The sequence below is a fragment of the Cynocephalus volans genome, chromosome 7 (assembly GCF_027409185.1).
Source record: "Cynocephalus volans isolate mCynVol1 chromosome 7, mCynVol1.pri, whole genome shotgun sequence".
NCBI classification, from domain to species: Eukaryota; Metazoa; Chordata; class Mammalia; order Dermoptera; family Cynocephalidae; genus Cynocephalus; species Cynocephalus volans.
Window position 1 is genome coordinate 147,765,444 of NC_084466.1, and position 72,089 is coordinate 147,837,532.

Sequence of the window (72,089 nt, forward strand, 5' to 3'; positions counted from 1 at the left end):
GGGGCCAGGTAGGAAATAGAACAGGAGACCCAGTTTGGTTTACTGCATGATGCAAAGGTGAGCAGGCCTGGTCCTCCTCCTCTGTCGGGGGAGAGGGAGAGGGACTGTGGTAGCCGGGAGGTGACAGGTTGTTGTCAGATGGGGCCAGCTGCCAAGCGCAACTGGAGATTGATGTCTTCAGCCCAAGCCTGCCGGATCTTCTAAGAGTAGCTGAAGACCTGGCTTTTAAATGTTGGCAACTAATTCAAGCCACTTTTATGTACTGCATGGGCCAAACAAAACATATCTGAGGTCCTGATTTGGCTCACCTTGCAACCCCTTTTCTCTGTGTGTGTGTGTGCGTGTGCGTGTGCGTGTGCGTGTGCGTGTGTGTGTGTGTGTGTGTGTGTTGTATATCTGGGGAAGGGACGGTACTTGAATTGCATAGATTTGAATTCATCGTAGTCAGTTTACCGCACACCACTATCGTTCCACACATGGCCCCTTTATGTACTTTTTAATTGCATTGTTGTTTCTTCCCTTCCACCCCCATTCCCCACTCTCATAGCTCACTCCTGCCAAATGCAACCACTCCAGTTGACTGGGATCTGTTGTTTGTATGTGCTCTTACAAAATGTATACTGTTGTTCTGTATGCAAATATTATTTATTTATGTAAATGGTGCTGTTATATAGGTCTTGTTCTGTTTCTTCCTTTTTTTTTTTTTTGGTCAGAACTGTTTTTTCAAGTCAATCCCTCTTCCTTGTGTATATATATATCTATTCTGCGACGCTTAAATGGTGCAAAGCATGTGTGGTATGCCCACACCGTGTTTTACCTGCCCAACCCCCTCCCCAGTTGCCTTCAGGTCCCATTATGAAAATCAGTGCTGTAATGAATGTGCTATACCTGTCCTTTAGGAGCCTGTCTGGGCATCTGCTTGGGACATACCTTGAAAGGCATAATTGCTGAGCCCGAAAGTACGCCCGCTGACTGTTCAGAGCCCTGCCATCCAGCCTCACCAGCACAGGAAGGCACCTACCTTCCTACACTCCCACCAGCACTGGGCATCGTCCAGTTTTCTTCTTCTTCCCAACCCAATGGAAAGTGATATTTCATTGTTCCCAAAGTTAACACAATAGTTTCTTGAAAACCTCCAGCCTTTAAAAACTCTTTGTGTTCATCCTCGGACCTGAAAGGTAGGTGATACTCCCCATTTTAGAGTTGACTCATTACACACCAAAAGGCAAGGCCAAAATCCTTCCCAGTGAGGAGTGAGGGCTTTAAGACCTTTATCTGTAAAATTCTTACTTTCAGCTACTGGCAAGGGAGGGATGAGGGCTGCCTTTCTTCTCATTGTATTTCTCTACCTGTTTATCTCAGTACATCACTAGAATATACTTCGTGAGTGGGAATAAAAGGCATAGATTCTATGCTGGTGTTTTGTCAACTTCAAAAATGAAAGTCACATAAATAGAAATCCAAAGCATAGTCTGTAGAGAGAAACTTTTCAAATGACTTTTACAAAAAAGAAAAAGTCACAGTCCCAACTGGAGACGACACACGCTCTGGACACAGAGAAGTTACTCTACATAGAATAATATGATATTCTGGTCCAGAGTATTAGTCAAGACTATTGTTGCCCAGTCATTACAGGAGTTATTTTCCTCCTTTTTAGTATAGTATAATGTAATCTTCTAATATTTAGTACTTAAAATATTTTTCCCTAAAGCAGCAGGAGTGACAATCTTGAATGACAAGTAAATTTGTCAGCATCAGAGCACCAAAGTAACTTCCATCAATCTACACAGAGACGTGCCTGCTGGCTGGAAAGGCATTGCTGAGGCATGGGCTGCAGGCTCTGAGCAGTGGCTGTTGGGCACAGGATGTGTTTTGTTTTCCCTTCTGACACTGCAAGAATATTATGTGCAATTTAATATTGGCTAAAATATTGAAAATCCTTTTAATTGAATAAATTTACTGAAAGGCTTCATAGATTTAAATAGTCTTATGAGTCATTTACTAGAAAAGATTGATTTCCTTAAGAGGATCCAGCTGTAACTTGCCTCGAGCATTGTACAAATTCTTTAGGGAAACTGATGACTTATTTTGTCAGGTTTTTTTTTTTCTAGTTGAAAATGATGCTCAATAGTTCTATTTGTCAGCAGGGGAAACTTGTTTAAACACATTCAGAATGCTACTCCTGTTTTTATTGAATCTAATCCTTCTGTTTCTCTTGTTAAGATGGTTTAAATATAAACACAATCAAATTTGTCCTATGTGAGCTGTAAAAGCCCTACAGTAATACAAAAGGACCAAAACAGCTCTCCCATAATTCATATTAGAAATGCAATGCTATTTATGTATAACACTGAATGATAATACCTCAAGAGATCAAAAGAAGAGGGACGCAGAACCCTGTTCACAATTAAAACTAACAAAATTGAATTGCAGAATCCTAGACTGCAGTTTCCTCCAGACAGGGACCAAGTCTTGACCTTCTTTATAGACTTGGTTCCTGGGAATGAGCCTGACTCCCTGAAGGTAAATGTTGATTGGCTTATTATTATGGACTTGCAGTGGCTACAACTCTTTCTTCCCAACCTGAGAGACACATCGTATTGGACAACTAGAGACAAAAATATCAGCTTTATTAAAGTAAAATTAGAGAACATGGCTGCATTATGCATCCAGGGTGGGCTTCTAAATACTTCATTCTGAATTAAGTGGAATTGATCTTATTAGGCATGAGCAGCTCTTGCCAACTAGAAGTCCCCTACACATGTGGGGCCTGCCCCCTAAGCTCACTGTATGACCAACATGCCCCCAAATGCATGTGTCCTATGGACAGGCTGTCTCAGAGCCAAGGATGCTCAGTTCCCTTCCCAAACCCATCCACCAGGTAAGCTATGACCCCTCCTGATGACGGAGGGGGCAGAGAGAAGCTGGAAGTGTTCCAAATGATTTCTCTTCTGGGAGCAGAGTGGAAATGGTTGCCCTTCTATGGAAACTTACAGCCATGGAAGTGAAGGCTTAGTAAAATGGGGGGCATGTAGCTTCAAATTATGTTTTACTAGTCTATATAGGCTTCACTAGGGCTAGAATTCTCAACTTTATTCTTGTTTTGGTAACTAGAGTAAAAATGTTGGCAAATATCCCTCCAACCAACTGCCTTCTATTTAGATTAAACTTTCACTGTCAAAGGAATTACTTGATGATACTTTCATTTATACTTTGCATTTTCTTTCTGTTCTCTGCCCTTTTTGTAAGCTGTTGCTGGGGAAACTCAGGAATTCTAAGCTTAGGCAGCTATTTGAACCAGGAAACTGTTCTTTTAATGATGTTAATTGGCTAGAAAGAAAAATCCTTGTTATAGTGCGCTTTCTATCCTGTTTTGAGTTTTAGAATTTCTGGACGTGTAACAAATATTAAACAAAACAAACAATTACTTTGATTTGGGGATTCAGGCTCAGATCAAAGGTACCATCATCAAACACTTAGCAAGAGGTGATGAAACCAGACATCACTCTGTAGTGTCGAATGTCGACATGCAGCCATGGGCGTCCAAGGGTGTTTGCAAAGCGGCTCCCCCGAGACCCAGATCAATGAGAAGACACCTCAGTGTTGATGCACTGCAGGTGTCTTTCCATGTGCCAGTTTTTCATTTCCACAGTTCTTTTTATATTATCCAAGCCTTCAGTTCAGATCAGGTTTGACTGCTCAAAACTGAATGATTACAATTGTGAAAAACACAAAGACCCCACTCAGCTTTAAAAAGGCATTCTCCAATTAATATAGGTAGGGAAGGACATAAAACCCCAGACCACTGTATTTTCTAGCCATGGAGTTTTAGGGCTGGAGGAGACTTTAGAGACCATCAAAGCTACCAGCCCCCCTCAACGTACTTCATCATAGAAGCAAACAAGTAAAGTAACTTGAGCAAAATTACAAAGCTCATCAGCAAGGTCAGGGCTACAACTTTTTTCTGGAACAAAACCAAAAAACATGGACAAAACTGACAAAACATATTGTTGAAGACTGTACATAAAGGCCAGGTAGAACTGGAGATTTTAATAATTTTTAACTCTGTAAAAGCAAGGAATGTGTTTCATTTGAAAGCACGGAGTTAATTTTCGAATTTTACTTCAGTGCCCTTTGGGGTCTCAATTTATTGGATTTATATACTTACAATCAGTCCTAACATTAAATATCTGCTGAAAACATCTCAAATGTTGGAAACTTTAGGGAGGAATACCCAAGGGTCAAAAAAAGATAGTGTAAGTACTATCTAGTTACCTGTATTCTACGTTTCGTGCTAATTTTTTGATGTGTTAACTAAGGTCTGCAATCAGTTGTAGATACCATGTTCTAGCCCAAAGCATGACTATTCCTTGGTTCACACAATTTTCCAGTACTTCACAGCTTTCATTTCTCTTCTCAATATATTTTATACTACAATCACTGTACTAATAGTCCATCTCCACTGGGCAGATGACAGTGCAGATCTGGGAAAGCTAGGTAAGAATTGATCCCTGAGTTTTCACTTCCTTGAGTGAACCCAGGACATAATTCATTAAATGGGCCTCCAGTTTATAATCTGTCTTGAGAGTTGTTCGAAGGGTCCTGGAGATTCTGGTGAAATGATAGGTAAGGTTTTGGCATCAACTTTCAAAGTGTAAAAGTGGAAGAGTCAAAGCATGGGTGGGAGGCAGGGGTGGGGAGAGTCCCTACTGGGTAATATCGCCCCTTCCTGGCATACAGCCCACTGAGAATTGGTGAGCACACACCCGGACCACGCCCACCCAGAGAAAGCAGGTGCAGACAAATGAAAAACACCTACCAGGGACCCACGTTTGGAATTTGCCTCTGGAAAAGCATCAGGCAGTCTCGAATGGGCCTCCCTGGACACTGAAAAGGCCATCAGCCACTCGCATGACAACTAAGAACTAGACACCTGGATAAACCACAGACCCAGTCCAGGGAAAAGAAGGGCAGGAAAGGCCAAAGATGCTGACAAGAAACTCATGACAGCCCTAGAGGGGAAAAAAGGGAAAAACCTGCCTAAAGAGGCCCAGGAAGGAAAGCTTTGCCAGGTGGCAGCACTTCAGTTTAATTAGACAAAGGCTTGGGGGGCAGGGGGAGCCTGAAAGCAGAGACACCTGGGAAGTGAATGAAGGGTGGGGGTCAGGGGCAAAGGTTGAGTAAGACAAGCCACCTGGGACCACTGATGGAAACTCTCCCCAAGGACACAGAGCAAAGAGTGGGTCAGGGAGGCTCACAGAAGCCAGGGGACAGAGACAGAGGTGCGAGGGGGCAGACGTGGCCCGTTAGGGACCTGCTGCTAATCACAAGAGGTCAAATGAACTAGGGGAAGGAAAACCACAGCTCTGACAGGGCGTTACCAAGAGACTGTTCTCACCTGGGTATAACAAGGGACAAATGTCAAATTAGGAGGGTGGCAGAAAGTGCGAGTCTAACCTGAAGTTTTTCTTCTTTTTAAATTATTTTTTTGCTGTATCTGTTCACTAACAATATGATTTTGTAAAAGCCAAATCAAAAATTTCCCCTCATTTGTTCATTTTGAAAATTTTAAACTTATAGAAGAGCTGAAAGAAAAATACACTCTATACCTACGTGGCCTTCACCTGATTCACAACTTGTTAACGTTTTGCTACATTTGCTATAGCTTTCTAGGTGTATACTTTTTTTCTGAACCATTTGAATATAAGTTGCAAACATCAAAACACTTCATTCCTAAATATGAATGTAATTCAAAAGGTTCATGGGAAAATTGAACTAAAACATAATACTAATCTTTCCATGAACTTTTTGAAGTACCTTCATACATTAACATGCAGTTCCTGAGAATAAGGTCATTCTATTACATAACTCATCAACATATACAGGAAAATTAACATTGATCTTATTTAACATATAATTCATATTCAATTTTCTCAATTGTCCCCAAATGTCTTTTTTTTTTTTTTTTGGCCTTTTTTTCTAATCCAGAACCCAATCATAATTATGTAATGTATTTAATTATATCTCTTCAGTCTATTTTAATTTGAAACAACCTGTTGTTTATAGCTTGCTTTTCATGATACACTGAAGTTCTTGAAGACAAGTGGCTGAAATGTCCACATTCTGAATTTGTCTGATTGTTCTCTCATGATTAGATCCAAATTAAATACCTTTGGCAATACTACTACACAGGAGATACTGCCTTTTCTAGAAGGAAGTCATACCTTAAAGGTATACATCTCACCTATACAACAGGAAAACTCCTGAGGACAGTAGCATTAAGCCTGTTCATTTCTTTACAATTTACATTGATGTCATGGTTTCTTCCCAAAAACATTTAAAAAATATTTTGGTCACAACCAGATCATTAAACTAGTTATTAACCACCCAGTTACGTAATGAACACCGAATTTGATGCTAAGATTCCAGGCAAAGAAAACAATCTGGTAAAGAATCCGAATTCTAGAACTTAACTAATACAGGAAAATCTAAAAAGAAATTCCTGTGCTCAGTTCTACGGGGAATTTATTATGAGAAACCTTGGAAGTCCCGGGGGACAGCACCTTCCACCGTGGCTCTCCAGCAGTGGCACCGTCAGTCTTCCTGGGGAGCCAGGCTCCCAGGGGTCCTGGCTTTGCTGGGACCGTCCCCATGGGCGCCTGCCTCCTGTTATTGACCAGGTGATGAACCACTCACCTCTCTAGGGCAGTAGTTTACTTGAGGCTCCATACATATTATTTTCCAAATACAGACCCAAAATTACATACAGAAAAAGTGGCCAAAGTATAAAGCCAGTCAATAATTAGTCAAATAGTTTTGAAATTGATCAAAAGATGTGTCTTATTTAATCCTGAAAATGGCACATGCATATGAAGAAAAATTAAAACGGACCGAAAGGGGTTTTCCTGTTCTTCTGAAATACCATCCGCAGTCTCATCTATTCTTCCAGGAATGTTCCAGCAAATTCATTCATACACATACATATTTTACTATGCAAATTACTGGATCACTCTCTCCATACCTTTCTGTTGCCTTTTCTTTCCCCCTAACAAGGTATCCAGGATATTTGGGCACATCAGATGAGGAGTATACACAGATCTCTTGCTTTCACTTGTCACACAGTATTCAGTTAAATAACAAAAACTGTTTGGCTAGTTGCTTATTTCCAGTTTTTCGTTATCATCAAAGATGCTGCAAGTGCATGTTTGTGCACGTGTTCCAGGATATTTGTAAGACAAATCCTAAAATAGAACTACTGGGTCAAAAGGGGTATGCATTTACGACATTAACAGACATTGTGAAATTGTCCTCCTTCCAAAGAGCTTGTCTCAATTTACACTGCAGGTGACGTTATGAGGATGTCCGTGTCCCTTCCTCCTGGCGATCAGTGAAACGCAGCACCTCCTTTGCTTTTTCTAATTTGCAAATGTTTATAAGGCTGCTTGGATTTCTTCTGCCTGTCTGTCTTCTGAATGTTTTCCTAATGGTTTGTCTCTTTCTTATAGGTACGTGGCGGCTCTTCATATAATAGACAGATCAGGCCTTGTCTGTCATGTGTTACAATCTTCCCCATTTTGTCATTTGCCTTTTTACTTTGTTTATAGTATTCTTTTTGTTCAAACATTTAAAAAATTTTATGTAGTCAAATGTGTCTATTTTCCTTCACAGAATTTGGTTTTTATAACTTGAGGTCTTCTCTGTTTTGAGATCATTAAGAAACAAAACAGAACAAAAACTCCCACATTTAATTTGGTACTCCTACTTTATGTTTAAAATTTTAATAAAAATAGAATTTATTTTGGTAGAAGGACTGAGCTATGGATTTGACTTTGTATTTTTTACAGATGACATTCAGTTGCCTCAGCACTGTGATTTTCATCTTCTGAACTAACTGTCTTTCGCCTTGTGAAAGTAATTATTCTCAATAAAAAGGAAAAATCAAGCACCATTAGATCCTGGGTATAAAAAATTTTCAGTTAATGTTATTCAATTTAGAAGCTACTTTTAAAACATCATTTTTATATACAACTCTAATCCATTCAGCAGTTTGGTACTTATTTTTCTCCAAACCAAAGAACTCATGTGTCATAAATATTAATAAAGGTGCCTTAAATAAAAATTACTTTCATTCATCTTTCATTTCTAAATAATACAGTTGTAGTTCCAAGTGGAGAATGAGTGAGTCCTGCGCAATGCAGAAAAGGATTGTAATAGCCAATATATATTATTACTTAAATTATTCAGAAATTCTCTCTACAGTGGAGACAACTCAGTGCTTTTTCAGTCATGCTGTGAAACATTTCCCAGGTTTTGACAACATTTTTTTTTTCTTTTCAAAATTAAACTCATGAGTTAATGAAGAGAGTCATGGAAAAACTGAGTGTAGTTCATCATTAGTTCTTTACACTAGAAGGTGCGTCTATCACTAACTCATCGTCTGGGATCAGCACTGGTGAGACGACATGAAGTTCCATCCTCACAAGAAGATAACGCTTAAGTTATTTCAGGTTGTGCTGCTATGATTAATTCAAGAGTACTTAACGGATTACATTAACTTCAGTAGGCCTTAAAAGCTTCATAAACACTCCTTAAAAATGGGGACTGAGGGGGAGCACCGACTTCATGAGCCCTTGCTTGGTAGGCATTACTAATTGATCATGGTGCAATTTCTCTCTGTCCATCTTGTTCAACTCTGTATCATGAATGTTTAGAATAGTGCTTTGCACAATAGCAGGTGTATGGAAAAGGAAAAATGTTCAGGTTCCCTTGGCTGTTCGGAATCTTGCCCAGCATGACCTAGCCCGTTTGATATATAAACTGTGCACATGTATCCAGGTGTTCCTTGGCTATTGGCTGATCTAACTGCACACGTGCGCCCAGGTGTTCCTTGGTTATCCGACTTAAGTATAAAGGACAAACGGCTCTGATCCATAGGGCCCCTGGGACACCCCAGGAGGCCACCAGGGTGGCTACAGATGCTGCAGGGCTGTTGCTAATTTCCTAAGCTTGCATCCAAATAAAGCCTATCACTTTATCAACAATCCCAGGATCTTTCCAATTACCTGGACCCCTCATATGAAGGTCTCGAGCTGTGACCCAGCTTGCATGTGAGGGGTCGGTGACCCAACCTGTACAGAGGGTTTGAAGGGTCTGTGACCCAGCCTGACAGAAGGTTGTCAATATATATTTGTTAAGTGGAAGGAAGGAAGAAAGGATGAATGGATGGATTTTGGACTGGATGGATGGATGGATGGATGAGAGAGCCCAAATAAAGCCTCATCAACTTCCACAACACAGCAGCAATTGTTGACTGAGCCATTATCACTCAAGATGAAATATCTGCCACACTACACTGAGGTTTTATCCTGAATTCATACTTCCTGACTAGTCAATGAAAGACATATATTAAGTAAAGCACTTCAGTCAGAAAAGCCTATCTCGTTTAGTGTTCTCATCAAAATCAAATATTTACAAAGGCACTACAAAAAGTTCATGGAAAGATTCGTACTATCTTTTAATTCTATTTTTCCACAAACTTTTTGTAGTACTCTTGTATTTTCATATCATTATATAACTACGAAAAACTTTAATGTCTAGAGTTTCTAAACAAAAGTGGATTGATGTACTCCATGTGTCAATTAGGGACCACTCAAGGTTTCTTTCTTTCTCCTTAATTACAAATATAAGTCAAATTAGAATGGGAGCCCCTCCTTCATCAAGGACAATGAGAAGTGTTTTATAATAACCATGGCTGCAATATTTTAAAGTGCAGATAATTAAAATCTCAGCATGCTGCCACCCAAATCACATACGACCAAAAAGTAAAGACTTCTTAGAGTGTATTTCAAAGAACCAGTCACTAGCCTCTTCCCTCGCCTCCTTTCTTTACGTGCATTTACTGAGGGCCTGGAACGAGACCTATAAGCACCAGACAAGTAAATAAATTGACAGCAGGACATGATGAGACCTCACTAAAATAAAGGAATGAATGAAGAAGTTGATTAAGCATGCTCATCAAATTTTGGTAGAGTGCCTATAATTTGAGATGAACATTTATTTCAGCCTGTTCCCAGCTCACTCTAGCAATATTTTTGCAGCAATCACTTGTCCTCTAGAGCCAACTCCCACAGCCTGTTAAAAACCCCTATTTTTATTCATTTCAAAGGGGGCTCCCTTATAAGATAACACCACTGTTTCTAATAGATTTTGCATAACAACCATATGGATCTTAATAAAAATAATTTGATCGCTTATCTAACAAGTATTTATTAAGTACCAACAATACAACAGTCACTGTGCTAGGTGTCCGTGTTGGGGGTACAGCGACTAGAGGCTCAAAACCCTCTGCCAGGAATTCTTAGTATATTTTTATAAAACAACCCTGAAATAAGGACAAACAAATACATGAGATGTTTTCTGGAGGTCAGCAAAGATCAGACAGGGCATTCTGCGTGGAGTGGAATGAACAGGATTAGAAGCAATGCTAAGTTAAAAAAAATTATTCATAGGATGCCCAAACCCACAAAAGATTTGAGGTGATTTACAAAAATACTTAGAATTCAAAATGATGAAATAAATGTCAGGACAAAGAGAGATATAGATATGAAAACGATACAGGTAGGAGTAAATTTACCATTTAGAGATGCACACTGAAATTCATTTAGTAACTCGGGAATGCTAAATACAAAACCGAAAAATACCTTAGGTGAAGCCTGTTCTATGCATCGATTCGCCCAACAAATGCAAGAACTAGTGGAAAGACAATGGGAGGGCATTTATACAATGACTGGCGAGTGTGTGGGAATTGAGAGAAGGGATGACCCCACATTATTTAGGTGAATAATAAATACTTATGGAGTCTGTAACAATGTTGAAAGAGTAAGGATCAGACAAAAGGTTGAAATAATATGCTAATACCCTAACATAGTTAATACATATGGAATAACCAGTCAGAAATTATGGTGTGGTACATTGCTGCGGTCTGTGATCTTTTCATGGTGTTTGATAAGGAGATGTGCTCTGGGAGTATGAGGGACACCCATGAGTGGGGTCACTCTGCCATTGTGAGACCAGTAAGTAATAGATACTAAAAAAATAGATCATTTTTAATTCCAAGAGGGTCTGATTTGGGCACCAAAACACAAGACTTAAAAGCAGTTAGGGAAGGAACTGCTAACGAGTGAATACTGGGATTAAGAAAAAAAAAAAAAGAATTAAAATCAGCCAAACACGACCCTGGTCTGGTGGGACCCAAGTTTTGTCCCATGTATATACTATTCTGGAACATTCCTACAGAAAGCATCATGATTGGCTACCTTGAAGGAACAAGTCTACCAGGGGTGGGGTTGGGGGATTCCCTAGAAGCACTCATGGCTAAAATGGGTGGGTCTAAGAATCCAGATGTCTACATGCAACCAAGTGCCTTAGGAAGCCTCGATTTTCAATCTTTCACCACAAGGTCTCTTGCTCTGGAGGACCCACACGTGGTGTTAACCTCCCTCCACCCTCCAATTAAGAGAAAAGAAATTGAAACACATACCCTTCAACCTCCAATAGGATTAAAGTCTCCTCAGGGCCAAGGATTCTGTCGTCAAGTGACTGTACACAGCTCAGTATTTCCAAGACTACAAATGAAACCTGGAGCTCTCCCCACACACTCGACTCCCAGGTCCATCAGAGCCACAGCCTCCCGCTTTTGCCTTCTTCACAAAATAGTACGTTTATAATCGTTCCCACACAAATGCTACAGTTACTCCACACTTAATGTTACTTCTCCCACTTAATGAGCAGCTCTTAGAAGCACAATTCTAACCAGTATGAATTCCAGTATTTTTTTAAAAATCTTCTCATCTTTTCACTTATAGTTAAAATGACATCTTAATGACACTTCAGTAGAGCAACCTATCCTGAATAAGAACAGAGCTTAATTTTTAGAGACTTAGTGCTAGCTTTCAGACCACTTTTTTTTAATTAAATTACATGAATTGTCTTCATCACAAACTCTTCCTGAATATTTCATGTGTTTTGTGCTTTATTTGCTGCACATATCTTCACAGAGTGCATATTATTCAAACATTCCTAACAGATGGTCTCAAGTGCTACATATTATATAGCATTAAATGAATAGCTTGGTAAACAAATGAGTCAAGGATTAAAATATTTTACAGCTTATAAGTCATGAAAGATGTTCAATAACAATGCGTTAATTTTAAAAAGTCTTTAAATGTAAACATAAAAACATTCAATGCCACTATTGGATCAGTCAACTGTTCACAACAAATGGATTATTCCTTTAAAGGAGGTGCTGACGCTGTATGGTCTCATAGACTGTAACCTAAATTAATGAGTTGACAACTAGTTTCCCAGTTAGCTGGGCCTCCTGATTCCCTTCTTCACCCAACTCCCATGGCTTCTGCTACCATTTACCCCCATTAATGCCTCCTTCATAACTAGGAAAGACAGTGAAACTCATAAGCCAATTTTGTTACTATTTAGATTATCTTTAGCAAAATTTTGCTGAAAGAGGTTGAAATTACAGGATCAAATTTGAGGATTCCAAATTAGTTGTGCTTTTAATTATCTGTGCTCTGTAGTTTCTAATTTTAGGTTTCTACAATAGGCTAGTCTGGTGTTTGGCATTGAAGTTTTCACTGAGGGTTTGCATAACAATTCAAATAAACAAGCACAAAAAACAAAGAACCTCAAACCCAACAACATTTGCTGATGTTCAGATGTCTTTGAACCCATTTCACATGGTTAATCTTCCAGACACATTCTGCTGAGGAAGAAAAGCCAATAAAATATTCTCTTATTGGACGTTTTCTCTCAACACCCTTATTTTAAATTATGTTATTTAATCTAATGCATAATGACCCTTTCCTAATCATTGACTGTTTCTAATATTTGATGCAAGACCTAACGATTTAATTTCATTCTAGATTTCCTTAGAAACAAGACCTTACGAACAAGTTACTTGATAAAATAATACCACAGCAAAGTTAGAAAGTGTCCATTAAGTGAAACCTCTCACCTAAAGTCACAAGTCGGGCTTCATTCGTTATCTTAAGGCCCATTACACAGTTTCAGGCGTATTTCCAAAACTTTATTCTACCACATTCCATATGTGCTGCATTATCTCTTTCCTTTTCGGCACTAATACTTTTTACCTCACGTGCCTCTGTGAGGCTAGGATGCCCTCCCTAACTAAACTTGGCATAGCCAAATCAGACCAATAGAAGAACTTTCTGGCAGTTTTACATTAAAGCCCATTGTGTATTTTTTCCTTTTCAATCACAATACCAAATCTTTCTGCACAAACAAAACATAGGAGTATATCAATAATCAACAGTATTCATTACATGTCTATTATGCATAATGCATTGTACATATGAGGGCACTTCAAAAAGTTCATTGAGGGCCGAGCCCGTGGCGCACTCGGGAGAGTGCTACACTGGGAGTGAGGCGACGCTCCCGCCGCGGGTTCGGATCCTATATAGGAATGGCCGGTGCACTCACTGGCTGAGTGCCGGTCATGAAAAAAAAGACCAAAAAAAAAAAAAAAAGTTCATTGAAATATTTGTATTATATTTTAATCCTATTTTTCCACAAACTTTGCGAAATACCCTCTTATGAACATTCTACCTATATAAGGTTCATATCTGTAGTCCTTCTTTAAGATATATTTCTTTCATGAAAAAATCAAAAGACAAAAAATGTTCATAAATAAATTCAAGACTGGCAAGAAAGTTACATTAAGAAAAAAAAAAGATGAATCTCTAAATTACATTCAGCTAAGAAAATAAAAGGGGGGGATCTCTATCTCAGTGGTTCTCAAGTTCAAATGTGCCTTAGAACCACCTAGGTGTTTGTTAAAACAGATTTCTGGGCCTTATCCCTCAGAGTTTCTGATTCAGTAGGTCAGGGGTAGGGCCTGAGAATTTGCATTTTCACAAGTTCCCAGGTGATGCTGACATTGCTGCTCTGGGAATAATAGAGAACCAGTCACCTAAACCAACCATCTTTCCTGATCTGGCTGGGATCAAAAAACTATGGTAGAATTTTAAATGGCTTATGTATAAAATCACGCAAACTATGGAATCAGTGGGCATTATATTTTAATTAAAATATGTATTGCATACCTTAAAAATCACATGAAAGTACATTCATTTTTTAATATTGAAAATTGTCATACATTATATGTGATTTAATCTTAACACAGCATAATGTTACGTGAAATGATCTTTGGGACACTAATAGTTTTTATACAATTTTTACTGAAAAGTTACAACTACACAAAAAAAGTACGTAAGAGATCCCAGGGTAACATTCTAAAATGTTCTAAACACTAGGTCCTCAGACAATGCTGCAGGTTCCTGCACTATTGTCCCTTTTAAAAGCAACTGCAGTTAGGCTCAGGGACAGGTATGCTGGGGAAATCTTTTTTTCCCCCCATTTAAATTTTTTTTAAATTGTGGTAAGAACATTTAACTAAGCTCTACCTTCTTACATTTTTCAGTGTACAATACAGTATCATTAACTGTATCATATACTACTTATTGCAGTATAACATTGTACAGCAGATCTCTAGAACGTGCTCACCTTGCACAGGTGAGATTTCATGCCCATTGGACGGTTCTTCTCCATCGCCTCCCCCACCCCCAGGGTAAGGTCTTGAGCTGTGGTTCTCAGTCATACATATCATATATATCCCTCATGCCACTCGGCCAATCAGTTGTTCACTAAACACAAAATCATTTGTAGGGGAAGTAAACAACAAACATAGTCTGAGTTGTTCTTACCATGGTGACAGTGATCATGATGAATGAGGGAACATCAGAAATACTGAATCACTAAAAAAGAGACTGCAAACTGGTAGCTCTCGGGTGTTTGGGGTTTTGTTTTGTTTTTCCTTAAAAAAATAAATCAGCTGCCAATACCTGGAAATCATATTTCACAAAAAAATCGGCATTATTTTCGGTTTCTCTAGAAAGAACAGGATTACCAATCCTGGCCTCGGATTCATTTCCAAATGGCCACAATGAGCTGAAGCTAACAGCTGTTGCTCCCTTTCAGTGGGGAAAATGGGCTCTGTTACCACTGTCCCCAGTAATCCTTATTCTTTTCCACCCAACCTGCTCTATTGTCCAGTGCACATACCTGGCTCTGTAAATGTTCGAGTTTGCAATCCCTGCAATAAGGTCGTGGAACAAATGAGAAAGTTTGCTGGGAACCACACATAACTTGCAGTCTCATTCTTGCACACTTCCCTGTCATTCGCCAGAGCTTAACACAATGAGAGTCACATTACAACAGCAATAATCTCTACTAAATCATTTGCAAATTTTGGTATTATATTAGTAGCAAACCAGACCATATCTTACTTTGACCACAACACACCATGATTCAAAACCTCTGACAGAGAAATCTGATTTAATGCTTCCCAGCCTAAATTCTGGCTTTTTAGCAGGCCTAACAAATGATGAGACCACTGAACACTTAAGAATCAAACTTTAGGGTGCAAGGAGTGTAAGAGCAAAATTAGCACTTTTAGTTCATGCAATTATAGGTATATAAAATATTGCTTATTAAGTCTGTCTGTGTACAAAAATATAAATGTGAAATTGCATTATCATGTAAAATTATTTGAGGAAAAATGTGAAATGCTAAACATTCAAGTCATAAGCCTACTACTTCAAGAAACTAAACAGAAACATTTCTGAGAAGGCATTAAAACCGACACAAAAAATGGTCACTTTATAACAGAATAATAATAGTTCTCTACTCCCAAATCACCCCAAATATCTTTGTTTCGGCAGACGAAGGAAGAAGAAACATGTGCTAGGGATTGGTAGAAAGGGAAACAATCTAGAGAAGATATATCTGGGGAGGGGGTGGGGGCAGGTTAAATGGGCCCTCCAAAATTGAGAGCAATAGAGAATAGGAAGGTGCTCTGGTCTACAGAGAAATCCCATGTTCCAAATATGTATGAACCACCTCCAAGACTACATATGGATCACATCTCCTAATCTAGAACACAACTGTCTAATATACTGCCATATCCACATTCATACATGTGTGTGCATGTGCATGCACACGCACGCGCAAGTGCACACGCACACGCGCACATACACACACACACACACAAGACTCGTTTCCCTCAGAAGGCCTCTCAGACAGGTAGGTGCGTACTTAGGCTGCTGTGTTGAGTGCACTGGAAGTGGTGATCAGTTAGTGGCTTCTGCCAATGAATGAATACTCAAATGTCATTTTCTACCAAATCGTAAACTCCAAACCTATGAGAGGCATCTTATATGCAGAGGGCGTTCGCATGTTTGTTGAAGAATGTTCACTCCAAGGTACTTAGAGACTTCTGTTCTGAATGACTTTTCAGAACTATTTTCATCATGAAGTAAGTTTCTAAGTTTTACAAAATACTTGCCACAATACACCAAATAAGAGGCATACTAAGTATCTATTAAAAGACCAGGATGACTCATGTACAAGTGCCTTATGTTACATAACACTTTTATCTACAGTAAGAAATTTCGACAACTCAATTAAGTTTAAACACTTTAATCAACTATAATAAATCAATAATTGCATATTATATAAAAATTCTGATTCATGCATCAGATTACATAAATTATACAATGGTCACATTATACAATGTTCACATACTTTTGAGTTTGTACCTGCAAAAATGTATACAAGTTACTACAGCATTTACTTAAGAACTTAAGTGTAATACTCTTCAGTTATAAATAACGGTTATATCTTTCACATACCTCTAACAATATACATTTCTAGATCTGCAGCATTTTTCTGTATCTCAAAATACAAACCATCTGGAAGCTTCAAAGATTAAATAGGCCCAAATGTATCATTTGTTACAGACTTCAATTCCATTGTAAGAATGGATTTTTTGACAGAGAAAATAAATGAAATGAAATGTCAACTCTAGTTTAATGGCTGAAGAGCTTCTACACTTATTAAATACATCAGAAAACATTTCATATGCAGATTAATTAGTTAAGGTGCTACCTATTGCATATTAAATACTTCCAATGACTGCATCTGGATTATTACTGTTATAAATCTGTGAAAATGGGAGCTTTCCATGTGTGCTGACAGACCCTTCCAGCTAGCATCTAGACCCAGCAGCGCTGTGATCCCTCCCTTTACTTCAAAGAGATCAAGTGAATGAGCATGCTTTATACTTCAATTACACACACAAAAGTGGCACCTACCATATCTACAAGACATATGAGTACACGGACATCAAAAAAGTTTCAGCTTGATTTCCAAATCCAAGGAAGGTTGCTTTTTCTAAAAAGCTACAGAGGGAAATAAAAGCTCTAGTATAACAATCACTGTAGATATATTAAAGACAGCGGTTCTTCTTCTTTTTTTTTTTTTTTAATTCTCCTTGTTAAAGAATAAGCACCCTTATGGGGTTAGTAGGCAGGGGGTATGAGGGTGGGAGAGTTGGTGAAGAAAGAATGGGAAGAAAGCAAGTCTGTCACTAATGAGCTTAGTTTTACTTAGGCTTCCATTCATGAAACCCTTTTAAATACAAGGTAACATTTTCACAGCTGGAAAATTACAACTAAATCTTGATTTACTGCCAAAAGCAATAGATGTAGTTATGTATAATCTATGAATAATACTACATTCATGGGAGGATGGCAAAACTAGGCTCAATGCAGAATATAGCAGCAAAAAGCAATACTTAAACATTTTTCATGAATGGGTAACATTATTTTATATACAATTCTAAAATATGACCCTGGTATTCAATAAATCAAACCTGAAGCATAAGTGGTAGGACAGTATGTTCGATACTTTCAAAGCTGAATTTTGGAACTGAGAAGAAAAATGGTTGTAAAACAATACTTTTATAAAAGAATAACATAAATAGTTTAATTATATAACAGAAGTATGTTAGCTTAAGATAGGCTTGAGATTAAGTATCAGTTCCATGATTTTAAAAAATCCCTTGGTGGAAATGTTTTTGAGCACGCATCTTTTAAAGCACAGAAGCAAAAGTAAAATTTGCTTATAAGTCCATCCCTAAGCCACTAACAAAATATATCATTAGATACTTTCAGTTACATTTTGGAAAAATACACTAAAGTGATCTTTATGGTCTTTTTTCTACAATACTAGAAATTAAAAGTACTCTGTTTCCACTTCTGCACAAACATAGTAAATACTGATATATGTTTACTTGGAAATCCATTTTTACTTTTTGTTTTTACTTTATTATATTGACTGATTATGAAAATATGAAATAAGTTTGCTCTAGGTAATGAGTGAAAATTCATAAACACTGGAAAAGAAGATTTTCAAGCAGTGATAATGTAGACTCAGTTTTAAATACAATACTTGCTCAGATTTAAAGATGAAAATATTGATTCAGTTATAACCAGATCATTCATGTGTGGATAAGTCTAATCCTTAACAGTTTTTAGATTAGCAAATAATTGCTCCTTAAAAATAAATTTCCTCATAAAAAGAATAGCAGTACTTGAACCATACTTTTTAATGAGCTCTATTTATGTAAAGCATAATACCCCCAATACGAAACTGACATCTTGGTTCATTCTATAAAGAGCAAATTTGGCCAAAGCATATAACAATATCTGCACAGATCTGTCATAATACTGAAAACAGATGGATTTTTGCATTTAAAAAAGTGTAAAAAGAGCCTCAATAATACTACTGGAAAAAACAAATGCTAAGAATTTTGTAACATTTAGTAAATGTTAATTTATTAAAATTAAATAAATGCCATTTAAAAGGCACCAAGTTAAAAAGTAATAATTACCAAAACCTCAAATGAGAAAATAAAATTCTATACTGGATTACGAGGTTTATCATAGAACTTTAATTGTAAGTGGAGGAAAAGATTGATAAAAGCTATTTTTCTGTTTTTTAATTTTAGAAAAGCATTTAATTTTGTGTATTTGGGAAAACTTTTCAAAATTTCAAAAGGCATGTTCTCCATAGGAAAACTAAAGAAACTCAGAAAACACAAATAACAAGGGATTTTAGCTTATGAATATAAGGCTTGGCCAAATATTCTCTGGTTCAAAATATTAAAATAAGCTAAATTATTATATCTGCTTTTTATTTAACTTTCACCAAGGTCTTAATAGAGATAAATATCAGCAAAAAATGCAGTTCATTAACACACTGGGGAATATATAAATCTCCACATGAAGACAAATTTTCCATTTTAAATTTTAAAAAACACAGATACTCTCAGTGTTTCACAGTTAGTATTTTTGGTTTTAAGACTGAAAAATAAGCAGAAGATTAGCAATATTATTATACCACTGCTTTCCAACTTAAATTTCAGAATAATGTTGTACAGATATATAAAGATAATCCATGGAAGGAATTCACATTTTGGGGGAGTGGACTTAAAAAAAGACATAATTTTGTGATAAATCAATTCTCAAAGGGTGGATGTAGAGTAATGTATAATTTCATGCTAGTAAAGGTCTGCTCTAACAACTCACTCCTTTATAAGTCTTATTTTGGTTCAAGACCCAAAGGCAACCATCTGTTCTATTATTTATGTAACTTGAAACCAAGCCTAATTCTTCATTCCTAGAATTTGCCCACTGCTTTGGGTTATCAGACACCAGAAAATCACCTACTTTTTTTTCCCCAAAATTATTTTCAGATATAGCTTTGTAATATTTTCTTTGCTAGTGATTTAAAGGCGTGCAGAATTTCAACAAAACAAATTACATTACCTTACCTTCTGCTGATACCTTAAATAAAACTCAAATGTTAAGGCAAATTAATTCAATTAATTCAAAGAAATTCATGCTGTTGTGAAGTTAAAAAAAATTTCCTAAAATTTGTCATTATTTTAAAAAGGACTATAGGTCATTATTTTTGGAAAAAGAGCAAAAATTTGATGCTGGAATAATATGCAGCAGTTCACTCTGAAGCCAAGGTCCACATAGTCAAGAGTGATTTGAAGCAGCTTCTCTAGAACAAACCATGATAGTACTAATGATGACTTGTCTTGCACTGATAAAGCACTCACACTTTTTCAAATTAAGAAACTGGTACCCTAATCTTAGAGGCAACCAGTTATTTTTAAATGTTCTAAAAGCACATGTATATATGAGGTATACGCATGTATTTTATATACAAAGATACATGAACATATATTCATGTACGCATATATGTATATAAAATATTAACTGTTTTTTACTAGTGTTTTTAATGATCAGTAGTCTGTAGCTAAATGTCCACAAATTGGCTTCTGAGACACCAACCACAGTATCAACTCTGCTTTATGAAAAATCTGTTCCTGAGGAGTAACTCATGTACTTCTGAAGATATTTCTAGTCCTGTGGCAGATTAGTGGGCCGGCACCAGCACCTAAGTGAATCCTAAGGAACTGCTTATTCACCGAGAATCTGGCCCATTTTCACTTTAAAAGTTTAAATTACTTAGCTCACTTCAAAAGTCACTCTTGATAGTCCCTGCTAATATTTATGAGTAAAACAATTTTTCACAATGAAGTATATAATGAAACCTGATAGTGTAACCTCTGTCAGTAACAAGTTTTTCCTTTTTCTTTCTTTCTCTCTCTTTTTCCAATTATAAATGCAGTGCAACTGGCTTTACTAACTATTGGAGAATTTGCCAGCTTTCCTAGAGGGTTCATATGGCACTCTGAGAATACTGGGCGTTTCTTCCATTACCCTCACGAGGAGGTTGTCGATGTAGTCCTCAAGTTCCCGGATGTGCGTGTCTTTCCTTCTAAGGAGTTCTTTGTGTTTCACTAACTCCTGTAGGACCTCTTCATAGGTAAGACTACGATACCCTGCAGTGGCGTCAAAAGGGTTGCTGTCCTAGAACGGGATAAAGACTGTCACTTTAGTATATATAAAATCAGGGACAAACAGTTAAGAATTATTTAGAACTTCAATTTTTGGTGTTTCAAACCCCTATGAAGTTTTTCTCTATCCTTGGCTAAAAGTAAGGTGACAGTTCATAGACTGGTGAGCCGGTTCTGAGGCAAGGACTACGGCCGATGCACCAAAGCCTTGGTTGTAACTCTAAATTCTAATATCCTTTTTTACATTGTGAACAATTTCCTAATATCAGAGACTGCCCATATAACTTAAGACTACATTAAGAGATGAAATGTTCTATAATAAACATAACTAAAATAGATAAAACTAAAGATCTCTAAGAATTAACTCAGCAGAACTATAGGAAGCTATTGAAAACTATACACCTGGATATTAGTCCTCATGGAATTGCTTCCATTGAATTGCGGTTTAATGTTATATCTTTAGCTTTTTATTGAAGATGGTTACAAGCAGCAGCCATATCAAATCTGCTTCTCCAATTTGCTATGAAATGTGGAAGGCAGTCGAAATTAAATCAAAAAACATCCTTTTAAGCCCCATGGGAGTAACCTTCTGTTTTAGAGGCAGGCAGAGCTTCTTCTCCTCTGAGTAACTGGTCTATTTCCTTCTCCTAGTAATAAGACCTATCTAATTTATCTTCTTTCCCTTTTTGCCATGGTTATCAGGAAACTCAGAGTTCAACTACAACTACGTTAACACTTATGGTTAGTATATTTGCATTCTCTCCCATTTCATTTATTTACTTAACTAATCTATATTCTACTGAAAAAATTTCTTTCTAGACAAAAGCATAAATATAACCAAAAAAGAAAAAATGCACTGATTTTTTTATTCAAAGTATTCTAATATTAATGTGACACCAAAAGCTAAAGAAAAATATTTCTCAGGAATTTAATCAAGAAGGAACTGTGACATATCTTTTATTTATAGTGAGTAGCATTTAGATTTTTTATTATGTAAAATATAATGCCCAAATATAAAGCAGCAATTTTTATGCCTTTTAAAACATAGTTCTATCACTAAATCCAACAACTTAAAATGATTTTCATCACTTTCTTTCAAAGCATTTCCATTTAGCTTAAGGAAAATAAAATACTGAGGATACTGGTTTTCTTGCTCTGAAGGATGAACAGTACCTACTTGATTCAGTGGAGGATAGGGAATGGGGACTACTGAATGTAGAAAGATATTTTTTCTTTTTTCCCACAGGAATTGAATTTGTCTTTCCCCATTTTCAGGATTTACTTCAATTGTGTGATGTGTCTAGGAGTTTTCATCAGCAAAGCCAAAGTTTAACGTTTTACCTCCTCCTCCTTCCCAAGGCGCCATGACTTTGCTAGAGAAACAGAAGCTAGAGTGCAGATACCAATATGATGCTTGGGTCACTAAAGCAAGCTCCCTCCTCCAGGATAAGTGAAAAAATTCAGGATTGAAAAGCTTCTCAAATTCCAAAGGCCGTCTACAGCTTTGTGGAGAAGACACAGCTTGCAGTAGGCCTTCAAAGATTTTGCAGGCAGAAAAACGTAATAGGCATTTCAGGCAGTGGGCTCTGCTTCTTCAAAGGAGGAAACAAAGTTCAAGGCATAGTGACCAATAACAGGTAATTGGTGAGCATGGCTGGAAAATAACGTACAGGATAGGGAGTAGAGAGAGGCTGAAATGATAAGTTTGAAACAGAACACCAAGGATGCTGAATGCTATTATTAAGGATTCATAGACTTTTTGCTATAGGAAATAGGAAGCCATTGAAGGTTTCTAAACAAAGGAATGACATGGTTAATGCTATGTTCTAAGAAAATTAAAATGGTAACAGTGGGTAAAATCATTCAGAGGGGCTGAGATTAGTTATAGAGCTATTAAAATATTAAACACAAAAGTTAATAAGAATGAATAGAGAGGATATTAAAGAGAAGGGAGTTTAAATTCTATAAAATATACTTAAAACAACTTATTTTATTTTAGCATTAGAAACTGGGAACAGATGTAACTTTACAAGTTATACTACCTTTGTCCCTAAAAACATTTCAAATATTGCTCTAAAACCACTGAAGGACAATTCTAGAGACAAATGTTGGTTTACTTTTTATTCTCTTCTCTCTCAGATCAATTAATCTTTTGTAAGACTAAGTCTACACACATACACACACATGCACACACACACACACACACGTGTGCACACGCACACACATACACACACATACACACATGCACACACACATGCACACACGCACACACGCACACACATGCGCGCGCACACACACACACAAACATACACACACACACACATACACACACACACATACACACACGTGCTCACATAGTTACTGGTTGATGAAACTGGTCATGAGTAGTTTAGAGATAAACAACATATTATAAATTTCTCAATTACAATTTTATAAATCATCCTCTATATTAAGCAGTTTTCTATAGTAAAGATAAAACACACTATAGAGATGAGTATATTTTAAAAATTTGCTAGAAATAAGCTAAAGTTTCTTACTTTAACCCAAGTAATTTTGCATAAATTTGAGACAGAAACTAACCTAGGTCTCACTTTTCTTATCTGATAAACGAAATGTTCTCCATGGTCCCTTTCACCTCTAAAATTTCCTGGTCTACTAAGTGATTTTTCTAAACTGAATTTTTAAAAAGCAATGAAGTCCAACTAATGTGATTTCATTTTTCTAATAAAATATTTACTGAAAAATAGGAGTTCTTGTGAGAACTGCAGGGATTAATGAAATTAAATAGGATTTATTAGTGATTAGCTGACTGCTTTATGTTTTTTTCTCAATTTAACATAATAGCATGTTTTCAAGTCTCTTTAATATTAATAAAATTAAACACATTAAATGATGATATACAGTTACATCATTTGCACTGTTATATTTAATACTGTACCAGTACTACCAGTTAAAGTAGCTAACAATTTTTTTTAACATTTCTCTAAAGACACTGAGGATGAAAAACATGTCAAAAAAATTATTTTGACATAAGCAGTTTAATGCCACGATATAAATCAATCTAACAATTTAATCTCTAAAAAGAATCAATTATCTCAGTATATTGTTCAACACTTTATAGCCATAATCTAGAATATACAAATACCTTATTTGGCTTATTTTTTTCCCTCACAATGCTTTAATACTATGTGTAGACAGACTTCCTAGAAAAACATTTCTGGTCTTTTCAATAAATTTTCTATTCGCCTTTTATGTGAAAATTTTAAATTTCAGCATCAAGTTTCTGGGCAAAAAAAAAAAAAAAAAACCCATCTTAGAAACACAAGTACTATAAACTATATATTCTGGAAGAGAATATGAAATAATTAAAAACAGTTTCATACTTAGTTCCAGATTTTATCCTATATTTGAAAACCATGTAAACCTTCTAATTTTAGGCATAAGATTCTTAAATTGACTGATCTACTCAATAAGTACATATATCCTTCTGTTTGTTGATATAACTCCAAATAAAGTAATAAAGATTAATATTAACTAAAAAACAACAGAAAATTAAAGCATCTTCTGGTTACAAAATTATTTTGCTTATGGAGGAAAACTCTCAGGCAAATACATATGAAAATTAATTATTTTTTCAAAAGATACTTTTACTATTATTCTTGGGAAAACTTCTAAAATGGAGAAATCTCCAAACTGGTAAAGAATAAATGCAACCTGTGATGGGACTCCTAAGTGCTCAATATTTTTTCCTGCAGCACGCTACACAGACAGCACATATGTTTTTAAGATGTCTTGTTTTGAAATTTAATGTAAATTTTTCTTCTCTCTTCCCCTTTCACAACCAATCCTTTCTCATTCCTACACCACCTGTTAAAAATGTCCATTTGCAGTTATTAGAACATGGGGATTGAGAGAGAGAATAGAATTATTGCATGAAGTTTCCTAATCAGAATTTTAAATAATATAGCTGTGCATGGACTTTGAGAATTACTAGAGGTCTTTTTTACTTTACACGTAGTCTAGCCTTTTAAACTAGGAAATGTATATTTTTTATAATATTTAAATTTAAACAAAAGCAAATTATCAGGACTCAAAATAACTGAAGATTTAAAGAAAGGTTGTCCTGGTAACCAAATATTGGTGGGGTACTAACTGACATCCAAGGCAACTAGAGGAGAGAGAGAGAGAGAAGATGACGCCTTGGCATTCTCTGATCATCTCATTATTGTTCTAATGAGGAACTTTGCTCTGGGAATATCATCTCAGCTACTTTCACATCTTTTGTCCTACTCCCTTCATCTCCCTTTCAGTGCTTAATTAGGCCTTAAAGAGCTCACACTGCCCTTTCAACTGGCTACTGCTCCTGTTTAAACACTGTGCTTTCACAGACAGGTGTTGGCACTAGCATATAAGACATACAAACTTAATTACAAAATACTATGTCCAGAAGGAAAAAAAATAACTTGGTGGATGGCTATTATTGGAGAACTTAATGTAAATTACTTCAAACATCTTACAATCTTCAACATAAAAATTGTTCAAATACTTTTCCTCAATAAAGATCAGTATGAGGATGAGCTTTCTCCTCTTAATTGTATCTTGCAGTAAATTAACAACACCTAGTAATCCTTTAACTGTCATTTAGAATGGTTAGTATTCTAGAGAAAAATAATCACACATCAAGGACTCTTTTATCACCTTTAAATCCTTTAACTAAAACAATTTTCACATTTTATTTCTTTAAAGAATTCTAAGGATGCTTTTACAACAATAAATTACAAGATTTGAAAAAGTACATGTACAAGCACATAGAAATTGTAATTAAGGTTACTTAATAAACAATAGCTACACATTAAAATTGATTTTTTGATGTTGCATTTTGTTTGAGATTAAGTAACTGCCTGATAGAATTCATTTTACTATCTGATCAAAGGCTGACTTCATATATTCTGACGTTTCTCACCAGACTGCCATATTATAAAGACTTGAGTATTTATAAAACATCAAAACTTACAAATCATTTACATAAAACAGCAGAAACACAGAACAAAGTCTTATACTTCTATAATGTTTTCTACAATTTTAAAGACAAACAACTGCATTTAGAATTCTTTATAAAATAAACCTTAATCTCATCTCGGCTTCTTCTAGGCATATCGCGTCCTAGAAAATTGTGATATGTGATCGCTTAAAAAAATTCTTGTTATACATCTGGAACACACACATTAAGGACATATGGTTGAAACAGCAACCAGCCTCTTAGTATAAAGCCTCTATTTCTGCTATTCAGCTAGAATTTAGTTTTCTACCAAGAACATTTGCTCATATTTTTGTAAAGTAACTTATTGTTAAGGTTTAATATATTTAGAATGTACTGCAGATGCAATGGAACTCCAAAGAGATGTCCAATGCTGGACTTCAAATAATAATGAAATAAAGTTAAGCTGTCTGAAAAATCCTCGCAAAGTCCATGAGTTGATTTAGCTCGTTGTCACTACCAATCCTGTTAATACATTTGGTTTTGTTCTGACTAGGAAGATAAGTGTCCTTACAGTATTTATTCTTTCAAACATTTCCCGGTTAACTGAATCTCCTGCCAGGATGCTTTTCCTATTGTTGAATGTTAACAAGCAGCTTTATTCTTTCTTCAATCCTTGTCCCAACAACAACAAAAAATGTTAGTTTTCTCCACATGCTCTTATTTCATAACTATAATGTTGACCTTAACACAAAGCTTTCATATTAATTTCAAAACAGTCTGCAAACAAAATATGTATATTCTAAATTGGCTTCACTTATAACTATGATGCTTGCTTGAAGTTTCACAGATATATATACAGAAGTCACACTCTATTACATATTAAAGGCAAATTTTTGAATTTCATTTTCCTTCTTTCTCTTCAAATTACCATGCTAACTTACTACACTTCGTTAACCAAGATATTCAAAGAGACGAAGGCATTTTTAGAAATCTGTGCCAGAGAGAAGAGCGGCTTGTTCTTTGGTAATTCTCTAACTCCCTCAGCAACTTACCGGGATTTTCCTGAGGTCTTCATTGCTTGTCGGGTTCATATGAAAACTAACAAAACACAAACATAAATGTTAAAAGTGTGTCACAGTCCATGTGGGAGAAAACACAAAACCAGAAAATGTTTAACCAGTATTGCAATAAAAATTTCAAAGTCCCAAATTTCTCAAACGAGTGAAATTTAATCCAAGATGTAGAAGAAAAGCAATTTTTACTTAACATTCTCTAATCATAGTGATTTTATCCAGCAAGATATTTTATAAAACTAATTTTTATAACATATTACTCATTTTATATACACACACTCACTCACCTTAAGGCTTCTGATATAAAACTATGACAAATTAAGTAAATTTAGGTTGGAAAGAGCTGGAATTAAAAAATTAAAACAACCTTTGTTTAAAATACCAGTTATTAGAAAAATGAACTTTCAAACATTACCCTATCGATGAGGATGAATTCAGAGTTGCAGAAACCCGTGATTAATGTGATTTCTAAGTAGCTAGTCTTCAAATTTTAAATACAAAAACAGACCAAAACAAAACACATTTCCTCCATGAAGAGCATGGGAAAACATCACAGCTGAATGCTATAACCATTTTCTTCTTTGGAACATATCCATTAGGAAGGGGACTGCAACCAAAAAGAAGCTAAACTTCAAAGCCATCTGATGAGTAAATATTTCATCGGTGCTATTCAAGTTTAATTTTTACCCAGCACTTAAGAATATTAGCCTGTAGAATTCCTACAAAGCATTACTGTCCTAGGAACCTTTTTACTCCACACAGGCATACACACAGACTTAACTGCCAAATATTTTTTTATTATCTGTACATTATTAGCAAAATAACCGGGATCCTTTGAGAATCTAAGAATTCACTTTTAAAACTTTTGATTGTGTGACAAAAAGGCTGGACACTGGATATAAGGTCTGGAAATATCTATAACTACAGGCACATATACTAAGTTGTAAAATCTACAAGACATACATGCATGTGCAACCACCTTAAGAGAATTCCCCACACAGCCCAGGTTTCATTTGTTATAACTAAGATTTGTAGTACTAGCTTCTAGAACTGTTGGCTGACTTTTCTAGCTAGAACTCCCATAGATAAATTTAGTATTTCAGTAGCGTTGGGTGACACGGTACAGAAGAGTGAAACATGTTTTAAATATCTAGAATGCACCATGCACAGGCTTCTGTGGCTGACACATTTTCTCATTCCCTGTGTCTCACCGTCTTTATGGTATCCTGCACACTCCTGGACTAGAGTCATTGTACCAGCCAAGCCTCAAAAGCCTGACAAAAGAGTGGCTTAAAAGAAAACGACGACAAAAACAAAATCCAGAAAGATGTTATCATATAGTCCACCTTGGCCTAGAGTGCCATGGTAGCATGTGGTTTCCATCCTCTCTGATTTTCAATCCAAGGGAGTCGACATAAGGGTCCAGAGAGACTAAGCTCTCCTTGCCCCATTATCTCACAGCATGTTTTATAATAGGTCAAAAAAACATTCTGCTACATCTCTCTCCATCTGACTGTGATATTCTCAAGGACAAAATGATTTACGTTCAGGTCTGACCAAGGTGCTTCCGAGCAGAAAAGTGGTTGAGGGCCATGTGGCCAAATCCTGGGTTTACCCTGTACTTGCTGTGCGAACTTAATTGAGCAAGTTACTTAACTCTGATTGTATCTCAGTTCCCTCATCTGTAAAATGGGGATGGCAACAGTATTGACCACATGAGACTGCCATGAAAATTAAATGAGTTCACAACACGTAAGTCATTTAGCACAGCGACTAGCAGAATATGTTTACTTAATTATTTTATTTCATAAACTTTTACGTAGCTCTTAAACTGTAACAGACATTGTTTTAAGCACTTTAACAAAATTAACTCATTTAATCTCCATGACCCTTAAAGGGCCATATCTTCCTATCTTCCAAGTCTTCATTCTAAAAATAAGGAAACAGGTCAGAGAGGGTAGGTAAGTTGTGTGGGGTCATTCAGCTGGTAACTGGTGGAGCTGTCTGGCCCTAGAATCTGTCCTAACTGTGACTGCTAGCACTAGTCCTGTTACTTGTATGTAGGTCTACTCTAGCAGTGGCTGTGCTGCTGAAGCCCTGAACATACAAGCCACATAGATTAATCACAAAGTAAGCATCACCTCATTTTAAGAAAGCACATGGTAGAGCCGGACTTGCAGGAGGAAGGGAGAGAACACTCTTGATAGTTAAATTTTTAGTTCACACAGAGAAAAGAATTATCCTGTCTTCCTTCAATTAGTCAAGGAAGGCCTAATTTATGGAAAAAGCAGGTTTTAAAATGACATGCAGGATAGATCTGGCAGGCTAGAGAAGGAGACTCTGCAGACATATGGCATGGCCTGGGGCTGCTAGACAGCAGTGTCACTGCAGGACACTGAAGAGACTGGAATACCAGGCAGCAGTACAGGAAGACACCCTTGAAGGGTTCTGATGCCAAGGGTTCTGAGGACCTTAGACCTGACCCAAAGAACAAGAGACACATTTTGGACAATGTTATTCTTCTCTCATAAATATTATTTAAATGTTTCGTGTTTGGTGTCATAATCTATCCCATTACATCTTTGAGAATAAATGATTATTACGACTGTATAAATTTCAGTATAAGTCGCAGGAAGAAATCATCGAACTAAGAAATAGAAATGCTGGCATTGTATTTATTGTAATAAAGGTATTTAAAGAACAGGCATTTAGGACAAATATTTTATCAAAATCACAAATCTGACAGTATGTAATATCGAATCACTTTGTCTTATGGAACTAAAATGAAACTCAATGACCACCTGAAAAATGGCTGAGAATTCTTAAGAATGATTGAGTTTAAAAGGTCGGCATTTCTCTAAGGAAGATATCCAAATGGCCAACAGACATATGAAAAAATGCTCAACATCACTCAGCATCCGGGAAATGCAAATCAAAACCACATTGAGATACCATCTAACCCCAGTTAGGATGGCTAAAATCCAAAAGACTATGAACGATAAATGCTGGCGAGGCTGCGGAGAAAAAGGAACTCTCATACATTGTTGGTGGGACTGCAAAATGGTGCAGCCTCTATGGAAAATGGTATGGAGGTTCCTTAAACAATTGCAGATAGATCTACCATACGACCCAGCCATCCCACTGTTGGGAATATACCCAGAGGAATGGAAATCATCAAGTCGAAGGTATACCTGTTCCCCAATGTTCATCGCAGCACTCTTTACAATAGCCAAGAGTTGGAACCAGCCCAAATGCCCATCATCAGATGAGTGGATACGGAAAATGTGGTACATCTACACAATGGAATACTACTCAGCTATAAAAACGAATGAAATACTGCCATTTGCAACAACATGGATGGACCTTGAGAGAATTATATTAAGTGAAACAAGTCAGGCACAGAAGGAGAAATACCACATGTTCTCACTTATTGGAGGGAACTGAAGATTAATATATAAATTCACACACACACATACACACACACACACAAACCGGGGGGGGGAAGAAGATATAACAACCGCAATTGTTTGGGGTTGATACGGCAAGCGAACAGAAAGGACATTGTCGGGGGGGAGGGGGGGAGGGAGAAGGGAGGGAGGTTTTGGTGATGGGAAGCAATGATCAGCTACAATGTATATCGACAAAATAAAATTAAAAAAAAAAAAAAAAAAAAAAAAAAAAAAAAAGGTCGCAGCCGTATGGGGAATGGCGTGTGGCCGCTGCAAGCCCGACAGCTCGCCATCACACCAGAGCACGTCTGAGCTCTCCGAGATGTGGCTCCAGCTCACCCCAGTGCAGACCCGAGTGAGAGTGCCCTTGTGCTGGCCATTGTGTGAAATATACACAAAGCCCCTCCCTCATGGTCTGCTTTATATTCACACACCGACGTGTCAAACACATGACAAACTCAGTCATTCATGGCTGCCTTTTTTGATCTGTCCTTAACGAGGGGAAAAGAGTTAATTGAACAGGACTGAATTAGCTTGGTGAAAAATAAAATATCTCTATTTATGCAAGTGTGGCACCAATTTGTGATACCTTTCTCTTTGGACTGCCATCCTCATGTCAAGACAAGATACCGAATAATATAGTCTGATTGCTCAACTGACCTGTTGATAGGTTAAGGAAAGTGGCGTTTTTAATCAGGTATGAAATAAACTTCAACATACTCACATTGAAAAAGAAGTCTATACAAATTGAAACTCCAGGATTTAAAAAATTACTTTTAGAAATCAGAACTAAAGCGTTTGGAGGTAGTAGAGAATTTTAAAGGAACTTTTAAAGTGAGGAAAATATTTTAAATTAATATTTAAAAAAATATTTTAAACTGATAAAATGTTTTACCTTAACATGCTGAAGTTTTTAGGCAAAAGCTTGAATATTTTTACTTTGTGATGTTTCCAAATCTTAAAGAATTTTTCCAAGTAAACTAATTCTGAAATTTGAAATTAGTAGTCGCAAATATATTTCTAGGAAACATAAGCATCTCTCTTCAAATTAATCATTGATTTGCAACATCACTTACAAATTTATCTCAAAGTTATAATAATGAGTAGAGAAATAAGAAGTAAATTGGTGGAAACCTGAAGTGTTCTTCAGTTTGTACTATGGACTAGTCTTCCATAAATAGGCCAGAAAAACAAACCAATCTTTATAAAGTAATAAAACTGATCACTGCAGTAATCACTAAGGCATTTGGCAGTAATCAAAGTGTTTTTCTTTTTCCTTTCTCTTCTCTTCTGTAAACATACATATATCTTTGTGGAGCAAGAATGCCTAAGAAGGGGAAAAGACTACATTCAGAGTGGAAAAGTATAAAGTACTCGTAAAGACCAAAAAACTCACATGAGAACAATGATCTGTTAGAACTACAAGACAATGCAAACTGCATAAATTCCTGGCTCTAGGATTTTAAATCTTTCAGTGAGAAGTCCCGTAAGACTTAAGCTCTTTGGAAGGCATTTCAAAACAAGCATTATTAGAATATTATTACACCTTCCATAATATCTCTTTCCAAATCCCATTACTGTTGAAATTATAAAGCAAAGTCCATTTTGGCCTACAACTTGACGTATTTTGTATTTAATAAGTGAATTCGAATTATCTGCAAAATCCAGGGGTTCTACAAAATCCAGGTTTTCCACCTGGCTGGGAGGAGGGGAGAGGAGGGTTGTAGAGGAGTAACTTTCTCAAACACTAGTTAATTCCTTACTGTGTGTGAGAAATAAGTACAACTTTAAAATATCACAGAACTTCTAACACTAATTATTTTCAAAGGGGAGCATCCTGTTCATCTTGTTTAACTGAGAGAGTGGGCTCCAGAGACCTGGGGCTTCACTTTGGTGACAAGGGCAGTTGGGAGGTGGTACATACATAAAACCTTTAATGAGTCTGAAAAGAGAGAGAGAGAATACCCCATTGATAGTTCTTCGATGCTTCATCTATAATGAAGTACAGAATAACAACATTAGTTTTAACAGCAATTGGTATCTATTGGATTTTAACCACGATAATAGGCACCTTTCTGAGCACTTTACATGTTAACTCACTTAATCCTTCTAACAATCCTATGGCGTGCTACTTTTATTTCCATTTACAGATGAGGTAGCCAGCACAGAGAAGTTAAGAAGCTTACCCAAGGCAACACAGTTATCAAGTGGCAGAGTCAGGATGCAAAGAAAGGCAGCCAAACGCCACAGCACAAGCTCTTTTGCCATAAACTTTACTTCTTCCACAGAGCTGCTCTAAACTGTTCAATCTCATTGTGAGATCAGAGTTAGCTGGTTTCAAAGGAGTTCAACGCAATTTCCGAAGGATTCTTCCAATCAGAAATGGTTAAGAAAAGTCTTAAACTTAGACAGTCTTTAAAGACACAGGACAATGGCTGAAAAGCAACAGGTTTTGAGATAACTGTGCTCATTCTTTTCTGTTTCTGGAGACCCTACTGCTCCACTCTGCCCCTCCCTCCACCCCAGGAGGCTGGCCTCTGGAGAGGGCATCACCTGGGCTCCCTCGCCTGTTGGCTTCCTTATGCTCTGCCACTGGGAGGCACCTGCAAGAGACTGGAGCACCGAAAGAAGGGAAGGCAGGTATTTATTCCCCTGCCCTAGCCTCATCCCCCTGCCTCCTCAGTCCCTCCCTGCTGGGCAGCAGTTTTAGCAGTAGCATCTCTCCACACAGCCACAGCTGCAGCTATAGCTGTCATTCACACCTAAGCGTGGCAGTACCTTCTAGACGCTGCTGGGCCCTGGTGCTATTCTATCCCTTCTTGATATTTTTAACACTGACCATACCTTTTCACTAAACTTTCTTCAATTATCCATTTTGAGTGTATCATTTCTTTCCTGCTGAGACTCTTAACTGATACCAGAATGTACAATAAATGCCATAAATACTCACCTAATTATTTAAGATAGTTAAGGACAAACGTTTCATTTCTCTATTAGAAAGAAAGAATGAACCAAAGAAAAACAATGTATCACAATTATTCACATGAATTACCTATACTTCCTTTTTCCTTAATTTTCTGGTTTATGCTCCATAACTACTATTTTAACATCATTTTTTTCTTCTCAAAATGTAGTCTCCTACTTTTAAATAATAATTTACTGCTAGCCACAAAACTCCAGGCCTTCATTTAACAAGATTTTCTACATTTACAGAGCTACAATACTTTATGTTCAAAATTATTTTCAATTTAGGATTGTATTTTTAAGAATTCATTACTCCTACAGTTTTGAAATAGTATAATTAAAGTGACTTGGATTTGAATAACAGCACCTCATATTTACATACTGCCTTATAATTTATAACACATTTCCACAAACAGATTTTCTCTGGACATGTTTCCAAAGGAATAGTAATCAATAAGATGGGACAGAGCTACTCACTGTAAAGTCTTATACAATCAAAATCCCATTTGATCCATCTCACCTTCTGATTCTCCTACTCCCTCACTCCTCTGGGACCTGCTTTGTGGACCCCACTATCATCCCAACTGTCTCCTAATCGAATTGTATTTATTCACTTCTCTCACCAGAACATATGTACAGCCCATTCCTCCCAGACAGTGCACCGTTTTTATTTTGCCAATTTCTAACCCTCCCAGATAATCCTTGCTGACTGTGCTACTTTTACTCACTCATCTCCTATCATCTGAAACACTTCCCCCCAAAGGACCTGCTGCCCCTCTGATGAAGGTCACCAATGAACTACTTTCACTAAGAGAATCGTACCACTGTCCTTAACCTCTCAGCTCCATGCGCGATACCAATGACTGTTCTTTCTTTTTGCGACTCTCTCTTCTGTGGTATCTTGCAGCCTAAATTTTCTTCTCTTTTTCCAATTACTCCTTTTCCTTGTCATCTTCCTCTTTTCACCCCTAGGTGGGAACCACTGAATGTTTCTTAAGGTTGTTTTCAGACCTCTTTCTACTCTACTCTGATAATTTCACATTCTCTCTCTACTTCAACTACCATCACTATATGAATGGATGACTACTAAACCTTTTCTCCTCAATCTCAGTTCATAGTACATTTACAAATGTCTGAACAAACTCTCAGATTGGATATGCTACCTGTACCTCAAAGTTAATGTGTCCCAAACCGATCATCAACTTGTCTTTAAGATCAGCTCTGTCTGGTTTTCTCCCGCCTGGTACAACCAGCCTCCTGGGCACCCAAGGTAAAGCCTCAGAGACGCCCTTCGCTCCAGGATTCAGACTGCATGCTTCATAAATAAGCTGCCAGATTCTCCCCATCCAGCTTCCAGACATGGTTCTCTCATTGTTTCCTTGCTACTTATTTTCACTGCTACCTTTCTGATCACAAGTCCAAAACCTCTCCTGCCTAGACTACTGCAACAGTCTCTGCCTATCCCTCTTTGTCCAATATAGCCTATGCATGGCTGAATATGGGGTTCTCAAGCCCAAGTCTAACTTTGTTATTTACTTGTCAAAAAACTTCTGACCTCTAATTTCTTCCTGATTAATGACAAAATTTCTTAGCTTTGCTTTCAAAGACGCCTGAATTTTACCCAATTTATTTTTCCAGACCTTCTGCCCACCACCTAGTGCCCAGGCACAACCTACTTACTTAACGGCTCTAAATTTTATATATTTTTTTTAAATTTAAGAAATGAATATGACCCCACCTATTTCAAGGAATTAGGATTAAAAGAAGGTTAAAAGAAATGAGTATAAAAATATTTTGATGACAAAGTGCTATTCAAATATAAGGTATAAAAGTGTCTTTTGTGTATCTGTCTTAACTTCCAGTGCTCCCCATCCCTTTTTACTGTAAGCCACTTAAAGGGAGGAACCATATCTCATTAATTGTTTCAATACAAGAATTTGACATTGTGACATAGTGGCTTAACATCTATATGTTGAATACATTAATAGCCAGTGCTTAATACAAATTTGTAAAAGCTGGGCTAATAGTTGACTGAGTAAATCAATAGTAGGTCAATACAAGTTCCATCAACGAGATAACAAGTCCCCAAAGAACAGAGGAAATCATTTTCACGAGTTACAAAGATTCCTTATACCTAGACCTGACAGTACATTAGTGGAATGTTTTTTAGCTTTAAAACAGGAAGAATTATACCAATAGTTACAACTGCCAATAAGAATTAAGGTAATATTTCAAAATGGTGGACTTCCAATAAAATCAATTTAACTAGCCAGTTTACACAGATACCCACCAAGTCTGCCAGGTTAGATATCTGACCATAATACAGATTAATTTGAGATTTTTCTGGTAAATTCTGAAAACGGTTATTTACACCATAGAGATCACATGTTAGAGAAGTTTTAAAATGTTCCTTAAAAGTCATCTTCCAAACTACTAAAAAAATAAAGTTACCAAAGAGCAATTCCACTAGCACAATCTTTAGCACATTTCAGTTATGTTTATTACACATGCAAATAGTGCTGAAGAGGCAAGGTGAAACTCAGTACTTTTTTCTTTTTAAAAACAAGCAAAGAATTTAGTACCAAATAAAATTAATGATATTATAGATTAAAATACTACACTCTTTCTCCTGGGACTGGGCATGCACACTAAATACCTGGATGACAAAACAAAACCTAATACATAAACGTCTATAGGGATTAACAGTGACTTACTTATTAATATTCTCACAGGATATCTTTTATGAGATCTCAGAGGCAAGACAATTAAAAACTGTGGTCACTGACACCAAAGACCATGGACAGCAAATTCAGACCTAGCTGCTTTTCTATAATGAATAATAAATATGTTGTTGAAAAAAGTTTTAGAATTTGAGGATTTAAAGACATCTATGAAATTAAGGCATGCTTCCTCCAGAATATAATATTCAGTCAAGTTTAATGTACTATTTTCTTCTGGTGAAGAAATCATTATTTCAAAGACAGTCAACTAAACAATTCACAAATTTCCAAACACATGTCCTATGAATTCCAAAAGTTATGCATTCCTTTAAAACTAAGCTTCTCAAACTTCTTTCTCTTCTTTCTTTTTTCTAGTGACACCAATACATGAAAAGAGTAAATCCAGCAACTAGCATAAAATGTCTTTGGTATCTCAAGTTTAACTTAAAAATTCAGGTGAATGCTTTCATTTTACTCCATAATATAACCATGTCTCTTGACACAAAAAGAATCTTTTCTCCCCAAATCTGTAGGAAATTGCAACTCTGCAAAGTAGTATTGTGTTTATCCTGTTGCTCTGAGTAGGCTCTGGGCCACCATCTCATACATACCCACTAGTCGATGTCTTTGCGGAGACAATTCCTGCATGAGGGTGGGGCGAAGTGCCTCTGGACCAGGTGAAAAAAGCCAGAGGGCCCATGACACCCTTAGCCAAGAGCACCCCAGGCTGGCTCTGTCTGTGCCTGAAACAAAGCCATGTTCTGGAGAGGAAGCCATGGTGTCCTCTGGTCACCAGGAAGGCCACAGGTGTTCAAGAACAATCTGCAATGAGCACCCTGGCCAGCAGGCACCCACTTTACCAGCCCCAGCCATCTCTGCAGAGCCTTCGAGAAGGGACATCCTTGGGAGTAACTTCCCGGGGCCCCTCTGTTGGGTGACACAAGTCGCAGGCTCCTACAAATACTTCTTAGAAGCAGAGCTGCTGGGGCGACCGGGGAACTTCCAGACACTTGAAGTCCCAAGAGGAGAAGCCCAGCCTTAAAACATTCTTGGTGACCAAGAGTTTGTTTCAGCAGAGCTATGAAATAATAAAAACTGTTGCTGGAAAATAATATATTGTTTTGTATAAAAATATGTTCTCTAGCTCCTCCCCAAAATAGATGACTATAATGATCTTATTAGAAATTGTACATTATACATCTTCCAATCAGCTTTTTCTGAATGTTTCTTCATGAAGAAAAAAACTAGTCAAAAACACTTAAAACATAGGTACCCAATGACTTAAAGAATATATTTTTAATACACTTTAATATCTGCAAATTTCTTAGACCACAGTAACTTCCCATTGTCCTGTTCCTATAAGTCATTATAATTTAAATTACTTTTCACTGCAAAAAGTTTTTGTTCTCAATCTAAAATCAGGCCGAGGAATGCAGTCTCACTGGCATCTTTCTTTGAGTTCATGTATGACTTCTTATTCAGGCCCATATCATGTATGTAACAGCAATGTCACCATTCTCTGGGTTTTCCTAAAATAGTATTTCCATCACATCACTCACATGCCAAAAACTTGTCATACTTTCTACAGACTCAGGTGCAAATTCTCCATTCCGGTATGCTAAGTTCCTAGTAATAAGGTCCCATCTCCGCTACTGCCTCCAACCTTTAGCAGTTGTAGGCAGGCTGGCTCCCTGACAGCCACTTCAAACATTCGTTTTTACCTCTTCACCTTTTCTCATTGTAATCCCTCTTCACAAATGCCCTTTCCTCCCTCTTTTCACAGATCCACCCCCCCTTTGAGACTGTTAACTCTACCTTTTCCATGATGCCTATAGACTGCCTAATCTTACCCATCTAATCTCCTGGAATTTTTATCTCCAACAGCACTTACCAACTGTACCACCCATTAGGACAATTCATCACATATTTTGTATCTACCTGCCTGTAACCTTAAAGACAGACTTTGCCTTATGTATCACATACTTTGTGTTAACAGAATTCTTATACGAGAAAGGAGAGCAATACATAAGAGAGTAATGGCAAAAATCCCCATCCTTTATTATCAAGTTCAAAAACAAACATCTTTATTTTGTAATGTCACCCTAATATATACTGTCTGGTAGTCTAAAGATAGCAAGTGCAAGGAGATGACATTATAAGATCCTACCCATCTCTGTATGCGCAAAAGATATTATTCCTAAAATACCTTGATGACAATCCAGAAATACTTAATGTTCAAATTTTGGTTATATATTTTCTTTGTTGAGAGGAATATTTATTTTTTAAAACCATAATGACAGAATATTAAAAATACAATTAGTATTATTTCAGGCATATTAAAGAACCTTGAGTCAAGCGACTACTTGAGTAGAATCTTATACTCTTGGTGAAAAACAAAGAGAAAAGAAAAGAGGGCACTTTCACTGACAAAGAAATTAAACAGCCAACCTCCAAATCTTGGTTAAAGAGATACACTAGTGCCTGTGTGAATTTCCTAAGGCAGGTACCCTTTTCCCAAAGGGGCTCTGAAATGTTCTGAGGAGTTTTCAACAGCAGCATTTATCCCTCTCACTATGATATTTTGAACTGCCTTCTTCAACAACTTAATCTGAATTTAGGAAACAGTCATCATGCTTTAATAGAAAGCCAAAGCTTAGCCATCTACCTGCACTGTCCTGCAAGAATTTCTAAACACAGGACTTTCTTTCAATATTTATTATAATATCTTTGACTTGTAAATAAATTTTCTACTTAATACAGGGAATACTTTTACTTAACTTTAATGTGATTTATATTTCACCAAAGGTTATTACTGAACATACATCTTGAAAGACACTAGAAAAACTATCATATATATGTTTCCTATATATGTCCTGAATCGGTCAGTGAAAAATGTGAGCACCTAAATTCTTTTATTTAAAATATCTTCTTACTTGGAAAAAAATTCCACCTAACTTATTTGAAGTAATTGTTAAGTATTCCATAGAGGCTATGTAATAAGACCACAGCAAGAGCTACCAGTTCCAGGTGCACTGTGTGTCAAATGCTACCCTTAACACTTTATGTGCATGACATTATCTAATCTCTACACCAAGGCTGCTTTCCCCATTTTACAGTAGAAAAAAATGAGGCTTTGAAAGGCTAATAAGTGATGTCATACAGCTATTCAAGAGACTCAAACCCAGACCTGACCCTAAATCTGAACTCTTAATACCTATCCTATACTCCCTTCAGAATATTCTACTATTAGTATATTTATATTTTCACCTTATACTGTAAAACCTTTCATTGCAGGAAGTGAATCAAATGCACCTTCTGAATCAAATATTAAATTATGTTCAGTATGATTTTCCTTTTTCATTAGTTTGGGCACTTAATTTCTTTGAAGATGAAAAATCTATATCAACAAATATATTATATACCTCTAGTAAACAAAATATGTGATCGACTTGAGCTCCCCCATCCCCATACCAGGCTCCATAACAAAGAGTTCATTATACTTAATGCAGAGCTGCTGCAGGGCACTCACTAATTGGCTCCTTGGTAGCCTAAATTAGCAAACATACTTCCTCAGGAACCTACCAGGCAGGGAATGACAGACACAGAATATAGCTCCATGACTCCAACTAGAAAAGAAATGGTAAAATTACTAAGTTGTTAGTAAAGAGCTAATGATATAACAGTATGTAGTCACTATAAAATATTCCTTCAAAACATATCTAACAATTTTTTCAAATGAGCTTTCTTGCTATTTATTAAAAAGAGTCATCTATCTACTCATTCCCCAACTTACAAAATTATGCTCAATAGTGAAGATCAATCTCAAAGGCCTCCTCCTTGAAGAAGCATTTCCCAGTTTCCAGTAGACTGAATCACTCTTTCCTCAGCAAACTCCATGTACTTCTGGTCAACACAGTTCATTATGCTTTAACTATAGGTCAGTTCTTACATGTCCCTCTCCACAGCTCAAGTGACTAGGACTGTAGTCCTATCTCCTAGCCCTAGCAGAGCTTTATAGAGATGCTTTTTAAAAAATAAAGAAAAAGTAGCAATTTGAATTAGGTTTTATGTTAAGAAGGGCAAGCTGATTCAAGTAACTGCTATTTATGTGGTATTAATACTTTTACCAGAAAGATTTCTAAGCTTAAAATAAATACATAAAATACATAAAAACATTTTTATTTAATGTATAATATATATAATACACATTTTAATATTTGCATTATATTATAATTATATAACAGTATATTATATTTCATACATCCAATCAAAGAACATAATTCATCCTTAAAATTTAAGTTCAAGGAGACAACATCAAATGTCTGGATGCTAATATTCTTAGAAACCAGTTAAATGCATATAAGGAAAATTATTTCATAATCACGTGAATTGCTTTATTTTATGTCACCAGCAGCTATTTAAAACACACTGGCCACATAAATTAAATATACATAAACACTACCTGTATTTCAAAAGGCAAAACTTTATTGTCATTAAAAAAGTAATCACATGTGATACGGTCATAGTGGCCCAATTGGAAATGTTCTAAGCATGGAAACAGGAGGTGTGGAAAAGTGGTGTACACAGAAGTTATGGTTAAGTACGTAAAAAATAGAAGTTATCTCTTAGTGAGAAGCTAATGAAAGGGGTCCAGCGGAGACAAGACTTGGTAAAGCCAAAGCCACTGGAGAGAAATACGTGTAGTAATTTTACCACAAAGGTGAAAACACCTTAAACACATAAGTCCATAAGTCTTATCAAAACTTGTATTCTTGCATTCAAAGATTCCAGTGTGCTTTGGTGTTGAAAACAAACTTTTAAGAACTGTTACTGTTTTGATGCTACCTTGCTAATCTCAAACAGCTCAGAACACATAGTTCCTACTCTCTGAAACAAAAATCTAAAATAAAATAGCACCTCTTTTAAAATATAACAAAAAGACCCTCAAATCTCTCCATTAAGACTAAAATCCCAAGTGTGATTGAAAGACTACAAAACTGACAGTGTTGTAAATAAAATGTTGTTTTTAAAATGCTGTGCTTCATCATATTTAAGACATTTTCTGAAGACACATCATTGGAAAAATCCTTTTGTTTTTCTCCCTTACCAATCTATCACCCTCCATCCAAAAGCAGAATGGGTAAATCTTGTCTATTTTAGCAGAGAACTATTTCTCAAAGATGTTCGATTCTTTTCCATCCTCATTGCCAAATGACCTTCATCAACCCTCACCTCAACAATTAAAATAACTTCCTAACTAGTTTCCCTGCACAAGTCCTTTGCCTCCCCTGTCCCCAACAGATACTTCATGCTAGCCCAGAACTATCTAAGACATAAATTCGATCATATCACAACCCAACTTAAAACTTTTCATGGCTCCCATTGCCCACAAACTCTCCAGTCCTTAGCATAAAATTCAGACCTAAAATACATAACTTTTTCTATGAGATTAAAGAGCATGATTTATATCTTAATACGATTTCCTTGTATATAGTAAACATTAAAAAAATAATAATAGTGAAAATATCATTGGATTATCAGAGGTAGAATTCAGAAAAAAATCATCCTGATGGACTGCAGTAGCCATACTGAGACAGGAGGCAACGCAATGAATTAGGAGACTTGCAAGGACCTTCTTTATATCTTTAATCTTTAGAGTACCCCACTCTTATAATAAATGTTTGCTGAATGTGGGTGTTTTCTGAACCAAAACTTAAGATTCTTTTACCCCAGCAATTTCAAATTTACACAGGAAATAACTGGAACAAATATCTGAAATTGGGACTATCAAATCTCAGAAGGTAGAATAAAAGAATTATACTGGAGGAACCTGTGTATATTTTTAAAATATTATAGAGGCAGTCTCCTCTCTGGCCTAGACCCTGACTGTTTCAAGGTAGAAAAGAAGAGCTAGGTTAATCTGGAATAGGGAATTTTAGCTGACAGGCTACAGGTGAAAAATAAACTGAACAATACTTGTTTAAAGCAATGCACAATCATACAATTAATGTGTTTCCAATGTATTTTTCTTGACGTCTACATGTTCATTAATGGCAATTAACAAAGATTATATTCGTCTACATGCAACATTGCTGTTATAGAAAAATAATAATTCTGCTTCTTGGTTTTAAAAAGAGATAATTCTCTCAAATTTTACCTTAAAAGTTAAAACAAAAAAACACATATTGATTTCCAAAAATTGGTGCACTGGGGTCATTAGAATATAATCTTAATACCTTCCTATCAGAAACCTCAAGAGGACTTATACACTATATCTTGTATTTGATCATATCACAACAACCTGTTCTCTACTATTGGACTAGCTATGTGTTATCCTGTGTCCAGTGCCTAAGAGCTCGTTAATTACCTAAACTATATCTCCATAGGTCTTGTTAATTACCCGTCTCCTGTCTCAGAGGACCTTGTTAATAACTTGTACAGTCTCTCTAAAGAGGTCCTAACAACACATTAAAATTAAAGATGCTTTTCTTTTAGCACCTGTCAAGTGCTGTAAATTGAGAAATTTTCACATCAGTTTATTAGCCTACAGTAGTTTTCTGGATTTTTCTGGCTTGTTTTCTTCTTTCTCACAGAATCTCTCTGTATCTCAATCTCTCAACTCAAAATAATAATAATAACAATAATAATAACTGAGCAAAGTTTGTCTTTTCTGTTACAGAGCTTTTTTTGTTTTCAATTTTGAAGACTATAAATATCAATTTGCATTAGTGAGTTAGCAAGAGGATGGCATGGTTGGTATCTGCAAATTAACCCATTGGGAGATGCACCAATTAATGAGAGCTATTATAATGAGTATTAGGATGACAAAGGGTAAAAAAGTTTCCAGTAGTATCTGGGGAGTTAAACATAAAAGTTCTAGTTAGTGTTAAGGGAACTAATCACATTGCATATTTCATGTACCCAGTCACTGTTCATTGGATACATTCTGTAAATCCCTGGGCACTAATGGATTAATGGCTCTAAAAATTATCTCAAAAGTTTTTGTTTTCTGTCTCAAAAATGAAGCAACAAATTTTCAGCTGTGTAAAAGATTTGTAGCCTACCATGAATAACAGGCAAATTATCTTTAACATTAGACACATATGACCGAAAAGTAAATATTGCTATTAAAATAAACCTTAGACATGTTAAAGTTTATGATGCCAAAGACTGAGCTTTAAACTCATTCTGGGAAAAAAAAATGTCCATAAGGAACATCACACATATTAAGGTTTAAGAACAGCAAATAGAATCTTTTATTTAGCATCATTTGTTTACTATACTTTTTTAAATCAAAATATAAGCCTACAGTAAACAGTTCATCATTTTTTATGGACATGGTATGCAACTTAATAATGGTTACACACTAATAGGCGTATAGTGATTTTTGATTTGTAAAAATTAGAAACACACTTAAATATACATTCTAGGTAACGAATTTTTTGTAGCTTCTAAGAAAGGTATGACACAACCACAGACAGGAATTGACTAGTTAAGGAAGGAAGACAAGCAGGGGGAAGTAGGTCAACCTGAACTCAAAAGTAAAAGGCGCACTGCCATGCAAAACTACAAAACACTAGTGATAAAATGAGGTCTTGATCTTAAATACTATGTCTGTACTGCCCCCCAAAATAACTATTTGGCCTAAGTTCATCCACTAAGAAGTAGGTAGGCTCTTCCACAGCAAATACTGCAAATGGAAATGCATGCTGTAATGAAACCAATATCACGAATAATATGAAATATGCCATTAAAGTATCCTAGAGCAACTAGGAATTTGCTACATGGTATTCGCAACTACAGTAAAGAAGGAAATAATGAAGTGAAAGCATGTTGTGTGTCCAAGTCACAAATGGAAGGACATTCCCCACAAAATTCTCTGGTAAAAATAACTCACATAAGTTCTTGCTCTCTGATCAGCTGCTCCTCTAACATCAAACAAAAGTAGCTCGTCACACAGAGTAGGTGTATATTACTGACTTTTTTAAAATTGCAGAATAAGACATACCCAAGCAATTTTCTCCTTATGTTAATGAATTCCCTTAACTAGGTTGAGTTCTTCAGTCCTGAACTTTTTCACGGAGCCCATACCTCCTCAGAAGAACATGTATCACAGAGTTTCTCTTCAATTTACTATAGGCAGCATACAAATACAAGCATATTTTTAAGTGTCATTCATCATTATTGATACTGAGGTTTTACCTGAATCCTGAAAAACAATTCATCCACACATGCAATAAATAGTTAATAAAGAGTCAGACATTTCTGCTTGGTCTTCAAAATGCCCACTATATTACAGGTGTCTTTTTGCCTTTTCAGCCAAATCTCTTACTCCTCTTCAAATCTGTCTTAAGCCGAGCTGATTTCCTTACTGTGCCCTCTACCTCAGTTAAGGCCCTGTAAGCAAAGCCAATGTGACTGAGTTGTCCACTGAAATATAAGTTTATCAGCACAACCCCTGAATGCTTATGAAATAGGTGATATAATTTAGATCAGCAATTTTTAAACCTGATAATCAGTGAGAGGTTTTTAAAATGCTGATTTTCATTTCAGATCCCACTCACTAAAGATTCCAATTCAATCTGAGATGAGGCCCAACAAACTGCAGTTTAAAAAAAAAAAAAAAATCCCCAGGAGCTCTTGATATTCAGCACTAAGGACATGCATTGATCTAGGTGACCAGGGCACCAAGAAAGAAGATTCAGCACAATTGTTAAGAAGCTTATTATATAGCTTATATGGGAAAACTATAACATCTAGACACAATAAACATCATACAGCAATTATTCTTCTATATCAGCATAAATTCAAAGAAGGGAAGGACCAGGTTATTACTCAGGAAAGAATTAAAGAGTTTTTAGCATCAAGTATAGAGAAGCTCACAACACTCAGAGACGAGTTAATGCAGTCGATAACTGAGCCAAGGAATGGAGAGATGGGTTGGCTTACAAGGACCTCAGGGTAGAGAGGTAGAGTAAGGAAGTTAACTTACCTAGAACAGATTGGTAAGGAATAGTAAAATAAAAGTTGGGCAAGTAAGAAAAGCCTAGACTACAATAGGCCTTAAAAGTTAGAAGAGTTTGGGTTTGGTGTTGCAAACCAGCAGTTAAACTTTTTGACCTGGGCCTTCTTAACCAAACAAAGGTATTACGGCCCATGTGCCTTGCTTAGTAGGATAAATAATGCTAAGTGCTGTAATAAATACATGCAAAAATCTCAGTAACTTAATATTCTGAGGATTCACCATTGAGACAAGGAAGGTCCAATTGCTTATTCCTGGTCAGGTGGACTTCCACTTGCATTCAGGGACCCAGGTGCTCCTACCTTATCACTCTCCCTCTCAAAGATCCTCTCCATTCAACTAGCGTAAGGGTCGGCAAATTATTTCTCTAAAGGCCAAATAAATATTTTTGGCTTTGCAGGCCATATGGTCTCTGCCACAATTATTAAACTCTATCAATGTAGCATAAAAACAGCCATAAACAAATGAGCTGGCTGTGTTCCAGCAAAACTTTATTTACAAAAACAGGCAGCAAGCTAGATTTGGCCCACAAGCCTAGTCTGCCAATCCCTGCTGCAGGGTATGGAGAAAGAGAGGCACTACAGAGGACTGTGTAGGAGGTTTGCATGGACCAGACCTGGAAGTGGTCTACTTCTCTCCCACTAACCCTTCAATAAACCACAACGTGGTCACATGTCCCCACCCAGCTGAAGGGTCTAAGCTATGTCCCAGTTTAAAAAAAAAAAAAGTTCATTTAGTGAATATACCCAACCATTTCCACTTTTCAGGGGAAATAACCCAGTGTTAAATAATAATTTGTTTAAAAACTGATAAATTATTTTACTTATTTTAAATTTATTATGCATATTTATTAAATTATTTATAATGCATTAAAAATAATTTGTGAACAAATTATTGAAATGGTATTAAAAACATCCAGGCATAGTTGTTTTTTGAAAATGATATACTGCTGATACACCAAAGCATTACTTTACAAATTGTGGAATAAATCATACAACATATTAGTTGATATTCATGATGTTAAATCACCTGTAATTTACAATTAAAAAGCAAGAGTATCAGCAATTTTAAAAACACAAACAACTCAACAGCAATAATAATCTGATAAAACATTTTCGTAAAAATTACAAGAACTCCAACTATACTTTCGTGTATATGTGCAGTAGGAGTTTTGCAGCATGCCAAGTGTTAGACAGCATCCAGACTTCTTAGCAGAAATCTGGACTGGCATCAACAGCACACACAATGCTGTGTACTCACTAAACACAATTCAGTTTCCTTGTGGCTGCACGGAGGTTGGGAGGTGACTGAGCTCTGACCAATGGGGCATACATGGAAGTAATGCACACCACTACAAGGACTGGCATATAAAAATGTCCCACCTGTGATCCTTCCCTCTTCCCCTACTGCACTGATCTTGGAGGCTATGTGTTAAATGGCAGCATCACAAGAAGGAAGAAGCTGGTTCCTGAGAGACTGTGTGGAGCTGAATGACTTCACGGAGCAAAGCACCCACTTTTCCCATCCCCATCTCGGAGAATTGCTTTGTGACAAGAGTGAGCAATAAACTTTTACTGTGATAAGTCACTGGAATCTGGGGTTGTTTACGGCAGCTGATACTCCACCCTCAAACAAAGTTCTTAACAGACTCCAGAAGTGTGCTATTCAGATTATAAATATTAAATTTTAATAATCCTTTAAATCTCACTTAGATTTTTAACATGTTTAGTTGTACATAAAAATGCATACATTTGCCTTTATGGATATGTTTTCAGTCTATCAGAAAGATCTTCACAACCCACACTGGGCTGGGAGCAGGAGACTAACAAAATGAAAGTAACATTTTAGGAAACTATTCTACTATTCTGTGTTCATTTATTCAAAATTTCTAACACCTACTGTCTACCACACATCGTGCTGGAGATTAAGGCAAAGATGAATGAAAGGTAGGCCCTGCCCTCAAATGGGTCGTAGTGGTGAGAGAGAAAACTAAACAATTAGTGAATGATGTTAATGCCCATATAAGACAAGACTTATGTAAAAACAACAACAAAAAATGCTGCAGCACAGGGAACTACTATCCCTCCCTAGAAGAGTAAGAAAGGCTTCAAAGAAGCAGAGTCATGCAAGAGGACACTGTGAATTAGTAACTTCAGGGGAAGTGATTCAAAGAGTCCTGCTCTTTGTTGAAGTAACCCAACATAAAGCCTAAATAAATTCCTCTATCACTTTTATGCAAAACTATGGGAACTATTCCAAGAACAAAAGCAAATGCAGTACTTTTTTTTGTAATTTCCAAAGTGATTTCTTCAGGTGGACTTCACCGACACTAAGAAATAAAAATTCTAACTTCTAAGAAAGTGTTCCTTAGTGCATTTAAAACTTTTTGGCATACAGAAAATTCTCCAGTTGTAACCATGCCCATTATTCACTTGGGGTAATAATATGTTTCCTATGTATCTGCAATAACAGGTGAGCCAGTTCACTCGTAAAGAACAAAATCCAGTTCCGCAGCGACATATTTCACCCTTAACTTTGTTCAGCATGCTCACAAAAACTGATCGCAAAAGTCCAGGAAACTCTGCAAATAGATCTACTTAGGACTACTGCAAAAATAACTCACAGCACTGTCCTAACGATGTGAGTCTACAGTTTCAAAACTGCATCTGGTTTGGATGCTAATGTGAAAAATTTAAAATGTTCCACATAACTGAGGGATAATACTGGAAGGATAAACAGAAAAACACTGTGTGGACAATACTACCTTGATCATGTCCTCCCAAATTCCACTCCAGACAAAGCTGCTGGCCAAAAATGTGAACTGCACTCTTTTCTGTGGTCTATTTATATTCAATCTTTCTTTTCTATGCTATTAATTAGAGCTTCCCCTTTACTGAAAATGTTTTACATTTACCGCAAAGATGGCTTGGGACACAAAAAAGAGTAAATTCCCACGAATCTACAAATGTTCTGTCCTCAAATCTAGCATCTCATAAATATGAGGAAGAGAAAATCTTCAAACTAAAACAAATATACTTCCAATCATTTTGTACATATATCACGAAACCTTAATTTTGATAGAAACAGCATTAATATTGAAGTAACTCAAAACGAAGCCTAAATCTGTTGAAATGCCAAGTTCGCTTTTAAAACTCATGGCAGTCCATGTAAACAGCCCAAGTATAGGATAATTAAAAATTTAAGGATACTTTTTTCCCATATGCTACTATAATTTAAAAACATTACTTTCCTACCATTTCCATTTTCTTGCTTTTCTTTGACTCTTCTAAATTACCCAATCTCTTAGTTATCTCAGACAGTTGTTTTCAACAATCTTCTGCAAAAATAGTTCAGTAAAGGGGAAAAAAGCCAATATATTGCTATTTACCCCTGTAATGTAGGATTCAATGCAATATGTAAAGTATACTATGTAAAATACCAAAATAAAGTATTTTAGAATAGCATATCAAAACTATGAACTCTTTAATAAAATATTGATACCATATGATAAAAATGTACTTCTCTGGAGGATAGTGTATAAACGAAACTAAAAGATACTTTCTAAAACCACAGCAAATACCCATTATTGATAAAAGAAAACAAAAGAAACGCATACTTTTTGTTGAAAATTTTAAATGCATTTTTTTTAATATCATAGAAGATATATGAGAGACGTGGAGAAGTATAGCCTAAAAGGGTGATTGTTAATACTTTATTTTGTTTATAGTTGGACAAAACAAAGTACTATTTTTGAATGAAATATGACAACACATAAAACTTAACAGCAGTTACTGTTTATGGGTTCCCCATTTGAGGCCTGGCTTTGTACCAAGTACATTTATCCTCACTGAATCCTACCAAGAAAGTGTTATTTTCCATACTTCAAAGATAGAGATGCTAAGGTAAATAGAGGCCATAGCACTATAAGGGAGGATTCCCATTCAGGTCTGTATATTATACATTATTGCCTCAAGGAATAATTTTTGTTATGTAGCAAACATTCTACTATGCTCATCCATGATTGACTTAAGATTTCAATTAATTCATCTAATTCTTTCCTTAAGGTTTCCTAAATCAGTTATTCCACTATTCACTTCTGCAAAATCCATAATCATATTTAAATATACATAGTTCCAACTTGTAAGGAATAAGAAAAGTATGATTACATACATAACTGAGAACTCAAAGTTTGAAAATCAAATCTTTATCACGGCAGTGATTATTTCTGACTATAATTCATCACACAGATTCTTTTGGTGTATTTATCATACCCATGAGGGTCACTAAATTCTAATAAACATTCACAAATAAAAACTATTCTAAACAGCCACTGAATAAGAATAGTTGACATCTATTATAAAAACTACTAATACTTAAGACAGTATTTCTTAAAAAACAGCCCATGCGTTGCTACTAGTCCACAAATCCTCTCCAAATAGCATGTGAACTAATCCCTGGAAAATATCCAGAATCACATTTCCTAAATTTCTGGTTTGAATTAACACCCACTGGTGATTCAATCTCGCCACATCTCATCAAAAGCTACACTGTTTTCTCCATAAGTTTTGGTGAGTTTCTGGCTCACATAAGTAGAAATAGACCAGGGTAGGGAATAAAAATCTTTTAGCCTTCTAAGATAAAATGTTCCATTCCAAACATGTAAGCAATGTTGTCTGGCTCTATAATTAATTTAAAAAATAAGAAATGTTTTCAAATAAAGTAAAAGGAATTTAAAATATTCAAGTATTTAAAAGGGATATTTGATACTTTTTCCCAAATAGCACAACTTCTCCCATATTAAGCTTACCTTGAAGATGGCATTATATTTGAAGCCCTGAATTTTGCTGTAAACGGATTAGTTGACTCATAATCAAAATAATCCTGACGATTTTCACTAAATGCATTAGGTGATTTCAAGTCACAAGGGCTATCAGATCCCCCATTGTTAAGTTTATCAGATCTCCTGCTATCTTTCTTTCCAGTCACTCTTTCAAACAGGCTAACTTTCTCCCTTTTCTCTCTTTTATTTTCTTTTCTTACTTCAATTGATTTTGAAAATAAATTCATGCTGTTGTCCCATGATTCACTGCTTTCTTCAAATGGATTTTTTTTCCTTGGCAGTGTTGCAAATTTTTGGGGTAATGAAGCAGTCACATTTGTAAATGGGTCACTTTGTCTTCCGAAAGACGATTCACCTTCATCCACAATGCTGTCAGGTTGGTTCATTTTAGAAGTATCAAAGCTTAATGTTCTTCTGTGTGGAGATTTGAGACTTCCTACAAACAATTTTGTAGTTAGTACATAATCAGTGACACATTACATCACACTAGTTGACACACTCTGTGTGCATTCTGCCGCTTTCAGAATGAGAGCAATTAGCTATTTAAAGGTATTAACCTTAAAAATAATCAAGGAAAACAACCTTAAAATGTTAAGGTATAGCAGTCTGAAGAATCTAGGCTAATAACAATTAGTGTACTGCTAGACAATTAGTAATTTACTCAGCTCAGAAACAATCACATAAACTATGTCAAAACTAGAGGTTCTGCTTGGCATGATAAAGCTAGAAATTCTCAAAGACTTTTTTTCCATCTTTAGCATTAAATTTATTTTCTTACTTCTTAAAATAAAAGTCTTTTCTAGGGACTTTATGATGAAATGGAATATTCATTTATGCTTTAGGCTTTCTTTCTAGACAGGAGAAAGAGCAGTAAAAAAAAAGAACCCAGGCCATGAAAGGAGACTAGGACTCATTTTATTATCATATAATAATATAAAATAGAAATGCAGACAAGCTCTGTCTTCAATAAACTTATCAATTCTGGGTATAGTAGGCACCCAAGTCAATATTTGATGAATGACTAAATTTAGAAAATACTACCAAGAAACTGCAATTTTTATTTTCTAACTTTGAAAGTTAAACTTTAAAAACTAAATGGGGAGGTCAGACCACTAAGGATACAATTAGAAAGAATGATGCCACTTACCACTTTCTGTAACTGCTCCAAAGGAATCTGTCTGGCGTCCAATTAGATGCGTTTGACCTATGGTGCCAGACTTCAGTTTCTCAGAGGACACGTGGGACCCAGTCAAGTCAGACATTGAATGTGCTGAAGAGAGTCGCTGAGGACCCAAAAGAAAAGGCTTTTTTGGTTTGGATTTCATTTGGATTTCACCACTTGAAAATTCAATACTGGTATCAGGAATGGGAGTACTTGGAATGATTGCAGAAGACGTGTCAGAAAACGTCCCATCATTTTTTCTACCTTTCATCTTATCTTTTAATTTTGCAAAAGGAGATCTTGTTTTGTCCTTCATTGATAAGTCAAACATACTTGCTGTCATATTGTTCCTCATAAATTGAATATTGACCTTTATCTCACCCCTGTTTTTGGCTCTTTTTCCTTGTTTGGATTCTAATCGGAACCACCTTGAAGGGAAGAAAAAAATGGGTTGTAACACTTTTAAAGAAAGGATATCGAGCTCTGTAACATACACGTAGCTTTCCAGGTAAAGCTACCACACATCATGGCAATCTAAGCCCTGAATGAGAATCTGTTGGCCAGAGGATTTCTGGTTTTACTCAATATTTAATTTAAAAAACTAACTGTGTCTGTGATGTGATATATACTAAAGGAACAGGTCTTCAGCAAGTTTGAAAAGGTTTTTAGATAACCTTTTCTTCATGATCTGAAAATCACTCATCATCGAAAATTCTTATCAACAACAGCTAATATGTTTCCATATGGAATAAGTGCTGTTAATGGCCTAAAGACATTTTTTAGCATTAAGACACTAAGGCAGAGACTTTAGAAGAATTCATCAATACAAATTATTTTTGAGCACTATAAAATGACAAATGATGACATTTTAAAAATACTTAGCCACTATCCCCAAATATCTGCTTATATAAAAGTATGAAGAAAATTTTAACATTGGAGACTACCACATTTAGTTTGCTAATCATTAAAACTGCATATAATTTAGATTCGTATAAAATGAATAAAAAGTTTCTAATAAAACTGCATATAATTTAGATTCGTATAAAATGAATAAATATGCATTATGAGCAAAATATAAGTGACAAGTCTTGTAAAGAGTTCTGAAGAAAAAAATAAAGCTTAAATGCTTCTTGTTAGAATCTATCTGCTTCATTTATTATTGCTACTGTGACAATACCAAATAAAAATTACTTTATAAATGGAGCCAAATCTTATGCTTTTAGTCACTTCAATGTATTACATTGCCCACTTCTAAATGATGTTTAAGAAGCAAAGTTTATTTGGGCTTTGTTTATAATATTTTTATCCATGAGAAATTCTCCAGTTGTCAGTGTCACGAGTGGTTATTTTACAGGACAAATAGCAAAAAAAAAAAAAAAAAAAAATTGTAAAATCAAGCTTAGAACAAACTTTCTACAATGTTTTCACATTATTTAGCAATAAAGTATAATATCCATTTCTGCAGACAGGTTACTATTTAAACATAGCTCTAATCAAGTATAACAAATTTTCTTAGCTACAAAGGAACTCTGACCTAATTTTACATTAGTTTCTCTCTCATTGTTACCCACAGAATATGCCAGAAGATTACATTTACTGTACATCAAGTAGAAGACTGATTCACTAGCCTTTCCAGGAAAAACAGAGAATTGGCACCTAATATATGAGTATATACCAGCTACATCTTAGCAAGTAACATGTAAGAGAAATATTTTCTTGGTTAACTAAATTGGAGCAATTTCAATCAATTAAGATAAACCATAGTTGCATCAGAACAAGCAATTTTTTATAATGGAATATTTTATAATAGAAAGCATTAACCCGAGACCCTAAACGAGAAAATCCCCATGTAAGGCAAATGGTGAAATCTGAAGAAACAGGAGCTAGAAATAAGAAACGACAGCCAAAAAACTCTGTGGAATAGAGAACCTAAACAACAAAAAATTGAGCACTCAAAAAGCCTGGAAATGAAACAAGGATATATAACCAGTTATTAACCCACAGTTTTGCAAAACAGAGCCATTTTCAATGGGGCCGGGGGCAGGACAACTCATGGATGGTATCTCAGAAATACTCTATAACATCTTAGGCTATACACAAAATAGGTGAACGCATTTTGCAAGAAATGTACCAAAAAAACAAGCAAACAAAAACAAACATGTAGGATTTCCATGTGTATAATAAATCAAAGCAAACCTGGGAAGAAAATAAGCCAAAAACCCAAAAAATGAAAGGAGGTGAGGGTAGTCAAAAATAACAGAATTTTAGAAATAAGACTAAATAAATCATTTACTTTAACATCCTTATTTCATAGATGAGGAAACTGAGGCACACAGAATGATACATAAATTCTCAATGTCAGATTAAAGTTGATAAGGAAAAAAATCTAAAGTTGATGTATAACATCTGCAGGAAAATAGAAGTTCTTTCTTATTTCATGAACCATATATGTTAATAAGGTACACCACACGGCTGGCACATATCACAGGATGCTATATTTAATCAGGGTACACGAGACCCAGAGAGGACAGCAATGCAGACTTTCTATTGCTAGAGTGTAGGCTCCTTGAAGGCAGTCTGCCCTGTGCTAAATAAATATTTGATTTTTATTCCTAAAACAACCAAGCTACAATTCTGTGTGAATGTTTTGTGTTGTTTTGTTTTCTTAATAGGGAACTCTAAAGATTTAAAGGTAAGATTTAAAGAATAAAGCAAGTCAATGTTTGAATACAAACTGAAAATACAGTATGTTTTTCATCCCCCCCCCAAAAGAAAAACCTACAAATAACTTTAACAAATATACTAATTTACAATTTAAAATGTAGGCCTGATAAATAAGGTTAGTTGCTTGGTTTTGAAACTGATATAATAAGGAAGTCTTAATGTGATCTTCAAGAATCATTCTGGAGATAGCCATTTATTTTTCCAGGCTTCAAAAACATAAAATAAAGACAGAGCATTTGGGGCTTACTGGATTAATGCTGATTTTTTTCACCTCTGAAGTGCTGAATTTAAACTGTATATGGCCTCTATTCAATTTTGAGTGGGCACAGGTCCATGTTCAAAAACCACCACACATGTGGGAACTATTCCCAAGAAATTGGTGCTGTGTGGTCAGAAACGGGACAAGATTGGCAGTAAGCATGCCAGAGGCCAGGACGCAGGTGCACTGCAGAGACGCACAGAGAAGTCCTAAAATATGCTTATGTTTGAGTCATACCTATCTCTAGAGACTCTGATTATTACTTCTCATGAGCATTAAAAAAAAAAAATCAACATCACCTACTTCAGTTGTAAAAAAATCAATGGATATTACATAATAGCATCAACGATTTTACCATTCTATTATTAAACGTTGTATCATTTCCTTAAATCTCATGCCAGAACCAACCCAGATATCCATTAAAGGGGGAGATACAGAAGTTCTCTTTCCATGCCACACTCAAAGCGTTCTGGCTCAGGCCCTTTTCCCCCTCTCCGTAAAAGAAAAAAAAAAGGCATTTATTTCCGATGCATAAAAATAAGTAAAATAATAGTTTTAGCCCTCACATTTCTTTGCCCATCATGACACACCTGGAACACAAACTAAATACTTGTCTGCAATTTCAAAAAGTAAAAAGTGTCACACCCAACAGTTTCATGGGACTTCTAAATCAGCTGGTAGCCTTCATCACTCACACCAGTTTTCTAAAATGCACTTGGGAATACGCTGAGAAGGTTTAGCAATGTGCAGAATATTAAATATCTTTCTTGCAGTACACCGGTGGCTTATGTCTGTCTCTTACTGTGCCACATGTACAGCTGTGCTGGAAAAGGAAGCTATTAAATATATTAAAAATCTGGAAATATTACCAATAAAGATACCTCATCAAATATGTGGTCCCCATTTATCCACAAAGTAAGAAAACGTTAAGCATTTAATAACATATGAAAATCACTTTGAATGCAATAACATCACAAGCACTGATGATAAATATAACATTGAAAAGCGTTTTCCCCAAAAAATTCTAATCAATTTTATCTAGTAGCCAGTAGAGAATTTCTGTAGGGAGAGTCTACGACATTAGAGAATTGCTCATGGCCAAATTTATTGTAACTATGACACTACCAAAGAAAAGGAGTAAAACAAAAAGGAACTTTAAAAGGTTATTTCATACTGAGAATCTTTGGGTTCACACTTGGGCCTACTTTCACTTGGAAAATTTATATTTCCAAGAAGGCCTGTAATACATTATTCATTAATACTGAAAGTGCTGTAAATGCATTAAGAAATTTTAAATTAAAATATACTTAAAAATTTACATTCAAAACACTTTAGTATTATATTCTAAATGTCACCCAAAATTGGCAATTTGAAACAAATTATTTAGGAATTACCCATTTTTCATTTTAAATTTGAGGAAGAACCCCTCAGAGCAAATGGAATACCACCTTTTAGGCATCAAACAGTTTTATTAAAATCATTGATACATATCCAACTTTTACACATTTGAAAAACCTTTTGCCCTCCTTTTAAAATATTTTCATCTCCTCAACTAGTTTAAATATTTACTGTTTTTCCTCTTTCATTCCTAGTACTTATCTCTTTACCCTTTCATCCTACATATATTAAATCTTAGGTAAAGACCTGATTTTAAACAAAACAAGAAAACTCCAATCAAGAGAAGCCTGCAGAGGGATATGCATAGAAAAGAACAAGAAACAGTTGTTTTAAAATATAAGAAATTAACATAAATTTCAAGAAAATTATCACTGTAAAAAAGTTTTTAAAAACCTAAGTCAATTTCAGTCACGACTGAAAGAAACACCAAAGCTATTTTGGAAATTTGACGTTCTCCAACCTGTATTTTTCTCCCATTAAGCCCATTAACCTTCATGTTGTCTCAGACTAGAAAAATTACAGTGTAAGTTTCAGGAGGGCTGAGTATACCTATCTTTGAAAACATACTATTTTTTTCAATTTAAGACATAATATTCTAGTGTTAATTTATATTATGATTTTTAAATTAAAATATATCTAATGCAAACTGTAAAGTCATAATAAAAAAGCTATGTTTTCATTGAAGATGTCATTAAACCATTTAATCACAAGAATTTATCATTGTCTCCAACTTCACAGCATTTAAAATGGTCTAAACACACTACCTTTGCAGAACTAATTCTGAAGTAATAACTGAGATATTGCAAATGCAAAGGAAAATGTTGGTGTGATCAAGGTTGAGGATGTTTGTACATACTTTCGAAACTTTTTCTTTTAACAGCTTTAGTCTCCATGAAGATGTACAGACCCTGAAAAATCGTTGAGCTAAATAAAATAAAGGCCAACTGTGTTTATGAAGCTGAAATGAAATATTGAGTTCTAAATTTAGTAATTTATCTTTTGACAGCCATAGAGTTCAACATACACACATACACACACATACACACACATACACACACACACACACACACACACACACACACACACACACACACACACACACACACACACACACACACAATTACATTGGCAGATTTAATTTTCTGATCTTCCATTCCATGGAAAATTGAAATGTTTAAAGGTCATAAAAATTTACACGTACATTAAGGGTTAGTTGGTCAACACTGTGATTACGTCCTCTTATAAGTAGTGAAACAATGTTAATATACTTAAAATCCAGGGCAAAATATTCAATTCTTTAACAAATGTTTACTTCAAGCAGAAATGAGAAAATAACGGATCATTAATGATGCCATGTAAAAGATGTTTCATCACAAGGGCTATTTTTGCTTCAGATTCATGCAAATATGGTGCTTAAAACTGGGTCGTACTTCAATTCAAAAACCATTGCCCCCAAGTACACAAAAAATTTCCAAGAACAGAAAATCCATAAATAAGATATAGTTAAACTCCCCAAAATTCAAAATAAATTACATAACTTACTCTGTTTTCCTTCTTTGTTTGTCCTCAAAGATGTCATTGAGATTGATTGCCACCTGCCCTAAAAATTTATCCAGTCCCACCAGGGACCTGTGCATAACTATGAGGAAAAGAATGTATTTCTCTGGATTCCCCTGCATTAGCAATCCAGGTAGCTCAAAAGAGGCCTCTTCCTTCCAGACTGGCTCAAGGGTTTTCTCAGCTACAGAGGTGGAGTACTTTTCTTTGCCCAGCTGAATTATAGTGTATGTGTCATTGGTGCCACTCTTGCCTTTTGGCTTCAGATCTTTGGCTTGGAGCACTGTGACCTGCACGTGCGTTGGAAACCACTTTTGGGCTTGCTCGGACAGCATCGTTCTGTCCTTTTTCTCTGCACCGAGTTCACAAGCGCAGGCAGTGCCCCTCCCGGAGGGAGAGCTAATTCCTCAATCACTGCATCCTAAGGGCACTTAACGGAGACGGGCAGGCTCTGGGCTGCCCACTTCCCTAGGCTGAGGTCACCACGCCCCACGAGGGCAGCGCGCGGGCACGGCTGCTCCGGGGTCCCCTGTCCTCTGCACAAGCACAGGGGTCCACCATGCCCTGCCGCGCCCTCCAGGCCTCCGCGCGGACCCCCGCGCCTCGCGTGTCGTCCTTCCCCGCTCGGCCGGCCGCGGGGACGGCCCTCAGCTGTGGGCGGCTCCCGGGCCTGCGGGCAGGTGAGGCCCGGACACCGGGGCCCGGGCGGACACGGGAGGGGCCCCCGCCCCAATCCTGCACCCCCGCCCCCCGCCTGCCTCCTCGCAGCCGGGCCTGCTCGGCGCCTCCCGCCCCGCTCCGCGCTCGTCCGCGGGCCCGGGCCGGCTCCTCCTCCCGACCCCGGTAATACGAACCGCCGGCGGCTCGCGCGGCCTCGCTCGCTCTCGCAAACCTCTCCCTCCTCCTCCGCCTCCTCCCCCTGCTCGCCTCGGCTCCTCCTCTCGGGCAGGGGCGGGTCGCTCGGGGGTGGAGTGGAACGGGGGCGGGGACGCGGCCGCCCCGGCGCCGGCGGGCCGCGGGCCGCACGGTGGTGGGCGCGGGGCTCGGCCTGGCCGGGCCGGCGGCTCCTAGCACCGGGCGGGTGGCGGCGGCGGCGGCGGCGGCGGCACTTCCGGGTTGGCCTTCTCCATGTTGATCTCGGGAACGCGAAGGGGCGGGGCCGGGCGGGGCCGCGGGGTCAAGGGTCAGCACCTCCCTGGTTGCCGTGGCGACCGGAGGCGCGCCACGCGGCGCTGCGGTTGGGACATCCCTGCCAGGTGCTTGGTGTTGCTCAGGCCCGGCCCGGGAGGGCCCTGGGGAAAGCTGGGACCTCTGTTGGAGGAGGTCACCAAGGCCCTGGAGACTACCCCAAAAAGGGAGAGACCCCGCCTCAGTCTTCGAGGGTAGGGATCTGTCTTTGCTGTGCCCGGGATGCCCGGTGCCTGGCACACAGCGGGCGTTCGCTAAATGGTGGAATTAATCAGTCATCTTCATTGACCGCTTTCCCTCAACCTCTTATCCACTTTTATCTTTCTGAAAAGAGAGAAACCTGTGAATTAACTGAAAATGGCATCCCCCCGTCCAACGAAGGAAGAGAGAGAAGCAACTAAAATGTTCCAGGACTGTCACAGGGATTAATAAAGATTACGGAAGGCGCTGGGCCGGCGCCACACGACGTGGTTCCGGCCCCACCTCTGCCACCATCAGTCTGTGTGACCTTGGTCGAGTCATTTCACCTCCCTTAAAGGGTAAACTGAGGACGCCATCGTATCTGGGACCCCATCACGACTCTATGAGCTCCACGTCAAAAGCACCCCAACCACCCACCGCTCAGCTTTCAGTCGGGTAAACTATTCAGATCATGTGGAGACCATGCCCCAACATCAGAAGCATGGGTTGGGGGGAGTATTATGAGATATTACATGTACGTTTCCTAGCACAATATGGCACATCATTCTAAGTCTCCCTTTGCCTCTATTTCTCAGTTACAGGACATGCTTATATACTACCTCTACTACCTTTATTTCTGTTCATGTCTTCCCAAGGAAATTCTAAGTTCTTTGGGACTGCCTTGTGCGTAATGCAGTCCCTTCACAGTGCCTAGCATGCTGTAGACACTCAATTTATTGAATGACTTAATGCCTTTCCTTTCTTTACAAGACTAATTTTGAGAGTAAAACAATATGATAGATGAGAATGCAGTTTTTCAACTTAAAATGTCCATAAAAGCGTAAGGTCCTGTGTTTATGATTTTCAGGAAAGGTTTAAAACTTCTGCATTCGAGGCAGTATTTTCCTTCCCTGAGAGACAGAGTATGAAAAGGCCATGTGTGAAAAGTAGAACGACATCATTGAACTGAGAATACAGCATCTGGATCCCAGAGTGGGCAGTTATCAACTTTAAAGAAAAATATTTTTAGGGAATTTTAAAGAGTACATTGGAACAGTCAATGGAGGAATTTCACCAGGAGCTCCAGGGAGAAATAATTGACACCTGAAATTTACAAAAACAAGATAAGCATCATGAAATCAAATTTAATTGTTCAGAATTTTTACAAATTGCATTTTTAAAAGTCTTCATGTCTCTGTTAAAGGTTGTAATTAAATAAACAGTAGGCAATTAATTATAATAATGGATGTGTGTTTCTAAAGAGCTTAAATTGTTTGGTAAGCTTTATTAATGATTACACACGTGTTTACAAGTATCATTTCACTCATCTCTGAAATATAGCCATCTCCAGGGTGGGAGTTGGCAGCAGTAGTTCACAGCAATGCAATAACATACTCCAATACAATTCAGAGAATACTCTAAAGACAAGAGCTGAACAACCGGAATTACTAACCTCTCTTCCTGTAGCACCTACATTGCTTTTGAGTTTTCCCAAAACCTGGCTAGCACCAAAATTGTTTAGTTTTATTAACTGGCAAGATAAGAAGTTATGGCTTAATGTTTTTAAGCCAGAATAAGAAAATAGCATATTTTTGCCCCTTGGGGAAGCAAATAAACAAACAAACCAAATAAGCTAAATAGAATCTGGAATTGCGTTATAAAAGGAAAGTAATTTCCTATAGATATTTCTCTTTCTTGATTATATTAAGAGAATAAAAACATGTCAGGTCAAATATGTGCTTGGCTCATAGTGAAAAATAATGGCAATTACGTCATATCTGAGATCAAAGTGGTTCTGCCTAAATGTTTATTGTCTTACAGTTTTAAAAATTCTTTTTACTAATTTTAAGATATACATAGACAGTAATTTTTAAAGGGAAGAAGGATTGCGTGCATAAGGACAACATACCAGAATCAAAGAGAGTCACTTTTTTTAGTATCCTGTGACTAATGATATATCCGGAAATGTTTGGTACAATTCCAAAATCAAGGGTTTGGGAAAATAATATATTTTATGGGAGGAAAATGCTGAAAATCTATTTTTAAACTGTTACAATGCCTGCTGCAGTGAATAAGAATTATTTGACCAGAAAGTTAAAATAGTAAATATTTATGAGGGTACTTCAGAAAGTTTGTGGAAGAATGGAATTAAAAGATAATATAAATCTTACCATGAACTTTTTGAAGTACCCTCATATTCCTCAGGAGCAGAGGATTTCATAGATGAAAATATTTACTAAGCGTTGTACCTTTCAGTAAAGTCCCTTAAGGGGACTTATTATTCCAAGCGTTGTGGATGATTTTCCCTTTGGGCATCAGCATCCCTAAAATCACATCTTGCAAATCTATTTTAGGACAATTATAATGCTATCAGTGCTTAAGTAGCCCACTGGGTCAAGCGTGTTAATGCTCTGATATACATTATGTAATGGATATTAATTATTTTCCAGATGGAGATGGAGATTCAGAAACATAAGGGCAGCAAGAGCACTCCCAAGGTATCATTACAATCTTCAGACTTCAGATACACACACACCTTGCAAATATGTATACAACTGAAATGTATATAAAATTCATACATGTATATATATGGCAAAGCCCCAGAGTTATGTTGGAGATACATGGATACATAGATCAACCATAACCAATCAAAAAGTAAAACAGTATTTGACAAATTGATTTGAAATTATAATAGCAATGAACTAGTATTGGGGGTTTTTTGGTGGTGGTTTGGTTTTGTTTTCATCACTGAGCTGATTAATTTGTCATCTGGGACTGTGCAGTATATGCACACAGTTTGTGATGCATGGGAAACAACGTGGTGTGTAATGTAAAGAGCTCTAGCCAGTTGCCTGGGTCTTAAATCCCTACTCTGCCTATTACTGGCTATGTATCTTTAGGGAAGTCATTTTTCTTCTTGGAGCCATCTGTAAAATAAAAGTCTATAATAGCAGCCACCAAAACATCCTCTAACACTTTCTAATTCTAAGCAGTACATCCACAACACAAAGAAGCAAATTGTGTTATAATTATCTAATGTAATTTTGTCAATATACTAAAGCAGATTCCCTTTTTATGTAACTTATTAATGAAGGATCCTCTAATTCAGGAGAAAAAAATTCTTCAAAATGTCCTGAGCACTCTGTCTCAAATGAAAGTAATTAATGATCACAGAAAGCAAGTAAATATAAATGTCATTAATAGGCCCTACATGAGGAAATTGAACCAACAGCTCAAGATTTGGAAGAAATTAACATGTAAGTGCAAGTGGTTTTGAAAAGTCTTAAACATTTCACTTATAGGAATAAACATAATTTCTATTTGTATAATTTGTAGCTTTTTTGAATTATGAAGACATACTGAGGAGGGTAAGAATTTATGGAGCAGAATATCTATTTGCACCTAAGAATCTGTTGTGTGGAATCTTTTAATTTCCTCTTCATGGTGTCATACTATTACGTTCTACAATTTTTATTCCCTCAGCAAAATCAATGTATGTTCATGCATAGAATGTGAATTGAATTCACTTTAACTGTTACATGGTATTGGGTGAGATGAGTAAGCTTCTTTTGCTCTTTTCTCCTTCCAAAGGACATTTAAGTTGTTTCCAGTTTTTCAACTGTCATAAACAAGGCTGCACAGACATTCATGTGTGTCTCCTATGCACATGTGCAGGGATTTATTTCTTTCTTCTTGTAATTGCACCTCTTTTTGACAATTGACAATGAAATTATTGGGAGCTCATGAGTAATAGTTTGGGAAACCCAGGGGCCTGAGCATTAGAAGACCTGAGTTCTAATCCTGGTTCTACAAACTAAGAAGTTGTAGAATTGGTAAACCATAATCTATCCGTGCCTCCGAGACCCCTTCCAACTCTAGAATTCTCAAAGTTCTTTTATTATATTTACCAAAAAACAGAGATTATTGCTATTGGAAGAAGATTTTTGTGAATACTTAGGTATTTGTCTTCAAATTTCAATTGTCTCATCATCGTGAGTCTTTCTGAAATCTTCTAGAACATTGCTACTTATGTGGACTTAAGTGGACGTTAACAAGGATTAGGGAACTTTGATTATTACTGAAATGATTATCAGTTACATAAACTTATCACCCTTGTACTTTGTAAACTTTTAAGTTTTATGTTCAGTTAAAACTCAAGATGGCTTTTTTTTTTTTTAACAAAATAATAAGGGATTCAAATTATAATATTTCTAGAATATTCTGGAATATAAAATATTTCTAGAGATTTCTGAAATCTATATTCACTTGAAGAGCAATAAACTGGTGGGCAGCTCACAAAAACATTTGCTGGTGGTGTTTTTTTTTCCTCTAAGTGAGATCTAGTGTCCCCTCTTTTCTATTTATTTGATCTATGTGAAACAAAGTAAAGGACTTTTAAAGTATTGTTGCATTACTATATCTTGTTTTATTTGTTATATTTCATGTGCTTGATGTAAAACCCAGGGGAAAAAAATGGCATTTTGAGGGATAGATCCAACCATTTCTCCTAAACCAATTTTCAGTTGGTCTGAACAATGTTTTAGTTCATCAGAATATCTGATAATAAAAATATTTTTGGCTTAGAACTGTGTGCTTATCTTTATACATTCTGAATTAGGTCACCTTCAGAGAACTTATAAGTTATAATATAGGGAAGGACTGTTGAAAATCTGTATTATAATCATTTTCTAGTTATTCTAATAATCATGGATGATCTGCTTAGCCAAAATTAAGCACAGGACTTAGCTTGGCAGCATAACCTAAAAGACATACCTTCTTTGAGGAAGTTAAGTAGTATAATGGAAGGAGCATGGAACAGAGAGAAATCACCTGGCTGCATCAACTAGTGGTATGTATGACCCTGAGCAACTTAAACTCTTCTTCCATAAAATAGTGAATTTTAAATTTCTCGTCTCCAAACTTGGATCTCAGATTATCCAGAATGAATTCCCAATAGACTCAAATCAATGAGCAACTAACTGTGCTTTACTGTGATGTTTTATTAAGTTTATGCAGGAGGAAAAGGTATATAAATTGTGTAATTTGTTCCTATAACTGTGTTCTTGTAACCTGGAAACTAAAGAAAAATTAAGAAAATTTTTCCAAAAAATCCTATCCCAAGTTTGAAATGCATTGCGTGAATTTCTAAGGTAACGTTTTGCCTGAATCACCTCTGAAAATTTGAGGGTTTTGGTTTTCCTTTTCTATCTACACTTGGACATTGGAAAAGATGGAGTAAGCTAGCTTTGGAAAAGTGAAGTCTCATGCATTAGGCATCTCAGTAATCAAGGGCTTATAACATTTTCTAAAGATTTGCTCCAAAGTTTCTTGCATAGAGCCACTTACTGGACTGCTGTTGAGTATTCATCGTATGACAGGTTTTGTTCCTTGGGCACTAACGACCAGTGTAACCTTGGGCAAATTATGTAAACTCTGTAAATTTAGGTTTCCTTACTTGCAAAATGGGTTTTGGGAAGATTAAATAAGAGGGTCAGGTTAAAGTGCAGGCAGGGCCCGACACGTGGCAAATGCTTAAAAGATGCTTGTTGCTGCTGGCTTGACAATGTGATGCCCCTCCTCTTCGTAACTTCTTTTGTCCTATCTGAAGGCAAAGGTTAGACAGCAGTTGTTCTGGGCTGTTCCTCACCAGGCTGTTCCTCAACAGGCTGTTCCTCACCAAGTAATTAAGGATTCTGGCCTGCAGCAGGTGCCCCCCTCACCCAGCCAATGAGAGCCAGCAAATGGGGACCCTGAGTTACTTTTGTTTCAAGCCAAACCCAACGTATTCGATACTCTTTTTCTAAACAAAGATAAAAATAAAATAAACCTTTAATAATATTTCAAACCTTCTTTTAAAATTTAATGATAACTTTCTAAGTATCGTTTTACAACTTTATGTGAATTAATCAGATTCTTGAGTTGAAGAAAAGTGAGGACTCCCTAGATTATATACCTTCTATCTCTGTGAGTAGCTGAATTAGAAATTAAGTAATAGGTATCTTTTAATATACTATATTTTCACTTAGGAGAAAATTGTGATGAATTTAAAATTGGTACACCTTGTAACAAACGTTCTGCTAACCAGTGTTTTCTAATTCCTATTTGCGACCCTAATTTTAAGTCTGTTATCTCTTTTAATAATAATAGCTAACATTTGTTGATTACTCACCTTGTGCTAAATTAATTAACATCACAATCTCATTGAATTTGAAAGAGATAAAGCTACAGCCAACACAAACATTACCACTTTTTTTTCCTATTCTTTACAAAGAATGTGGTGAGGTTGTGGGAGGGACTCTCAGTAGGCGTCACTGGCTCACCTCAGGGTGAGGCAGGACATTTGGAAAGCAGATCCTTCATATTCTTTGGAAAACTCTTGTACTTCGATTGGCTTTATGCATTATGAGAGTATCCTCGACAAGATGCCAGGGCCTAACACTGCTTTAGTGAAAGCACAGAGACAAGAAAAAGATTGTTGATCTGTTTTGCAACTCACGGCATGCCCAGGTAGACCGCAGCCTATTCTGCATTGTTAAAGAACTTTGTACATGGAAAAAGAATCACCTGGGACACCACTGAACTTTTCTGCATTCATGTCCAAAGGACGAAATGCTAATAGTCTCTTTCTTGTGTGAAAATGTTAGGTTTTCATTAAGGAGCCCAAGGCTCACACACCACCTTAACCTATATTAGACATTTGCTAGCGAATAAAACACAATAAGGTACGTAAAAGCATTTTGTAAACTATGATGAATTTTACAAACATGAAATTTTATCATGATAGCTGTCCGGTTAGCTCAGTTGGTTAAAGTGCAGCCTTGGTAACACCAAGGTCAAAAGTTTGGTTGCCCCTACTAACAAGCCACCAAAAAAAAAAAAAAAGAAAGAAAGAAAGAAAATTATCATGATTTTAGGTTTATATCTATTAAACGCATACCTACTGGCACTCACACTTTCCCTCTAGTGTGAATAGTTGCTTAGAATGATGAGTAGAAAAGATTTAAAAGCAAGAAAATTCTAGTTTACCATCATTCAAATTGTGTTAAATCTAAATCAACTTTATAAGGTAAGGAACAAATAAAGGATAAATAAGAACTTGATAGCTAAGTAGATAAATATGTGTGATGGGCCAAAACTGATTGATTGCAACTGATTGTTGCAGGACAGAATATACTGTATTAAGACAGACTAAATTTAAATTTATCATGGAATGGCAAACTCAGTGCCTTCTTGGAAAAAACATGCCTTGACAAGCTCATGTGGTTTTAAGGTTGATAATATCTCGATAATAACTTATGTGTTTCTCATTCCTAGTAATCGCCGTCTCCTTGTGACCTTTCTCCTAGTTTCAGGCAACAGCTAGGAGAGCCTGAGTTTTATCCCAGAGAAGGGAGACCAAGGCATACAAAAGAGTCAATTCTCAGCTTTCCCATTTCAAAGTAGGCAATAGGAAAAGAGGTAACAAAAGCCAAAATTTAGCAGTAAATAATTTGGGAAGAATAATGGTGAAAGAACTAGACTAGAAAAATCTTTCACTGGACAGAGTGAAGTGTAGGAAGACTTGCACAGAGATCCATATGGTTGGACAGGTGGAATGTCTCCAAGACCTTTCCAATCTCCTCCCTTGTTGAGCATAGAAATTGGGCAAATTGATCATAGACCCTCCAGATAAATTTGGGCATCCAAAAGCAGATGTCACTTGTAGCTTGATTCCCAAGAGGGAACTTGAAAGTGAGCAAAGTTCTAGAGCTCCCCAATTCCATGCATCATGTTGGCTTGGAGCAGCAACAGTAGCAGTAGAATAGCAGGGCAGGGGACTCTAGGCAGGGAAGGTCTGGGGCTACCCCCTCAGAATCCTGTCATCAGAGGGGCACCAGAGAATCTCTGAAAAGTTCATCTCACCCTGAAAGGTGTGAACATGACTGTAAGAGGGCTCCAGGTCAGGACTGTGAAGATTGAGAGCACATAGATAAAGGACAGAGATTGACCATGGAAGGCCCTGCACCTATTACTTCATACAACCGGAGGCTAGTAGGAATAGACTCTGAGAGCCATCAAGCTGCCTGAGCTTCTCTCCCAAGTCTTCAACTTCAGTCCAACCCGTAGAATTTAATTTCTGTTCCAGGAAAAGGATGGGGAGTTGAAAATTCTCACCTGAGTTTAAAACCTGAAAGGATTGAATGTATCCAGCTATTATATTTTTCTGTATTAATTTTGACAGGAATAGAAGTAGGGAATCAAAATAGAGATTATGTTGAGGAATAGGAAAATAGAGTTATATTTCTTGCCATTCACCTGAGTATGTGGCCTGAAATACGGTACCTGCTACAAGGATAATACATTATCCCTTGTAAGCAAAGTGGCATGACGGACAGAGCCCAGGGATTTGAGGGCCCTTCCGCGATGTTATGAGATGGTATTGGGTCCACTATTCTATGAGCTTTTGTTGATACATGAGGACTAAATGTTTCAAATGTATTGACATAAACCTGAAGTGATATCTCCAGTAAACTTGGTCCCGAAAGTTAAACGCATGTGGTTGGATGACCTACCAACAGGTCACACAGGGAAAAGATGCAGAGTCTTTGTTGATTCTAACTGCAGTGGAAATCGATACTGTGGTGTGGCTGCTTACAAAATTACCGCAAATTTGGGATGCATTAATAGAAATATAGTTCGTGAAGGTGCCGCAATAGACTCCCTGCTTTTCCTCTCCTGTTTTAGTAGATCACCCGTCTGTGCTCCCATCTGAGGACAGTTCCCTACACAGGTAATGAAACTCATTCCTTCTTGTGTTCTCAAGTTTGTGAATCTGCCATTATCCCTTCTCCCTCTTGCATCCTCAGTTGTTTTCTTCTCTACTGGGTCAATCTCAACAACAAGAAAATATCCTGTAATATTTTCCATATTAAAAAAAAGAAGAAAATTGATTGATTATATCCCCTCCAGCTACTTCTCTGTTTCTTTTTGGAGTAAAATTTTATGAAAGACTTGTCCATACAAGGGGTCCTCAAAAAGTTCATGGAAAGATTTGTATGATATTTTAATTCTATTTTTCCATGAGCTTTTTGAATTCCCTTGTTCTTGTGTTCTCTTTCTCCTACTTTCTCTTGAATGTACTCTAATCAGATTTTTGTCTCCACACCTACATATTGCTAGGGTCAAATTTCAGCCCTCATCTTATTAGGCCAGTTAGCAGCACTTGATACTATTATACTTTTCATCTATGAGGCAAAATTAATGTTTAAATTAATAAAGCAAGGACATCTTAGAAGAACTCCAAGGTTCAGTGCGGTGGCCCACTCTACTGTAATATTTGGCATATTGTAGTTTAGTGTCATTATTATGACGTATGGTGATAAGTAATGAAGATATAAACCAAGAGCCAGTTTACTGTGCTCATTTAATGTATTTTTTCAATTGTGTTTAAAACATGTTTTGTATTCATCCAGTGCATACACCATAAAATTTATTAGGTATCTTGAATTAGTTGCTTTTCTAAAAAGCATGATCACTACAGAGAACTCTAATTTGATAGCTTTAATAAAGGACCTGGAGCTTGGAATTGAGACATAAATATTTGTGTCCTGGGTCCTTTCTCTGGTTTAGTGACATATATCAGAACCTACAATTTTATATTCATAATATATAATATATATTCTACATGCAATTTCTGTATGTTTTGTATTATATATTATTATAAATATATAAATGTTACAGTGTATGCTATTATATCATAAATATGATTTATAAATACATAATATATAATTACATAATAATATATTATATACTAATATGTTCTATATAGGCTATATCTAATTAATATGTTTAATTTTACACACATGTATATAATTTATAGGTTCTTTGGCTGCAGGAACCTGGGACTCATAGCAGTTACTTTGTTTAGAATGGTTTTATTATATTGACATGTACGGAGCAAAATTCGTGGTATAGGATTTCATGGATATTTAAGCCTGGGAGCCAATCCTGGGCTAGGCATCCTGGAGATGGGAGCTGGAGTATGGGGGTCTCGGCAGCAGGAGTTCATGGCTCGCTCAGGTGATCCACCATGGACATGCCTCGCTGTTCAGGGTCTTTCTGCTTCTCCCTATGTCGCTCTCTACTCTGTTACTGTGTCTCTGCCTCACAGCGTTGACCATCTCATTCTGCTTCCTTATTTCAACGCATTTCTTTGTGGTGCCAACTTTCGGCTGTAACTTGCATGACTGAGAGGGAGTCTTGTTGGCCCAGACCAACTTTTCTCAAGGCAGGTCACACATACGTAGTAGCTGTGGCTGGGTGGAGGCAGAGAGAGCTGAGGCTGAGGCTGCAGACGACTTCTTTACTAGAGATGTGATGCAACCAGCTTACTTGGACTGGGCTGTTGGTAGGCAGATGCGACGACTGACATATAAAACATATTAAAACAGACAGTGAACGCTTTTGGTGTGGCTCGAATTTCAGGGTCAAGCTTCATTTAGGAACAAAAATGCATTCTACTTCTCAGTTTAAATGAAGTAAAGTGTTCAAAATCACTAAATATAAGCTCCTGTAACATAGATGTTGTATGATGGAAGTACATCAAGTATTTCTATATTCTATTAATGTTTGTAGATTTTTTCTTTCAATTGGACTCATAATGACTTTGTAAATTATAATTGCTAATATTCTCTAGAGTAAAAGGCTTTTCAAATCACCTTCCAGCGTTAATACCTATTTAAATTTTTTTTAAAAACCTGAGTTGCTTTTGGAATTTCTGGAATTCTCTGTTTGTCATGCAAATATTCAGTTCTGTTCCTTTTATGATAATATGAAATAAAGTAGTTTCTCATAGTAACATTGTAAATCATTTGCTTTCTTTTATATACAGCTAGTTTTGTTACTGTAATGATTTTCTATGAGTGCATACTGCAGAACACATAAGACGCAATGTGATATTCCTTTTTTCAGAATTTATATGCAATTACTGTTTGCCCAGAAATAATGAGACAATTTGAAAATATAGTAATTTATTGTAATACATTTCTTTTTAATATGTATTTACATTGATGGAAAAAAAATAAAATTTCTAAAAATGATATGCCACCTCTTTTTGTTATATAGACTCGAGTTTTCATCTCATTGAAAATTCAGAATCAAAATCAAAAACAGCTGAGGTAGTTACTCGGGTGCCTTCTTTTAGCTTATTCAAAAGAATATAGGATGAACGGTAACAATTAAGTAAGCCACAAATTGTTTTGGAGAGTCTGGTCTATATTACAAATAAATTTTTCACTGCTGGTTATTTTTTTTTAAATATTGCCTGTATTTTTGATATTCATTCTTGTGATCTAATGCAAACTATGTCCTACCAGTTAAATGTATTGTTAGTTCATGATTACATTTTTTATTACACTCACTTGCTATAAATATTTCTCACACTGCTCTTTTGGATCTCCCCCAAATAGCAATAGCCTTTAAGACATGTCATGGGAAATATTAAGAGAAATATCTCCCTTTTGTGTTGGCACATATTAATTTCACGCCTTGAATAGAGTCTGACTACATCAGCAATGAAGCATCTACTTTTAATACACTGAATTAAAGATTATTTATTAAGAGGCAAGAAGAAAGAAGTCAAAATAGGGTGTCACTCTGGCATCAATATTTTGTTTCTTATTGGTCTTGACTAGAATTTTAAAAGGCTTGATGGTAAATTTATATTAGCTTGTAGTTTAACGAAATCACAGTAGGTTAGTTTTGGGGTTTGAAGTATAAATGTGAACCTTTTCTTATATACTTAAAAATATTACATTTATACAATATTCTTATATTTTTAAACTTGACTACGAAGGTAATATCACCAACACAATGTACTGCATGTCACAGAGAAGAAAGATTACTAGTTATTGTCTGTGTGCCACATATTTTTGTACTGTGTTTCATTCTCACTATAATGTTTTATTGTTCTCATTTTCTCAGCGGTTCCTGTGGCTATTCCCAAAGGGCATAAAATTTAGAAGAGGGATCAGAATGGAAAGGTTTTTGAAGGCAAGAACTGGTGAAGAGGGTGATCCTCTCTGAGTGTGACATCAGTGAAGGAGAAGCCAGTGTGATGCTGACTATGCCCAGAGAAAGCCATACCCACAACTACACGGGGGCCACCGTATTGGTGGAGATAAGGACATATGGAACCAGCCAGAGCAGCAAAATGAACCCCTGAACACTGCTGACTAGTGACCTCCTCCTACAGGTGGTAGGTCTTCAATGGGAATGGTGTCATCTCAAACCACACACTCCCTCCCCCTGTTGTCTCACCCCTGTTTATTTTTATTTATTTATTTTTTATTGGTTATGAATATTCATGAGCTACAAAGCTGATTGTCTCCCCTCGTGCCCATGATGTGAAGGCCAGATCCATACTGGCAGCATGGGCCGGCCCGTGGCTCACTCGGTAGAGTGCGGTGCTGATAACACCAAGGCCCCGGGTTCGGATCCCATATACGGATGGCCGGTTCACTCACTGGCTGAGTGTGGTGCTGACAACACCAAGTCAAGGGTTAAGATCCCCTTACTGGTCATCTTTAAAAAAAAAAAAAAAAAAAAAAAAAAAAAAAAAAAAAAGACATACTGGCAGCATGCCCGTTACCACAAATTGCATTTGTACCCCGTGTCCCCCACCCAATTATCCCCAACTTCCCTTTCCCTACCTCTTTCCCCCCAACCCCACTTTGTAGCCCAAGGAATGTTCTCTCCTTCTGTAAGTTCTACAAACTGCTGTGGTCTTTCCTTCCTTCCTTCTTTCTCAGCTCCTACGTAAGAGTGAGCACATGTGGTATTTATCCCTCTGTGCTTATTTCACTCAACATAAGTTTCTCCAGGTTTATCCATGTTACTGCAAATGGGAGTATTTCGTTCTTTTTTATGGCAGAGTAGTATTCCATGGTGTGTATATACCACAGTGTCCTTATCCAGTCATCCATCAATGGACATTTAGGTTGGTTCCATGTCTTGGCTATTGTAAACAGAGCTGCGATGAACATGGGAGCTGATGAAGGTATCCCTTCAATATGATGATTTCCATTCCTCTGGGTATATACCCAGAAGTGGGATTGCTGGATCATATTGAAGATCTATCTGTAGTTGTTTCAGAAACCTCCAAACTCTTTTCCATAGTGGTTGTACTAATTTACAGTCTCACCAACAGTGCAGGAGCATTCCCTTCTCTCCACACCCTCGCCAGCATTTGTTGTTCACCATCTTTTTGATTAGAGCCAGTCTAACTAGGGTGGGGTGGTATCTCAATGTGTTCTTAATTTGCATTTCCCTGATGACTAGTGATGTTGAGCATTTTTTCATGTACCTGTTGGCCATTTGTATGTCTTTCTTTGAAAAATGTCTATTCAGCTCCTTTGCCTATTATTTAATTGGGTTATTTGTTTTTTTACTGTATAATTGCTTGAGTTCCTTGTATATTATGGATATTCATCCCTTGTCAGATGGATAGTTAGCAAAAATTTTCTTCCACTCTGTAGGTTGTCATTTCTTTCTGTTGATTGTTTCCTTTGCTGTGCAGAAGCTTTTTAGTTTGATATAGTCCCATTTGTTTATTTTTTCTTTTACTGCTTGTGCTTTTGGGCTCATGTTCATAAAGTCTGTGCCTAGACCTAGTTGCTAAAGTGTTTCACCTATATTTTCCCTTAGTAATGTTATCGTTTCAGGTCTTA

The 72,089-nt window shown here is 36.6% G+C and overlaps 1 protein-coding gene across 2 annotated transcripts; it reads right to left on the reverse strand.

The window, feature by feature from the left end:
• Nucleotides 1–19,374: 19,374 nt before the first annotated feature.
• RAB11FIP2 (RAB11 family interacting protein 2) lies at nucleotides 19,375–57,894 on the reverse strand. Of its 2 annotated transcripts, none has more exons than XM_063102587.1 (5): nucleotides 57,870–57,894; nucleotides 51,063–51,505; nucleotides 49,883–50,351; nucleotides 26,900–26,945; nucleotides 19,375–20,879 (listed from the first exon to the last, which is right to left on the reverse strand). In XM_063102587.1, the coding sequence occupies exons 2-5, from the start codon at nucleotides 51,430–51,432 to the stop codon at nucleotides 20,652–20,654; spliced, it is 1,113 nt and encodes a 370-aa protein (XP_062958657.1). In that variant the 5' UTR covers nucleotides 51,433–51,505; nucleotides 57,870–57,894; the 3' UTR covers nucleotides 19,375–20,651. The 2 variants fall into 2 exon arrangements, with proteins under 2 accessions (XP_062958657.1, XP_062958656.1); XM_063102586.1 differs by lacking the exon at nucleotides 57,870–57,894 and adding an exon at nucleotides 57,001–57,725.
• Between the last annotated feature and the right edge of the window lie 14,195 nt (nucleotides 57,895–72,089).

Coding starts and splice junctions, on each gene's coding strand:
- RAB11FIP2 (XM_063102586.1), bottom strand. CDS start 57,350: ATGCTGTCCGAGCAAGCCCAAAAGTGGTTTCCAACGCACGTGCAGGTC. Junction 50,352..51,062: donor TGGAGCAGTTACAGAAAGTG/GTAAGTGGCATC, acceptor AATTGTTTGTAG/GAAGTCTCAAATCTCCACAC. Junction 20,880..26,899: donor AAGACCTCAGGAAAATCCCG/GTAAGTTGCTGA, acceptor ATCCCGTTCTAG/GACAGCAACCCTTTTGACGC.